Source organism: Drosophila virilis, chromosome 5 (genome assembly GCF_030788295.1).
Source record: "Drosophila virilis strain 15010-1051.87 chromosome 5, Dvir_AGI_RSII-ME, whole genome shotgun sequence".
Classification (NCBI taxonomy): domain Eukaryota; kingdom Metazoa; phylum Arthropoda; class Insecta; order Diptera; family Drosophilidae; genus Drosophila; species Drosophila virilis.
In genome coordinates, this window is record NC_091547.1 from 19,122,730 (window position 1) to 19,192,873 (window position 70,144).

General features: G+C 41.1%; 6 protein-coding genes and 5 non-coding genes across 14 annotated transcripts in view; 2 read left to right on the forward strand and 9 right to left on the reverse strand.

The window, feature by feature from the left end:
- The first annotated feature begins 13,227 nt into the window (after positions 1 to 13,227).
- Positions 13,228 to 36,668, forward strand: LOC6627195 (uncharacterized). The gene is made up of 2 exons (XM_002049404.4): positions 13,228 to 14,088; positions 32,845 to 36,668. The coding sequence occupies exons 1-2, from the start codon at positions 13,720 to 13,722 to the stop codon at positions 33,376 to 33,378; spliced, it is 903 nt and encodes a 300-aa protein (XP_002049440.1). The 5' UTR covers positions 13,228 to 13,719; the 3' UTR covers positions 33,379 to 36,668.
- An 8,723-nt stretch (positions 36,669 to 45,391) lies between these two features.
- LOC6627194 (lipase 3) lies at positions 45,392 to 50,130 on the forward strand. The gene is made up of 4 exons (XM_002049403.4): positions 45,392 to 46,095; positions 46,172 to 46,330; positions 49,575 to 49,659; positions 49,733 to 50,130. The coding sequence occupies exons 1-4, from the start codon at positions 45,469 to 45,471 to the stop codon at positions 50,026 to 50,028; spliced, it is 1,167 nt and encodes a 388-aa protein (XP_002049439.1). The 5' UTR covers positions 45,392 to 45,468; the 3' UTR covers positions 50,029 to 50,130.
- A 692-nt stretch (positions 50,131 to 50,822) lies between these two features.
- Positions 50,823 to 55,297, reverse strand: LOC6627193 (ubiquitin-protein ligase E3C). Its single transcript, XM_002049402.4, has 8 exons — positions 54,514 to 55,297; positions 53,721 to 54,456; positions 53,249 to 53,663; positions 53,068 to 53,189; positions 52,277 to 53,005; positions 52,076 to 52,220; positions 51,316 to 52,015; positions 50,823 to 51,255 (listed from the first exon to the last, which is right to left on the reverse strand). The coding sequence occupies exons 1-8, from the start codon at positions 54,847 to 54,849 to the stop codon at positions 51,088 to 51,090; spliced, it is 3,351 nt and encodes a 1,116-aa protein (XP_002049438.1). The 5' UTR covers positions 54,850 to 55,297; the 3' UTR covers positions 50,823 to 51,087.
- A 910-nt stretch (positions 55,298 to 56,207) lies between these two features.
- cN-IIIB (cytosolic 5'-nucleotidase IIIB) lies at positions 56,208 to 58,111 on the reverse strand. Of its 2 annotated transcripts, none has more exons than XM_070210270.1 (2): positions 57,932 to 58,111; positions 56,208 to 57,430 (listed from the first exon to the last, which is right to left on the reverse strand). In XM_070210270.1, exon 2 carries the CDS (start codon positions 57,348 to 57,350, stop codon positions 56,364 to 56,366), a length of 987 nt encoding a protein of 328 aa, XP_070066371.1. In that variant the 5' UTR covers positions 57,351 to 57,430; positions 57,932 to 58,111; the 3' UTR covers positions 56,208 to 56,363. The 2 variants fall into 2 exon arrangements, with proteins under 2 accessions (XP_070066371.1, XP_002049437.1); XM_002049401.4 differs by having other exon boundaries at positions 57,851 to 58,110.
- A 111-nt stretch (positions 58,112 to 58,222) lies between these two features.
- Positions 58,223 to 67,477, reverse strand: ocm (over compensating males). Of its 3 annotated transcripts, none has more exons than XM_015174279.3 (5): positions 67,303 to 67,477; positions 63,075 to 65,452; positions 62,558 to 62,718; positions 58,712 to 62,496; positions 58,223 to 58,641 (listed from the first exon to the last, which is right to left on the reverse strand). In XM_015174279.3, exons 2-5 carry the CDS (start codon positions 65,449 to 65,451, stop codon positions 58,506 to 58,508), a joined length of 6,459 nt encoding a protein of 2,152 aa, XP_015029765.1. In that variant the 5' UTR covers position 65,452; positions 67,303 to 67,477; the 3' UTR covers positions 58,223 to 58,505. The 3 variants fall into 3 exon arrangements, with proteins under 3 accessions (XP_015029765.1, XP_015029767.1, XP_015029766.1); XM_015174281.3 differs by lacking the exon at positions 67,303 to 67,477 and adding an exon at positions 66,247 to 66,613; XM_015174280.3 differs by lacking the exon at positions 67,303 to 67,477 and adding an exon at positions 66,223 to 66,613.
- A 1,236-nt stretch (positions 67,478 to 68,713) lies between these two features.
- Positions 68,714 to 68,811, reverse strand: LOC6624780 (small nucleolar RNA Me28S-Gm1083). Its single transcript, XR_048981.2, has one exon. It is a non-coding gene; the product is annotated as a small nucleolar RNA Me28S-Gm1083 (small nucleolar RNA).
- Positions 68,812 to 68,962: 151 nt separating this feature from the next.
- LOC6624779 (small nucleolar RNA Me28S-Gm1083) lies at positions 68,963 to 69,056 on the reverse strand. Its single transcript, XR_048980.2, has one exon. It is a non-coding gene; the product is annotated as a small nucleolar RNA Me28S-Gm1083 (small nucleolar RNA).
- A 155-nt stretch (positions 69,057 to 69,211) lies between these two features.
- LOC6624778 (small nucleolar RNA Me28S-Gm1083) lies at positions 69,212 to 69,305 on the reverse strand. Its single transcript, XR_048979.2, has one exon. It is a non-coding gene; the product is annotated as a small nucleolar RNA Me28S-Gm1083 (small nucleolar RNA).
- Positions 69,306 to 69,471: 166 nt separating this feature from the next.
- Positions 69,472 to 69,564, reverse strand: LOC6624777 (small nucleolar RNA Me28S-Gm1083). The gene has a single exon (XR_048978.2). It is a non-coding gene; the product is annotated as a small nucleolar RNA Me28S-Gm1083 (small nucleolar RNA).
- A 192-nt stretch (positions 69,565 to 69,756) lies between these two features.
- On the reverse strand, positions 69,757 to 69,852 carry LOC6624776 (small nucleolar RNA Me28S-Gm1083). Its single transcript, XR_048977.2, has one exon. It is a non-coding gene; the product is annotated as a small nucleolar RNA Me28S-Gm1083 (small nucleolar RNA).
- Positions 69,853 to 69,985: 133 nt separating this feature from the next.
- The window catches only part of Nop60B (dyskerin pseudouridine synthase 1 Nop60B), a 2,682-nt gene continuing 2,523 nt past the window's right edge, over positions 69,986 to 70,144 (reverse strand). Inside the window, exon 6 of the mRNA XM_002049399.4 lies at positions 69,986 to 70,144. This exon is cut by the window's right edge and continues 230 nt beyond it. The gene's annotated coding sequence lies outside the window, so the exon portion shown is untranslated.

Sequence of the window (70,144 nt, forward strand, 5' to 3'; positions counted from 1 at the left end):
TCGGATTTCGGTTTATTGCAGCTCTTTTACATACAAGCACTGGGGACAATTACAGTGTACTGTGACCGATTCATTCAGTTCGCCCTCCAATAGAAATATTAGACATTGTTTAGATTTGCACAAGGTTATTTTTAGCATAACTCTTAACAAATGTATTAAATGAAGTGTAAGCATAGAATGGGTTTTTTTTTGGGGATTGCTAAACTTATTAATTTAAGCAGATTTGCTGTTGACTCTTATATTGAATGGGACAATTTTTGAATGGAATGTGTATAGCATACTGAGGATTGGGAATATCACCGATTTATTAATAATAAAAATAATAGCATTCAGTTTTTTAGTACATTGAGGGATAAAATCGAGATTTTCGTACTTGAATCAATTAGAGCCGATAATAAAAGTACGATAAGATCGGTAATACTTGATTCAAGTATAAAATTCTTAATTTAATTATGATTTTTTACCACAAAAAAATCTTGAACCTTGCTTTGTTTTCAGCCTAATTAAGCTGAATTTATGAACGGAATAGTTTAAAGTCCCTATTGATTCCAGAGCTCACGAACTTGAAATATGTTTAAGTCATACTAATTTTAATATATGCATTGGAAATATTCACCTTTTAGACTTTGATATGCTTAGGACAAAGATTATTCTAACAAAGATTTCAATGTTAATATTGAATATTTACATTATATTTAGTCTAGAATTGATTTAAATACTGTTCAAGTTAATAAATATTATTGTGAGAGTATTTATGTGCTGGCTTTTGATTTGAGTGCAAATTCTTACAACTTAATATGCGCAATATTCATAAGTCGTTTATTTTCTTGTATTATTATAATAAATACTTTATGTAATTTTGTATTTACGTTCTTACAGAACGCTGACGTTGACTTAGACGCGAGTCTGTCTGTCTGACGGGCCAAGCTGGCTGTGCATTTTACTTTGCCTGCCTGTTGCCGCTGTGGGGTTTTCCCGGAATTCTGACAACGCCAAAAAGCTGTTGCGTATGCACTGCGGCGGGCAGGAAATGAACTTTTTTGGGGACTGGCTGCAGCGGGATAGTAAGCAGCGAAAATGTAAGTGACTTAATCAGAGGCAACCAGACACGGAACAAACCAGCAGCAGCAGCAGCATCCACAGTCGACGACAGGGCCAACATTGATGAAGCGGACGAACGGGGGCAACCTTGAAGGCGCCCCTAAAGCGCATAACTCAAGGGCCACGCAGAACGGATAGGCAGTGCCCAACTGTCCCAGGTCCCAGCGCTAGGGTCCCAGCGCCAGGCGAGGCCTGGCCTGGCCAGCGGCAGGCTCATGCATAATGCAAGGCGCTGCTCCGCCTGTCAGCCTCGACTTTGGCTCTGGTGGTGGCCCAAGCGGCGTTGCGTTGCATTTTTCAACAAATTAATTATTGACAAAAAGGTGGAACGAGTGCCTGACTGACTGACTGAATGAGTGAGTGAGTGTGCGAGTGTGTGAGTGTATGAGGATTTACTTTTTTTACGTCTGCTTAGTTAAACGATGGGAATATTGTAAAAATTGATGGCTATTCGATTGGGTGGCACTCAATGCGTGTGGGATTAACCAAAGAGACACGGATGAATAAGTGAATGAAAAATGATTCGTAGCAAATAGAATTCAAATATCGCATTTACCAGGCAATTGCAATTGATCAAATTGTATTGCGAATGTATTCAAGCTACAACCAAATTCGATCCTCAAACCAGCTTCAGCGCCTGATCTGCTGCTTTAACTCCCTTCTTCCAATTGACGTCCTGCATATCCTGCTGCTGCTCCAGCTTCGACAGCTGCGGCTTCTTTCTTCCAATTCATTTCTTTCAAATTCTGCTCCAACTCCAGCTTAGTCTTAAGCGCCTACTTCACCTTCTATTGCTTAGGCTCTCTCTTTTCTAATTCACGTCCTGCATATCCTGCTGCTGCTCCAGCTCCATCTTAGTGCTCCTGCCTCTACTTCTTAGACTCCTTCATCTTTAGCGCCTGCTGGTGCTCCTGTTACTCCTTCTTTTGCTGCCGCTAGTGCTGCTGTTTCTCTTTTTGGTTGCATCCGAGTTATTGGTACAACATTTTTACCTCACACTCGCACTTCATCAACGCGAAATGATTGGCATGCCAACGTCAACGACTGGAGCGGCAGCGTTGGCAGCGTTGGCAGCGACTGCTGACTGGTGGCTGCAGCGGCGACAGCGGCAGACATGTGTAAAAGAATCGTTTAAAATAAATGACAGCCGCGCCCCCCTGTGCGCTGCTCTCTTTCCCTCACCCAGATCTCTCTCTCTCTCCCTCTGTCTCACTGTCTCTCTATTTCTCTCTCTCTCTCGCTCTCTCTTTCTGTCTCTTTCTATGCTCCAGCTTGCCTGCATAATTACCCAGAGAGCCGAAGCACACGGCAGATCACAATAATCAATACGGCGATGTAGGATGCCACAACAGCCTGGCCGAGTTTTTATATTTACTTTTTTTCTCTGTTTTTGCCTTTTCTCTGTATACCCTGTAGCCAAAAATTATAAAGCAGCAAGCGGTTCTTAAGCTATGAGTCAGACTGCGATCGCCTGGCCAAGTTTCCGAGCTCAGCGACTGGAAACGATAGAGAAAATTTGATTTGAAGGCTACAAAATATTAAATGTAGTTATGGTCAACATTTCTACTTTCAAAGAAAATTAAATAAAATAAATAAGATTTACTATATATATTAGTTTCGTATTTCACATCCATGACATGCAGCATATTCGCTTAAAGCAATTTCACATGCTCCAATTTTTGCCTTGTCATGTTAGAGACTTGTTCATTAAAGGGTATCTGAACGTCGTTCCTTACAAATCTAAGCACTCTTGTTTCGTTTTTGCCACTCGGTGCGTGTGTGTGGTCCAGTGCTTCACAATGTTTTCGGTAGCTTCGTTTGAACTGGGCCCTGGACCCAACTACCATGTGGCATCTAGCAGCTTCCAGCTTGAATGTCCCAGCTCTCAGGTCCCAGGTCCCAGGTCCCAGCTCCCAGGCGTAGCTAGATTATTTGTTTGCACGCATCCATCGAGCGATGCAAATCCATCATTCATCGTCAGTCGAGTGCACGCCGCATGGGCCAAGCGACGAGTCGGAGCTGCAGCTCGAGTTTTTAGCACATTACAACACCTTCTTGGCCAAAAGAGCGCCTCGGGCCGCAAATAAATGTTGCACACACGCCAAGGCTGCATGCAACACCTGGCGGTGCTTGGTACTAGGCCCAAGCCAACTGTTGCTGCCTGGCCGCGACTAGGCGCTGCCTATGCCCGCCTGCCGCACTCACTGACTGACTGACAGCTGGGCGTGGCACATGGCAGGGCCAAGAAATGGCCAAAGTTGAATTGAGGGTAAAACTTTGGCTTCGTCCTGCTGGGCGCTTTTATCCTTGGCCGCATGGCATGCCAGGGAAGCGGGGCTAAAATTGTCAACTTGGCACGCATTTTATTAAATGAAAGAATGTTTTTTAGCTGGAGCAAGCGGCAAAAGTGAGGAGGGCTCAGCTGCTGTCAAACTTATGCCAAGCAAATCGAAAGAGCCCAACGCACACACACACACACACACCCAAAGGGGACAGAAAGTCGACAAAGTGAAAATTTTTTAATTGCATTTTTGCCAACTGTCGCTGCGGATTATTGGCAACGGCAAGCGATTCATTCCGCTGGAAATTGCAGCGGGAAATCTCGGGCTCTTTTCGCAACACAAAAGTTGCATTAGGCAGCATTAGGGCAGGGGAATCTGGCCCGGGGACAGGCAGCGCAGACAATGGCAACTGCAGCTTCGCATTCAGAACGCGCAACGGGATATAGTGATAGCAGAAGGATATTGAATAAGGATACTTATGCTAATGAGCAACTGCTCTGGAGCAGCTCAACAAAAGGGCAATCAAACGAACAGCCCTAATTGTAGGTCGCCTGCAAAAATATAAGAGCCAATACAACATGCTTTTCTACAGAAGGACATAAACAAGCAAGGAATTTGAATTATTTCTTGTCTTTAGCTTTTAAGGCGATTCGGTGAAATTCAAAACATCGGCAACATCTTTTGTGCAGGAATTTGTAAGTTACACATAAAGTGATTTGACTTAAGCTTTTAACAAAATTCGTTTTAAGAATAGTCGAATAATTGATTTTTGGCAAAGCTGGTAAGCCTCTTCTGAGCCACAGCTAACTAACTATTAGGTGATATCTATGCGCATACCTGAGTCACATTTGCAATACACTCCCCAAATACTCATTTTCAACTCAGTTCTTAGAATCTTGGCTTTTGGTAGTTGCGCACATTTTGAGTGTCTTATTTATAATCGTAACATTCCAGAGTGGAGCAACGTCAACAAACGCAGCCGCTGCCGTGGACTAAAGGGTTTTTATTTACTTATCTATTATCATTATATTAAATACAAAATAAATGTTTTTCTTGTAAAACCAAAACTCAACTAGTCAATTTTTTTGTTGCACAAACAACAACAGCAACAACATCTTACATGCATAAATAAATACCACACACACACACACACAAACACTCTCGTGATGCCAACAACAATTTTAGCTGTATTATTTTTTTTATTTTTTGGCAATTCGTTTTTGGTTGTTGTTGACGCCGCCGCCGAAATCATTTTTTTTTTGTTTAAACGTTTCGGCCGCTTGTCATGCGATGAAAGATCTTTTTGTATCTGTGTGTGTGAGTGTGTCTGTGTGGGTACAAGTGTGTGTGTGCTGTAGAGCTGTTACGCGTCGCCACCCAGAAGCTCAAGTTTATAAGAGCCTACATATTCCATCATCATCATCCTCAACAACATCATCATTATCATCCTTGTGCTCATCATGCTCATCCTGAATGTAGTTGTTGTCGTTGTCGTTGTTGGCGCACAACTTTGTGTGTGTTTTCGATAAGTTGCTGTTGCCACGAAACCAGCAGCAGCAGCAGCAGCAGCAGCAACAACTACAAGGGACAGCGATCATGAGCAATTCATGATGATGTTGTTGCTGCTGCTGCTGATGATGATCGATGCCGTTGCCAAAACCAATGCCGAATGGCAATAGTCAACGCCAAGCATAGCAGCAACAGCAACAGCAGCAACAACAGCAACAACAGCAAAAACAACAACAACTTCGTCGGCAACGGCAGCGTTTGATTTGCTTCGCCTGCTACGCAGCCCATTAAAAGTACAATGACCAGAAAATAACGTTATTAAGCGAGCGCCTTGGACAGGCACAAAAACCCAAAAACCTCGGAATCAAAACAAAGTAAGCAAGAATTGCCCAAAACACGCACACACAGCTTCCAGACGCGTTGCCTGGCGTGGACACCCAGTGTCCAGGTTCCGGTATATGAGAAAGAGAGGCCCCACTTTTGGTTCGAGTCCCAGTTTTTTGCTTCGGGCACGATCGAAAGCGAAAACGTTGGAGGTCCGCTGCATAAACAAACCAGAAACAACAACAACAGCAATAACAACAACACAGAAGAGCAACAACAACAGCAGCAGGCAGACAAGAAGTTGCAACAAAATAGGCATATGATCTGAAGATACCCTATGAAAGAAAAGAAAACATATACTCAATGTAATAAAATGACATAAAATTGAATATTTTTAATAATAATGCAAACTTGGCAAAAAGCAAAACTAATTGAATCAGATTTATACTATTTCTTTACCATAAAAATATATATATCAAGCTTGCTATACAAACCAAATACTCCTTTTTGTAGTCTCGTAGAGTATGACTATAAAAACGGGCAGTAACAATTTCCATTTCATTCTTTTTGATTGCTGGCCTAACTGTTTATCACATGAGTCCCAGCTAATTGCTTGACTCTTTTGAGTTGGGTTAGTTTTGATTAGAAGGCTGCAGCAACAACAGCAACAACAGCAACAACTGCGGACAGTAGCAAGGGCATTTGCTGCTGTCCGGCAAACAAGTCAAATTACATAGTTGAACAATGGTGAAACACCCGCCCAGGACAATGCCTAAGAGCGTATGCCCAATGCTGCAATGCAGCCACTCGATTCATTGGCCCAAATTGCAGGACCAGAAGGCGCCCAACTGCAAAATGGCTCTCTGTGACTGTGGCTTAAAATTGATTGAAATTATCAGCTTTGGGTTTTGGCATGTCAACTGTGAATGTGTGTGCATGTGTGCATGTGTGAGTGTGTGACATTTAATGGGTTAAACGAGCCAATGTGTCGTCGATGTCGCTTGCCAAGTGGCTTACGCTTGTTACTTAATTGGATTTGGGTTAAGCTATAAAATTACGGCCAACATAGCGCACAATAACAATAAACTTGTAGTTAAAATCCATGTGTGTACGAGTGTGCTTGAGTGTGTGTATGCTGATGTGCGCATTTAATGAAATGATTGCTCGAATGTCCTTATCACAGACACAGAGCGAGCAATGCAGGACTGCTGCCCAGGCAGGCGTGTCAAAAATCTGGCTGAGGTCATATGCCATGTAATTAGCAATGGCAGCAGCTCAACATTCGTAATGCCAAATGAAATGTTCGCCAAAAAAAAAGTAACCAACAACAACAACAGTCACCAACACAACAACAAAAACATCAGCAGGAATAGCAGCAGCCACATCAACTACAATTGTCAACAATCAAATGGTTGCAAAAATGGCAACAAAGCGCCTTTCTGACATGACGCAAAAATGCGACAGCAACTGACATGAAAACCAAATCAAAACGAACTGAAAAAGACCCTTTTTGCAACTATAAAATATTGCAAGACAACTTAAAATAAAAAAAAAAATAAACTTAATAGAAGCATTTTAGGAATCAGGTTAGAATCTAAAACAATATTCGTCTATTCGAAATATAAGTATATTTAAAATTGTGATCCATAAAAAGTAATTATTATTAGATAAATTGTCTCAGGAGGAATATATAAAATAAATTCTCTTAAACATTTTAAGTCAGATAAAATAATTTCTCGAACCAAATAACACTTTCATTTACTGTTTAATTATTAAATAAATTGTAGTTTTACAAAATATTACAAAAAAGCACAATAAACTATTTGATTTCTTATCCGCAATGGATTAGTCAAGCAGGTTCCAACTGTACTTGTGAATCACCAAAACAAATAGTTTTGTTCAAATATTGGAAGATCAAACAGCTAATATGCAAAATAATTGCCAGCTACTGGCCAAATTTAGTATCACCAGCGACAGGCGATAATAATATATGCAATTAGTGGGGCCTATATATATAAATATAGTGTATAGTATTTATATGTGCTATAAACAATGAACACTAAGTACTTATTCATGCGAAAATAGTATTTCAAATAGCTGGCACAGTGCCAGCGAAAAGTATTTCTTTAATAATTTAGATTAATTGATGCGTTTGGTTTGTTTTTGTTTTTTTTCTATATGAAGTGGGTTTTGTCTGCGCCCAGTTATTTCCGGATCATATGGTTATTTTTGGATTTGTGTAAACAAACGCAGATTATTGCCATAGTTGTCTCAACACAATGCTAAATTTAAATGAAAAGGAATACAACAAAAACAAACAAACAAAATGCGTGTCAAAAATGCGAACAAGCGAAAGAGAAAGCATTAGAAAATTGGCATATTTAAGAAACTCGTGTACAAGTGATTAATTTATGTTTTTTCGATGTTGGAATTTGAAAATGTGATGTACAAGATGTTCTTATAAGTGTCATAGTGTCATAGTGTCATCTTAATCATAATTGATGGAGGGCATAAGATCAAAAGAGACGGTAATTGTGCTTAAGAATCATTGTATGAAACAAGATAATTTATATAGGTTCTATGTATATTAAAACTAAAACTCATTCCTTCGAAATATTTATGTAATTAAAGGATAAAATGCTGTACATATCAGCAATATTATTTCTTTTATAAAACCTCAGATGAAGACCTTCGCTTAAATCAAAACATTGGTGCAATATTTTGATACATTTATGACTTCACTCACTTTACCATTCTTTTAAGTTTTACCTGAAATATGTGTGCCAAAGCTTTTGGCATTGTCAAAATGCTTTGCTTTTTGGCATTTGGCATTCAAAACGCAAACTAATGCTTCCAACAGCTAGAAATTTTGACATGCTTTTTACATTTCTAACATGGTTCGCCTCAACTGGGGTCGCAACTGAAGTTTCAACTGCATTTGTTGTTGTCGTCGAGGTTGTTGTTGAGGTATTTGTTGCTGTTGGTGTGGCTATTGTTGCTGTTGCGCCTGGCAACATGTCGGCTTTGCCGTCGCCATCGCCGACATCGCTGCCTGTCTATCTGTCATATTTTCTTGTACAACAACTGTTATTTCATGTACACATACACGCACGCAGCCAAACATATTTCGAGGTCTCATATTTGTCGACTACTTGCAAGATTTGAAAACACATTTGTCTCAGCCCTAAAAACATTTTCAACTGTAGTCTATTAAAGCAAGCAACAGACTCTAAAACGATAATAAACTATACCATATATTAATTTCTTTAACTGTCTTGAAATTGTACTTAAGCTAGTTACTTTTACGTTCATGTGCAAGAAAAAACGTGATAAGATTATTTATAATTATGTTTTGGCACTTTTAAACCCATATCTTTTTGGGCAAATATTAAATGTACAACTTTTTATTTTGATATAATTTTTTATGTCTGTACATTATGGAGAGACACTTTAATATTATTAGATACTTTAATTGAGCCGGCTTAAAGAAAGTTAGCTTATATTCAAATATATATGTTTGTTGGTTTTTGTTTCTTACCTTATTCTTTTATTCTTGACATATACATAGGTTACATTTCTGGATCGTTAAATCCAATAAATAAATAAAAAACAATAAAATAAATCTTATGTTTATAAATATTTAAATTGTGAAAGATATCCGACCTGGCAACAGATATTATTCAAATGTTATTAGAAATTTCAATAAAATCCTTTCAAATCCTTCAACTAAAGGGCATTAGCTTTCTGGTATGCCTCATGTTAGTATTTTGTTTTTTCTGCCTTACTGTTTTCTTTATTTTTTATATTCGCTGTGGCAACATATTTCACTGCATAATTTCATAGTAGTGCTCGTAACGCATGCAAAAGACAACAGCAGCAGCAACAACAACAGGAACAACAACAATAGGAACAAGAGCAAACACCCACAATGGGAGCAGCGAACTAAAAACTTGACATGGGGACAGCCGCAGCCGTCTAACTGACAGTTGTCGTTGTCTTGTGACGTGTTTTTGCTAGTTGTTGCTGTTTTTGTTGTTGTGCGGGGCACTGGCTTGTTATCATTTTTTAATAACATTGTTGTGCAGAGCAACGAATTTGCATAAAACACAAACCGGGCGACGTCAAAGTCAGCAGCAGCAGCAACAACAACAAGAGCAATGGCAACGGCAAATCGCAAGGCAGCGCCGGCCAACACGTGGTATGAGTAATTTCTGCTTAAGCACAAGACAATGACACGCGCGTGCATTAAGTGAGTGTGCGTGGGCATGTATGCTTGTGTGTGTGTGTGTGTGTGTGTGTGTATGAGTGTGTGGGGGCATGAGTGATTGTGTGCGTGCAGTATGAAATAAAACAATTTTCATACAAATTCCGTGCATTTGCATAAATTTCATGCGATGTCGTCAGACCCAGTGCAACGCCAGGCTGATCCTGTCAGGACGCGACATAACTGACAGCAGCAGCAACAACAATGGCAGCAGCGGCAGCAACTAACGAAGGCATCAAAGCGCGACATTTGGCCAAGTGCACCAGGCGTGCTTGGTAAAAACTTTTGTGGGCAACTTTTTTGTCCGTTTCGGCAATAATCATAAAATTTCACTGCATATGAAACAAAAATACTACAAAAAATACTAAAAACCATAGAGATGGCAGCACGTGATTGCAACATAAAAGCGTCATTTACATGACGTTGTTGTTTTCGTGTTTGTTTTTGTCGTTGTTGCAGTCGTTGTCGCTATCGTTCCTATTACTATTGGCATTCTGGTATGCGGCTCCTCCTGGAGCTGCGCATGCGCCGCAAACTTTTCCGTTTGCCATTTGCCGCCTCAATAGTTTGTAACGACCTCCAGTCACACCGACCCCGGCCCAGGCCCCGGCCCCTACCCAACCACCCTCCATTCAGCTCACCCGAGCAATGGCCATCGGCTTTATTGAGGTTTTGTTTAAGCTTTTAGCGTACTTTTCTTTTTCGGAGTGCTTGGGCTACGGAAAAGTTGGGCTCTGTGTGTGCGTATGTGTGTGTGTGTGTGTGTGTGTGTTTGCCCGGCAGCATTTTTGCAATTAGGCAACAGTTTTGGTATTTTTTTCTTTCTACTCTGGTAAATGCAATGGAACTTTTCAGTTTCGGCTACAGTTGCACAGTTTTCATTGCTAACAGCGTTCGACACATACAAAAATGCTGCGTAATTGAGACTGATTGTGGGCAAGCAGAGTGGGCTGTGAGGCGTGGCGAGCCGCTTGCAGCTGCTTCATGAAAAAGTTGAGTCCTGTGTGGCATTTGAAGCGAATTTGGCATTCGTATCTGCACTCACATGTGCATGAACTATGCTCGTGTGTGTGTGGCTGGGTGAAAGCCTGCAAAGCTTGAAACATCGTATAGAAAAAATGTACTTAACAAATTGAGTATTTACAAAGGATTATTTTTATGGCCTGGTCTAATAATAAAACCATTATTAAGTTAGTTTTAAATAGAATATACAATATAAGCTTTTCTTCTATTCTATGCTTTATTTCTGCTATTATTATAAACATTTTTTTGGTTTATTCGAATAATAAATAAAATGTATAACATCTATATAGAAATTTCCTCATATTCTGATCAAATATGTACAAAATAAATATATCCAAAAAATATTATAAAATATTGTTTGCCTTAAGATTTACAAAAATGTAATAATTGTTTGCTATTTTAGTGGGCAAATATATTTGTTATTATGCACAAACAAATATTTACCCCACATTTATATTAATCTAAAAATTTCGCAATAAATTTAAATTTACACATTCCCAAATGCTGAGTGACTGAAATGCACTCCAAAATAATTTAAGGTAAATGTATTTATATGTCTATGGCAATGCATTCCACGGCTACTTTTCCGGCATAGCAACAATCAGAAATGCTCTGCACTTCATTGAATTTAACACCAAAAGCTACGGCGAGGGGTGAGGCTGTAAGGTCAGAGGCAAAGGCCATCAATATCATGTGCGTGCCACATTATCAAACGTATTTATTTGCCAAACAGCTACAGGAAGAAGAAGATGAAGATAAAAATGAAGAAGAAGAAAGACAACAACAAGAAACAACTAATGCAAAGCCTAGACATAAAGATAAACTAAGACGCACTTATCGCTGCCTTGGCTGCGAGACCCAAGATGAAAGCATGAGAAATGGCCAAGATATTGGGCCATGATGGGGCCAAAGCAATCGACAGGCGTACGTGAAGCAGAGGAAGAAAAAATAAAGGTCCCTGCCGGCTGGACACACGAATGAGAAGAAGATACAAAAATGTTGGACACGTTGACAGCTTAACGTACACAATTAATGTGACAATCTAACTAAATGCGTGTGTGTGCGCGTGTGTGTGTGGCCGGGCATAAATATGCGAGTATATAGCATACATATGTATTTACGCATTGAGGCAGATAAACATGTTGCCAAAATGGCCAAACGAACCGCACACATAAAAAGAGCATGGGAGGGGGAGAAGGGAGTGAATGCGAAGGCGGAGCGGAAGGACAAACAGCTGCCAATGCTGCCAAACGGTTGGACATTAATTACGCACAAAAATGCTAGTGGGACGGCAACGACCAAGCAACAACCGCTAAAAGTTCCACTCATTAAATGGTCCAGGCCAGGCCGAGGCTGGCGGGGCACAACAGTGCGTATGCGTGATGCGATCTAATGCGATGCGATATGCCAGAAAAGAAACATTAAAAGTTTTTATTGCCGATGGATGCTCTGTGCACATGCATTTGCGCTCGCACCCGGCGACTATCTTGTCGGGCAGACAACAAAAAGCATTAAATTACTTTATAATCCGTTTATAGCTCCAGCCGGAAGTGGCCGAGACACACGCACACACACACACTCCCCAGTGCAAACAAACACAAGCACGCACACACTCGCACACACAGACTGCGAGCGAGAAAATGACATCTCGGCACGTTTTGTGCACACATAGGAGGCAGCTCAACAACATAATCAAATCAAAGATTATGTTGAAACATTGAAATTACGTACGGAGCAGACAGACAACACTCGCACACAAGCACACACAAATGTATATATATATATATAGAAATAAGTATATATATATATATGTATATATACACACTCAACTGATGAAATGTGTGCCTTCTCATCACTTTAGTCAGTAATCTGCCACCAGAGCAATGCAACAACGGAAGCAGTTTGCATAGTTTTATGCTGAGCACACGACCATAAAATACCCTGTTAAGTGGAATCGACAACTACACTCTTAATACTCTTTATAAAAATATATACACACACTTTTTATAGCATGCAATAATGTATATATATGTATCAAATGTATAATATATGAAAATGAAGAAGGGACAGGGGCCTTAAAGGCCAAGCAAATATTTTAAACATTTCTTTTATGGAAGGTTCACCCAATCGATCTCCCAGATTTATTTATGTAGTCAGCCTTATAAATTAAATAGACGTACCAGTAGAATAAGTAAGTAATATATATATATATATATATATATACTACTATTTTTTCACTTTGCTCATTATATTTTGCATATATCTCACCCTCTGCCCGTCTGCGCCTGCCTCTATCTGGCTCCAGCATAAAATTCCTGCCGAGAGTCTCTCTCGTTTGCAGGGTATCAAAAAAAACTGCTGCATAGCATGAGGCGCCGCTCGACTGCCGCCAAACAATTACACACATAAAGCAAAATGCTCTACAACTTTGAACTGCTGCCCGCTCAACGTAACAAGCCACCCCGCTAGTAAAGCGCCCGCCACCTGCCGCGCTCCGCACAACCAGAAGCAGCAGCAGCATCAAGTAACGTAAACAGGCAAAATTCTTTGCTTCATTCACAAGCAACCGAAAAGGGCGCTAGTGATATGCTTTTAGCGCTCACTGTGCGCCAGGCATGCGTACTGTGTGCCACCAGCTGCTCTCAGCGCGGTCTGGCAACGCTGTAGTGCTAAGACAGCAGGCCACACAACTGCTGAGTACTGCTATCAGTAGGCTTGCTGCCCTCGACTCGAAAGCGTCGTGGCTGCTCTGTGCTTTGTGCTCTCCGTGAGTGCGACGTAAGCGTAAGCGTGTGAGGGCTTGTGCGTGTGCGTGTCTGTGTGCGTGTGCGAGTGTGCGTCTGTATTTGTGCGTGAGGGCGCCAAGTTGTTGTGTCTTTAACAACCAGGAGCAACAACAAGCACAGCGACATTGAACCACCTGCCACAGCGCGTTGCTATTTTCAGTGGCAGATAAAAAAAAAATGTTTTAAAAAAAACTGAAATAAATACACACAAAAAAAATAAACGGAAACTTCCGGCTAACGATTTGCATATAAAAACGGTCAAAGAAAGTTAAATGCGAGCGGAACTGGCGGAAGTTGTGTTTAAACAGCAGCAAAAACAACAACAACAACAGCAACAACAAGAATACAAACAGTAAACAGGCAAGAAAAAAACATTTCGCAAATCAACACCGCGCGCAGGAAAGTAGGCAACAGTTTTTTGTTGCGCACCATGGAAATGGATGTCAATCGCCAGACACGCCACAATGCCAACCTAATGACCATATCCGCCCGCTGTTGTGCCAACAACAATGCAACAACAGAAACAATAGCAGCAACAACAACAACAACACCAACTTCGCCTGTAGCAAGCGGCTGCTGCGGCATCTTGAGTCGACTATTCTGCGTGAGCCGTCACAAGGCAACGCAGTCGGTGGCAGGAACCGAGTGCAGCCACAGCGAGTCGCTGTTCATGCAACGTAAAGCACTGACAACACAGCCGGCAGTGCAACGACGTCGACGCACGCCACAGGAAATCTATTTCGAGAGTCGCGGTAAATCCTGCAAGAAGCTATTGAAATTCAATGGTAATTCCAATAAGGTGAGTGCCACAAAAAGTAACTGTAACTGTGTGCTTGAGTGTGTGCGTGTGTCTGATTTGAGGTGTGACAAGTGAAATGTGAGAAAAAGAAATACACAAAATATGTTGACAAATTTAAGAAACCTATTTGCATAAACTCCAAGTGACAGCATACGAGGTTTGCTTCAAAGATAAAAAGTTTAAACGAAAGTATTGCAAATAAACATATATCAATTCCTTAATTCTATTGATAAGAGATGCGAGAATACCTTGCTATAAATTTTAATACCCCAATTCTCTGCTTATCTGTAAAATATTACTATAATAAATTTCATCTCTACAATGTTACCGTCTGCAGATTCGAGATTATTCGTTCGCTTCGCGTAAAAAAAGTAATTTATAGGTATGCCCAAGAACACCCGAGCAAACAATTTGAAACTGTTAAAAGGCCTCAGCTTCTTTGCATAGCGGGGTATAGTTAAGAGCCGACCACATATAATATAATATTTGGGAATACTATAGCTATGTATTACATTATTATGCTAAGTCTGATTCTCACTAGTTACTCAAATCAAAAATAAGTCTTGCAAATAAATCAGCAAAATTATTTATGATATATTTTATTAAGCGTTAAGTTTTTATCATTATTGTAAGGTCGAAAATATTATGTCTTTTTATCCTATAATAATAGATCATAAGCCTAATATTCATATGTGCTGAAAAATGATATGGGCTAAGAGAAAACATTGCAAGACACTTAAGAGCTCACTTAGTTGATAGTTATATCATAAAATCCTTTATATATATAAAATAATTGCTTGTATTTGCCTTGCCTACAAAGATAAGGTGTTCTTTCTTGTTGATCTAAATTCATTTTTTTTTTTATATTTAAACAAAGACTTTTATTTATATATAAACAAGATTTGTAATACTTGTCATGCTTTATAAAAGAATAGCTTCAATACAATAGCAAGAAAATAAATTTGATGTATTTGTGTCTTGCCTACAAGGCAAAATAGATAAACGAACTAGTTCATACACTAAGTCATACAAGAGGCCGAACTATAAATAAGACAATAAGAAATATGTTTTTCGGTAAATTGATTTTAAATATTAAGCGTTTTTATCCCTTAGTAGATGTTCTAGACGTTAGATGTTCTAGGTTAAAAAAAATCAGACATTTTTTTCAAATTAATCCAATTTAAAAGTATTCGTCTTCATGTGTATTTCCTGCGGCTCGACTTAACTATTATAAATATTTGTAGGGTTTTCAATAAAAGAAATAAATTAAATTTGAAAAACTTTTGAGAGAAGTTCAAAGGCTGAACCACTGTTACCTAACACCGCGAACAGCAAAACCAATACACAAGTGATTTCACTTCACAAATTTCATGTGAGTATGTGTGTGCGTGTGTGAGTGTGAGTGTCTGTGTTTGTGTGTGTGCGCGCTATTGTTAGAAAATTTGGAAAATTTGTAGCTGTGGCTGTAACGAGTCGTGTGGAATTGAGTCGATTGTTGGCCTTTTGTTTGCGCCGCCTGCCAAGGTGTGTGTACACACACGCACACACATATATACACGAAATCACACACACTCTCAAATACTCATAGCAATACTCATATTCAGGCTTGAACTCATATTCATAGTACTTTGCATATAAATCATTTGGTATTGTGGCTGAGTCGCAGTGCGCTTATGAAATATTTCGTTTTGTTTAATGCGCCAGCAACTTAAAGCAATATTGCTACATGCCACATGCCACATGCCACATGCTGCCTGCTGCCTACCGCATGTGCCACACTCTGCACACAATCTACTTTCTATGCTGCCGTGCACTAATTAAAAACGTGCAAAAAGCAAGCCAATCAAACAGGTCGATGCACAACAATGGCCTGCCCAAAATCGCATATGTGCATATGCACATATGTAAATGCACATACATATGCATGTTCGTATGTATGTTTGTATGTTTGTATGGTGCACAAGAGCAGCGCCTGCTAACGCCCCAGGATACAATGCCATGTGCTGGCCGTCCAGCACTAGGCACGCACTGAAGCGCAAGCAACAGGATGAATTTGTTAAACAACATGAACGTGAAGCTTGGTGGAGCTGTTGGCTCTCCAAGAGGCTGGATGGCTGTCTGGCTGGCTGGCTGGCTCTTCGTTCCGTCCTGGACTACCATGTGAAAAGTGAAAAATGAAAAACTCATTCGCCCTATCAAGTGACATCATCAATTTCAGTCTATTTTGCACTGACCAAGCGAATGCAGCTGCTGCACAAGTGGCAGAAAAAAAAGGAAGGATGAAGACCGCCAGAGAACATTAACTGGCCAGGCAGACGAAGTCGCACTTTGCATTTGCCACAAGGGGCGGTGTATGCGAAAGAGTATTAGCAATCGGGATTTTGTGGCCTAGCAACAAAAAAAAAGCACAAAAAACAAAACAAAAAACAAAAGAAAATTCCTGCCAAGCTTTGTTTCAAGTTGAGCTCTCGTTTACAACTGTCAGTCAGTTAAACCAAAAGCGATAAATACACTGAAACTTTCAGGCCAAATAAGAATTTAAGCTAAGGTATTACAGAAGTCGAAACGATAATGACTCCTGCTGAAGTACATGAAGTATACAAGTGTCAACTGCTGGGGCAGACAATTACAATGGCAAGTAGGTCGAGCGTTAAGCTTTAAGTAAAAGTTGTATTACTATTATTCCATACAAAAGGTCGAGCGTTAAGTAAAAGTTTTATTATTATTGCTCAATACAAAAATGCATGCTTTAAGCCTTTGTGAGCTGTTTTTTTCCGTTTGTAGAATCGAATTCAAATTAAATGAGCGACAGTGCAGCCATGACAAGCTTTCGACATAAAAAGCTTGCCTAAGGCCTCGATCTGTAAAGCTACTTTTTCTTAATTTAATGACTAAAACAAAAACTCTTGTCAATACAAGCAATCACACTCAAAGCTTTAACATATCCTTAAACTTCCTGGTCATAAGCATTAAATCAAATAGTCGATGGTATTGCAAAGCATGCACACGCTGATATTAATGCTTCATAACTTAAATGTAGTAGCCTTGAGTAAGTTCATTAAATTTCAATAAGTTCAACCAAAGTTAGCTTTAGTTTTGTTTGCGCTTAATTAAATTTTAAAACATATAAGCCAGGCAGTTTCCTTAGTGTCCCTGGTTAGTAGAACCAGCAACATCATCAGCATATACCTGAGCTACAGAAAATACAGGAGAGTGTCTCTGTGCTTGAACCCCTCGGTCAGGGCTTAATTTACACCTCAACCCACTCATCGATTTTATAATGAAGCTATGGAGCAGAGTCAAGCAAAATGTTTGTTTTACCACAACCGGTTGAAGGGGCGGGCAAATGTTTGCAACCACCGAAAAAACCTACCCCCTGGCAAACGCTTGGATTATATTGCATTACGGAAATCGGGGGCGGTTGTGTTACCTTGAAAAGCGCTCTAATGTCATTACTTTTATGTCATCAGCTGAGCTCATTGGAAGGCAGCCTTGAAATGCATTCAGAAACAAAGATGAAAGGCCAGGCAGAGATAGCAGATAGCTCAAACTGAGAGTCAAATGTGTGGCTGCATAAATTTGATTACAGAACAAATCCAATTTGCTATGAAACACGACGAATTGTTAAATTAGACAAAGGAAACAATTTTGGCTAATCAGCTTTAAATATGTTTATGCAAATTGTATGTTGTATGTTCAGGAGAAATTTTAGTTTTTTTACTTTACTTAATTAAATTTGAATAAGACGACAGTCAAATATCTATTTAATTATTGGTACTATGTGCTTAATAGGATTGACTAACTATATTGAACGGAACTGAGGAAAACTCTTTCGTTTGGTTCCCAAGTAAATTTGAGTGTATATCAAAAGTGATAGTTTAAGCATGTTTATAAGAAATATGTCTCTTTTTGCTTGATAAAAAAATGTATTTGCTTTTAATTCTTTTGATTCTTGTATCGTTTTTAATTAAGAAGGCCATTCATTATGTAGTATTCACTGTGCAGCTTGCATTTATTTTACAACTTTTCCACTTCAGTATAATAAAATTATATATATTTCAATTTAATATACTTTACAAAAATAACACATTGCAATGCTCCAGTTGAATGCCACCGACTACGCAATACCTTGTCCACATATATATGCCGACTAATAAACTGAAAGTCCTAGACAAACTGTGCCCTCACGAAATTGTAGAACTTTACACCAAAGAAATCTAACTATTTGTTAAGAATTTAAATAAACTTGAAAAATGATTTAGATTATGTATGTATATTTTTTTAAAAGTCGGCTTAAAAATTAACATTTCATATAACATTCTCACTTCCCAAAAATGTCATTAGTGAAAAGTTAAATAATGCGAACATGCTTATAGAATATTGATCGAATTTGACATATGGCACATACTATAAGAGTTTTTGCAGTTGCCACATTGCGGTAAGGAGCTTAAGGCATTTTCTTTTCAAATATGAAGAGCTTCACTTCAATTACAAATACTGGGAAAAATACTTTTATATATATTGATGTCTGGTAGAGGTCCTTTGACTTGCCCATTAAATAGTTGAAAGAACTGGAATTCGGCATACTATAAAGCACTTGCGTTTAATTGTTTGCACTTTGTGCACAAAAGTGCCTATTACGAAGTAAACAAGCCAAAACTATCGTAAAGTTTGTGGCAGAGCAGCTTAAAGGCTTCATTACTTTTCAGAGTTTATCAGTGTCGGCGGCGCTTTCTCTTCTCTGATTGCCAAAGAGTCTTTGCCAAGTTTGCGCATGAAAGAAATCATCATGTGCCAACATTAGTGACCCAGCGCATGCATAACAGACTAGTTGGCCAAAGTCCTTCGTCCTTTCATCGCCCATAATTATGCTGTAGCTGCTTGCTGGTTGCTGGTTGCTGGTTACTGGTTGCTGCTTGCCAGGGTCCGGGCACAAGGCTCAAATGCAAATGCAAATCAAGCAACTGCCTCGGCAACAAAAGCCGTGAGAGCTCAAACAAAAAAGGGTATTATAAAATGGACAGCCCTCGCCTGCAAGCGGAAGTGACTGGCCCATCTGTCTGTCTTCCTGTCCAGCTCTTTGACTGTCGCCCCTGTCAGATACAGTGTGTATGTATGTCTGTGTTTGCGTATATGTGTGTGCTTAAGTGTGTGTATATGTATGTCGCTTGGAGCGTCGTGCTGTGTGCGAGCATTGTTATACCCGCTCCAGTCGCAGGCAATCGGTCATACCATTCCTATACATTGTACCTAGCTTTAGTCACATATTTGTTAAAAAAAAACCGAAGACATATACACATTTGAAAAATAAGAGTTGAGTCAATCCACTTGGTAAAAATGTTTTAAGAGACGTTTAGAGACATTTAAATAGACTTATAAATTCATTCAGTTCAAGCTAAGATTCGCTGTTTTTTTAGGCAAGCACAACCTAATTATTACCTTAATACGATATTAATTAAATGTGTTAAAAACATACATTAAAGTAGTACATTTAACCTCAAAATTCTTTACACAATTAATTAAGTTAGCTTTTAGCGGTTGCGGCCAAAAGGCAGCAACAATCCGAGTTTCAAGTCACTTTTAAGCCAAGTGCGGGTATCTTTTAGTGCCTTACTCACAGCACAGTTCATTTCTGTCACATATTCTTATGCAAAAAAAAAAAACTAAATAAAAAATGGGGAAAAAATTGCCATCAACATTGCAACGTTGTAATTGCCAACAGGCAATGAAGAGCCAGCGTACACTAGCGTAAAAGTAGAGAGAGAGAGTTGAAGTTACAAACTGTTGGCTGCCACATGTCCTGCAGCTCGCTTGAAATCCCTCAGCGAGGACTCAATGCATGCATGCATGCGTGTGTATGTGTGTGTATGTGTGTATGTCACGCTGCGTGAGCTGTGCAACATTTCGAGCACACGGCTAATGTATTTTGGCCGCCGCTGCTCAGACAACCGCAATGCTGCCAGGCAACCAACGGGTAGAAAGCGGTTAGGACCCCAAGTCCGTTACCCCCTCCCCCCCCTCGCTAGGACCCGACAACTTCGGTCTGATGAGCTGCCTTTTTTTTTTTTGATGATTGGCCCGACTGTTCGCATTCATTACAATCAGGCCTGATTATGTCTGGCAAAAGTTAAACAGGCGCCAGCGACAAAAACTCAATTCAAGAGTGAATTTATTCGAATGCTCTCGCATGCTCCAACAAAAGCAGTCAAAACGTTGCATATACAAAAAAGAAGAAGACAAAAAAAATATAAAATAAAAAGTCATAAAAATAAACCGTTAATCCAAGTAGTTGAAGCAATGGACTCGAAGCCCTTTTGCCCAACCAGATGAAGCGTTTGCCCTTTTTTGGAGCTGCAGCCCCCTTCGGTCCCCGGCCCGGTGGCCCTGCTGCCAAGCGTTGACGATGACAAGGGTGCTTTGCCGCCTCACTGACTAAATAAAATTGGAATTTATTATCATGATTTATAGCAAGAAGAAGCAGCAGCAGCAGCAGTGGCAGTAGCAGCAGCAACAACAAACAGCGAGAGCAAAAAATAAGAGATAGAAGCAGTCAAAATGGCAGCATCGCTCTGCCTGCGACCCTTTTGGCTTCTTTTTCAACACTGACTCATTGGCCGACTCCAGACCAGGCCAAAAGCCAGGCGACGCCGATAAGTAGGAGCACTTTTAGATTTATACACGACGCCACTTATTTAAATGCCCGACAAAGTTTAAGTCACGCCTACAGCCTTGACGTGCTGCTGGGCGTGTCCCTGCACCATGGTAGCCAAAAGGCTTAACTATGCATTTCAGCTAGTTTATTAGGGCTTAAAGCCCACCAACAACAACACCAACACCAGCAGCCCAGCAGCAGCAGAAGCAGCGGCTAAGGCGATTTACTACGCCCCAGCTCTACGCCACGCTGCGTATGCGTAATTTTAGCTGTGGCGTTCACAAAATCTTAAATAGATAGCGATTACTGAACTGCTGAGTGGCAACTTTTATGATTGGGTGGCACGATAAGACCACAGCTGCAGCCCAACGGCAGACTGTAGACAGCAACTTAATAATTCAAAAGAAAATGCACAAACCAAAATGGGAAATTGCATGCGCCAAAAATGCACTTAAAATATGTAACTAGCTTACAAAAAAACAAGAATTGGCTTGAATTCGGTGGCGCACAAGTAAAAAAATGTTAAGCCTTGACAAGAAAATAACTCTAACTTAAAATTAAGCGGAAAATATATTTTTAATAAATTCATTTTACTTTCGATTCTTATTTAATCGCATATTTAAGATTTTTTGAGGAAAACGATTAAAATTTCTTACATTTTATTGCAATTTTTTAGATTCAATCTTTTTAATTAAGACTTTAAATTTAAAAGTATCATAAAACCAGATTTGAGCCAAGTATTGAAATATATCAATAATATTTGAAAATATATTTAAAGTCTATCGTTATTTTTGTGAAAATACAATAATAGTCTTATGCCACGTAACATCCAAGAGCGGATGAGATTGCGAAACAATCTCAAAGAAAATTGACAAAGTTCTGCACAAATAAGTATTATGCCAATCGGACAAAACTTAAGACTGCACCCAAAAAATCTTAAATCTCACGCATCAGATGAATTTTCGGTTAAGACTGCCGCCAAAAATTAAAGCATTCTCCTTTTTACCAAAAACGCAACCTCAGAGAAACACATTTTATTTTAAAATATTGTATAGATGGAGAAAATTAAAAATAATTATAAAGCATCATTTTGCAAGTAAAGCTAAAACGCAAATAAATTAAAAGGAAATACCAAAAAGGAAACCCCAAAACCGTTTGAAGTTATTTTCAACAAGGGTCTTCAAAATATTCCTATGTTATTGTTCTAGCAGCAATTTCGCAGTTAGACAAGTCTGAATGAAAATTGAAACGTTTTGCCCAGCCGCACATAATTCATCATCACATGAGAAGTCTGTGGCCTAGTCGAGTGGGGCGTGAAAACATGTCTCTGACCAACGAGGCTTGATGCAAGTACTTTTCCATCAGTGCTCGTGCTGCTTTGCACCCCAATGGATTACTGGGGAGGCCTGGCCCCAACAGCCACCCAAAAAAAAAAATGAAGCAGAACAACATACACTTTTCACTAACACCTGCACTTGCAGTTAAAAGGACACAAAACACGCACACACACACACACAGAAAATCCACTCTTTCAGCTGAGTTTGGTGCAAAGTGCGAGCACTGCTAAGCTACCACTCCCATGCCACGCCCATTTATGTATGTTGTGCGTTGTTTAAGAAACAAATTTTTTGGCATTTTGCATACAAAAATAAACAAAAAAGAGTTCAGTTAAATGGCAAAACTGAAACTTGTAGCTGTCAATGCTGGGTGAATTTTTCTTATTTTCATGCCGTTTGCATCTCAAATGAATGTTGAGCTTGAGTAGGGACTGTGTGTGAGTGTAGGTGTGTTTGTGTGCACACACAATTTCATTTCACCTGTCGGCTCAATGTGCCATGGTAGCTGTTGTTGTACTTAGACAATGTACGAAGGATATACATAAATAAAGCATGCCACTTTTCTTCCACTTTTTTTTTGAGGGGGAGGCGCCTTTGGCTAAGCTGCCGGGCTTGTCGTGAGGCGCCGCCTGCGCTCGGCTGCTGTGACAAATTGCGTTAAGGCCATGTTAAGCTGCAGGCAAAAGGACGTTCGCAAGGACTCAGCTGCCTGCAGCTGGGTAGCTCCAGCTCCTACTGCTGCTGTCGCTGGCTTAATGCAGTTAATTATTGCAGCATCTATTTAGCATTTGGCCAGACCGCATGCCAAAATTGTTACCGACTGGCGCTGCAGAGTATGCTATACTCTTTTTTGCAGCCCTGCTGTGTGGCATAGACAACAATTTGATGGGGCGCCCAGCTGGCGCTTGATTAGCTCTCTGCTTGTATGCGTGTGTAAGTTATATATATATATATATGTGTGTGTGTGTGTGTGAAATTTCGATAGCACATATGCTGTCAACAACATTTTTGGCTCCGGCTGAGATTTTTGCCTGGCACCAAATTTTGATGCCAAACAAGATTTGTCTGAACCCAGCCAGCTGTGCTATGCTCTCATTTTGTCATGCCAAAAAAAAAATAAATAAACTAAAAGAAATAAAAAAAATTAAAAAGAGATTTGTGCCAAAATTAAAAGCAATTTCCTTTGCAGTTTCAAAAAGCAAGAAAAGCTGCTCAATTTCCCAGCGCATCAATTTAATTCAATTTATTTAATGTCCATGTGTGTGTGTGCTCGTGTTTTTGTGTGTGTGTATGTGTGTATGTGTGTGTGTGTTTCTGTGCGCCGAGCTAATTCAATGAACTAGACAACAAAATAACTTAAATTTTATGTGGAAGATAAAGCCCTGTGTATCATAAAACTGCCTGCCTTTAAAATATCTTGATACAATCCAGCAGAGCTCCCGCAAGGCCACATTGGCAAACGGGAATGGTGGTCCTTGCAAATTTGACGGCTTGACAGAAGGCAGCCGGAGTCAGTCGACCCGCATACAAGTACGTACACACACACACACACACACACACACACGCACACACACAGGCACGCCAGCAACTTGTGATATTTGATGGATGGTATCGCAGATATGTTAACGTGCTGGCAGCCAACGGATTCGCGGAATGGCGACGTTATTCACCGACTTGGCAGCATGCCTTTGATATGAGAGACACAATGGGCCAGAGCTGAACAGAATTGAAAATCAGTCTGGGACAATACAGCGTACAGGCCTACGCTCTCGGGGGGCTGCTTTAATACTTTACATACAATGCATGAAAAAAATGTCAACAGTAAATGGAAACCATATGTGCTTGTGAAGCCCATTGAAATAAGTATGCTAATAAAGAATTTAAGAATACATTTAACAATTCTTATTATCATTTTTATTTTTTAAATTGAAATTAAATCAAAAGCTCGGGGTAAATTCGAGAAATAAATTACAGATAATAAACATATTGCATAATATTTTTACAGCTTAACAGAACTATATATATTTTTTATTTTTTGGTTGGCTGGACTGGACTCTTATATTGTAATTATAAAATTTGAAAAGTATATTACAAATCTACAATGTCTAATGCATAAAGAAGTGATACATCTCCGACACTTAAAATTTAAATATTTTAGATCAGGATCAACAACCGACTTGATATGCCATCGTTCAAGATGTTTTCAATTGGGCAAACTGTGTTCTCTAGTTCATTTATAGATGGGATTTGCAAACACAAAGAATAACCACCTGACTTAACCATATTTCGCTGCTTTATGCTAAAATAATAGAAAATTCAATTAAATTGTCATTGTCAGTCGCCAGTTGCCGCAGTTTCCCGAGCTGCCACAGTGCTGGGTTATATTAAACAATCTGCTGCTGTTTTAAAGCATCCTTAAATAAAATGATTTTATGCTAGGCACTGTTGGCAATGAAATACGAGTGCGAGAGACCAGCAGTGGGGAGCGGGGTTGCAGAGGCGGCTTTTATGTGGCGCCATATAAATTCGGGGAGCCCATACTTCAGGCGCCGCATTACGTTTATGGCTGGCTAAATTAAACACAAGAAGGCAGCGCCGCCAAAGTGGCAAGGCAGCCAGTTGAAAGGAAGTGTGTGTGTCGGGGGGGGAGGGGAGATTGCAGAGGCAGGGGCACGGTCGCTGACTGAAGGGAAATTGCTACAAGTTGCTTTATTTTATGCGCATATTTGCGCATATTACTCATACGCCCGGCTGGCATACATCTTCATTTAAGCAAACGTCTCCGACTTTGCCTCACTCCCAGGCCCCCCTCAATTTGCGAGTGTTCGCGCTTGGTTTGCTGTGGCGCAAGGAGTCGTATATTTTTATTTTATTAAATTTTCATTTCATTTGGGCTGCTTAACATGTTGCATGCAGCTCCAAAGCAGCCATATTCGCCGCTTTAAATGAAAAACTGGGGTGGCAGGCGCTAGGAGCTGGCTGTCATTACCAATAATTGAAACAAGGAGCATTGGAAAATAATTCCCGCTGATTCCCTGATTGGTTGCGAACATTTTTGAACAGACGCTTTGGCATTTCATTCCGCGCCTGATTTACGCTAGCTGCTCAAATTCCCAGCACTATTAAAGTATGAATACGCTTTGAATAAATGTGAATATACGCAGGCTGGAGATAGCTTTCCTTTTTGGCAGCCTTATTCGCATTCGCAAGCGTCGTTTCCGTTCGATGAACATTCGAGCAGCGCATTTGCCAAGCTAACCCAACTCCAGCCGGCTGGGGTACGAGCTCCCAGCGGAGGTCAGGCCTGCTCTGCCCTGCCCGCTCTGACCTATGCTCAGCCTTTTCATGGGCCTAGCGTATCGGCAAATGGGTTATTGATGAGCTATTTTGCAATACGCTGGAGGAACTTGGCATTCGCTTGGCATAAGTTACAAAGCGCGCGAGCGCCAACTTTTAAGCTGCTGCCGGGCAGGAGGTCTGGAGCGCATTTAGTCTCTGGCTGACTTGTGTGAATCGAAGCGTGACTGGGACTTTGCAGAGAATACAAAACACAGCAACAACTTGTGGCTGCCTAATGAGAATTTCAACTTTGAATCGCACAAAAGCAGACTTAAGCCCTAGTACTTCAACTCCAACCTCACGTTCAAGGCCCTCAAGATAAATATGTTTAATGGGAATAGTAATAAAAATTTAAATCATTTTGAAGCAGCCTTAAATTTAGTAAACCTAACCCACCTTTTAAATTTTGCATGCTGCTTCCACACTTCAGACCAGATTATTGTTTTTACTGTTTTCAAGAGTAATTCGTGTTGGAATTTCAACTTTGAATCGCTTTTAGATAGCCTGAAATTTCATTTAAGCCTTGAGCTTAAGCTTACGTGCATCTACTCTAGCCTCACTTGCGTCGCACTCTGCTTAGAGCTGGTTGAAATAGATTTAATATGTTGTATAGGGAAAATTAAATGGAAATAGTAATAAGTCATTTAAGTGTCTAAACTTTGTAAAGACAAACTTGACTTACCTTTTTTGTTCCATTTCCTGCTTATGTCGAGAACCATACAAAAAGTTGACTTGGAATACCTTTAAGAAGAAATGAAAATTTGTACAAATTATGCTATATCACATTTCACCAACTCTAACCTCACTTTTGTTAATTCTAAGTTCTGAAACTTAAGCTTTGCTCAAGCTTGATTAACTCCCATTGAAGATGGGTACAAAGTGTTGCCTTTTATACTGAACTTTTTACGGTTTATGTCTTAGTTCGTACGATTTGAACTAGTACTACTTACAAAAGCTATAACTCTCAACTTGTCTAAACAGCTATCTGCTGAGCCAGGGATCTGCTTTATAAAGTTTAGTTGCTCCTGGCTTATCCTGTCAGCCGCTTTAGTGCCGCTTTAATGCCAACAGCGTAGAGCGTGCTCCTTAGACGCTGTTCATCCTTATGCTCATTCGCATAACTTTGGACTGCTTCGTCTAACCCCTGCACATATACACACATATTTGTATATACGTATATAGAGTGTGTATTGCATATGTATGCAACTCTGTTGCCTGCAGCTCAAATTTCATTAACGCTACTTTAAAATTGTGGCACATGCGTGGCGCAGCGTCTGCGTCCGCGACTTCAGCTCTGTGACATAAATGTGCTTAATCTTTTACACGGCAACCCACCGAGGACGATACATGTTCAAGTACACACAAATAACCATACATGAATACCTACATGCACACATATGTGTGTGTGTGTGTGTGTGTGTGTGTGTGTTTGTGTATGTGCACTGGACCACAGTGGATAAGCGCTGTGTGGAATACGATATGATACAACAGTGTGATATGTGTTCATCTTAGATAAGCGATTGAATCATTTTTGCACTTGGGATAAAGGCAAGAGATTTTCTATGTCACAGATTATCTACCCATACCCAGTCAAAAGGGTCACTCGACGAGGATGTCATGGGTTCAAATACCTAGAGAAAGATTAATTACTACGATGGCTAAAAATCACAGTAGCCTGTGCTATGTAAAACTTTAGTTTACTTTATACACTCTAATGATAATATATATCATTCTTAGCGCAACGCAATCAGTATATATTTAGGAAAAAATAAATCCTTACGCCTTTATAAGAAAATATAATACAAATAGATATAAGCAGCGTGGTCGAAATTTATTTATATTTATAATGTTTTTCTTTTATTTCGTATGTTTATTTTTGTTTTTTTTTTTTGCAGCTACTAAATCTTTTATTTTGATAAAAATAACACGTCAATTCTATGAACAAGCAAAATGTTAAGTGTCAGGCAAAGAATACCTGCATATACATTTAAAATTATTTACCATCATCCAAAATATAGACAGTTTAAATTTTGCTACCATCTGTCAGATATATGGCCCACTGTGCAGCCGTTTTCGCCGCATCACTTGTCTAACATATCAAATTTGTAGCTACGCATATCCGGCGCCTCAGCATGTCAACTGCGAGTAGTACAAAAACTTTTGGCGGCGCTTGTACTTTGGCAAAGAACTTTAATTTCTGCATTACTAGCGACGCCGCAGCGGGATCAGGACTCGGGACAAGGGGAGCTGCATCCGAGACACATGAAAAGTTTGCCATATAAAGTTACGCTCAACAACACGCCCCAAGTTGCTTGGGCTTCTGCTTTGTTAGGGGTTGGTTTGTATGGGGGTAGGGCATGGGGTATGTGTGGGGAAATAGTTACGCCGCTTAAAGTTTGCCCGTAATACAACTCATTAAATTTAGAAAATACTCGCGGCAAACTTTGAGGCCGTGGCATCTTTTGCCGGGCGTTTGCCTAACATCCGTTGACATCTACATTTACAGCACGCCGTTAACTTGGCCTGCTCCGCATGTTCCGCCTGCCGGAATGCGGCCCAGCTGGTCCGGGCTGAAAGGATGCGTTGGGGTCTTGGGTTTGGGGCGCATATCCTGCACTCTCTAAGACATGAAATTTAAGTTGCGTCAAGTTTAATTGCAACGGATGTTGGGCGTGTAAATTATTTTGTTTGGGCTGCCTCATTTTCTCTGCTAATGAGCAACTTATTAAAACTTTTGGCCCCGCCAGCTCTGCAGGCCAATTTGAATGCCGGACCCATGGCAAGCGCCACGAATTCCGAGAGGGCATGGAGAAGCGCGTGAGGCGCATAAATAAATACGAATAGCAATGCCAATTGAAAACAAAGCCAAAGATAAGTTTACAGCCAGCCGAAACTCATTTACAGTTTCTGAGCTAGCACAAAAAAATAAATAAATTGCTAAATGGAAAATGGAAAATGGGAACGAGCTAGAGAAAGAAAACTTCAATTTCTTCCGCACTTCAAGGCAAAGCACTCGAAACACGTAAGAAAGGGGAAAAAAACTGAAAGTCAAGTTACTAAAGGCTCCAATGAAATACAAAAAAAAATTCGAAACAAAGGACTGCAAAAAGGCGACGGCAATGCTCGAACTGCCGTTACCCTGTACCGCATTAAGAAAAAGAACACATCAAAAAGCTAAGATTTAATTCATTTCCTGTGTGAATATAATATTCCCCTAAAGGAAATTATTAGAATTTCTCATTAGTAAGCTATACCGGAAGATTACAGGGTATGCTAAGCCAATTGCCTGAAATGATTTGTAGTGGGAAAGAGGAAGTGGTTGGCGGTCTCTTGGTGTTGCGGATGCGGGATGTCTGTTGGCAAGTGTTTTTGTATGCGACAGCCTGTGCTTCAAGTGCTTAGACAATCGTGTTGAAGCTTTGATTTTCGAGCTTACTCCGGATTTGGCAGTGCACTGTAGCATACTTATGAGGGCGGGTAATTAACTTCGAGTGCCCAAAACACCCACACACACACACATATAGTGGGAAATTTTGGACTAAGTAATAGTCGAACTGACAAACTGAGTGACTGTTAAAGTGTTGAAATGTCTGCGGCAGCCGTTAATTAATTAATGTCAGCGACCGTCGAACGAAATGAGAAAAGTTTTCCACTGCTGCAAAACTTGGCAGTTACTTAAGTATTTGTTAAGTCAGAGCCAAGGCGTTCAATATTTGTCAATGAACTCATTAAGCAAATTAATAGACAAAGTTGCCAGCTGAGCACTGACATTGCAAGTGCTGGCGCCTTGGGGTTGCGGCATGGGCGGAGGGCATGGCAATTTATTTACTCGCTGCTGTGTGGCAATAAAATGGCACGCAATAAAAACCAAAGTCAACAAACAATTGCGCGCCACGCAGAAATCGATTATGGACGCCTCAAGGCAGCATAGCTGCTGCTCGGCGTGCAACCAGAGGCAGCAGCACCACCCAATGCCACAATCACAACCACAAGCCACGTTTTCGATTTTGCCATTGCCAGGCGACTTGGCCACCTGATGCCCCGGCGCTGAAATTGCCAACGCTGCAGTTTGGAAACCCAAAGCGGAAGTGATTTTCCTCCGGCATGCACGTGTATGTGTAAATGTTGCACACAGCATGTGTGTGTGTCTGTGTCCGCGAGTGTGTGTGTGTGTGTGGGTGTGAGGATTTTATGACCCTTGATAGTGGCAAGCGATTTGTTGCGTTGCATTTTCAATTTCGCAGCATGCACTTTGGCAACTTTGAATAATGCAATGGCAGGGCACCAACTGCAACGCGTACATGACCCGAACTCCAACCCCGCACCCAACCTTCCCAACAAGCCCCCGTCCTCGTCATCCTCCTCACCATGAATCCTTAACCAGCTTTGACTGCGCATTTTGGCAGCTTATTAAGGCGCTGCCCTGCTGCTGCCACCTACTTTTATTTATTTTGTTCCTCCCTTTTTTGATAATTTTCAAACACGAGCGCACAATTCGAGCGCAGCGGCATTTGGCATGTGGGGCAAGTTGACATATATGCAGCACGTGCGCTGCTATATGCTACCCACTGTGTGTGTGTGTGTGTATATATGTGTGTCTTTATGTGAGTTCCCAATCTGTGGCTCACGATTGATGTCCGAAACACACACATACATCCAACTGCAATCACATGCAGCTCGTTATTGGCCTGCGACTGCGGTTATGCGTTGCACTTTAATACAATAAGCGAACAACAATTGCAACAATAATGCACCTGATTTGACCTGATCACCAACATATTGTGGTCACTAATTAATTTGCAGCTAATTACCCCAGCTTTAGCAAAGGCTTATAATTGAACCAAGTCTCAAAATGCAGCAAGATGTATTGCAGATTCTTCGGCGCAAAATAATTTAAAATGTTTTAATTTACGTTTAAATTACGTTTAATTTACAATTATTTATTCTAACTTAGCATAAATACATTTTTTTAAATTGACGAATCACTTTAATAAATTCAGCAAATTTTCGCGGTGGTGTAACTTTGTTAGCTGGAAATCGCCTTCGATGGAAAAGTATAAACATTACACTAAACCACCCAAGCGACATACTCTTGCTACAATTTTAACTATACCCATTCCGAACCTTTTTCGAAGCGTTCGTTGTTGAATTCAAACCTGAACTCTGCCGTGTTACATACAGTACAATTTTACCCAATTATTTTACCGAATTATAGACTCGAATTGGACCTTATCAAACCTATAGCTGAAAGATTTTAAGTCCGTTTAACAGTCCGTAGACCCAAATCGGTCAGGGTTTAGTTTGGCAAACTTTTATATCTTTCGTCAAAACAATATCGATCCACTGCTCACAGGTTTAAGCTTTCATTCAGCAAACAGTCTCGGGAATTTAAAATATTATCTGCCATCGAGGTCAATTTTAAACAACTTTTCAACCATTTTTAAATCCGGCTTACACTTTTTGAAGAGCTCTTTCAATGACCACTCCTGAATTAACACACGTATACCTACCAATCTGCTTGTAAACCGTGCTTAAAAACTTTTCAAATAACTTTCAAACAGGATCAGAGTGCATCAAACGACCCCTTCAGCTATTAACAATAATTATGTATTAATGGATATTTGCGGTCGGATCATTTACATACGCTGCAGCCGTGATTTTTTTGTTTTAAATTATTCTCTTAACTGCGGCCACTCGAAAATCGTTTAATTTTCATTAATAGTCAAGTGGGGTTTCATTCGGGATTAATGTGCCATGGCCGCGGCAACTGAATTCGCATTGTTTTTGCGCCGTCTGCTAGTTAAATGCGTTAAGAGCAAAAATATATAGATATAAAAAAGGAAGGAATTATGCATGCATTTTTAAGCGTTGTCTGCGGCGCATTAATTTTAAACAATTTACCTGCACGGTTGCCTTTTGTGCCGCACTCAAGAACCAAAGAAAAAAAACTGAATAACCACATAAGCATTTTATTTTAAAGTCAGAAACTTAACGCGTGGCAGTTTCCGGGAACCTGGAGCATGCAGCCTGCAGCTGCAACCACTTCAATTTCAAAAGCAGCTGCTGCTGCTGCTGCTACTGCCACTTCTGCTGCGGTGGCCATTGCCACTGGCCACTGCCCGTTGGCCGTTGGGGGCAACAGCAGCCACAGCAGCTTTGGCAGCCGCCTGCAACTCAAGTTTTCATTTCTCTTTTACGCTTTGCTGCTTTATTTCAATTCCGTTGATAAAAACAAAACACAAAAAAAATGTTCTTTTGAATTCCAGAGATTTTTATCCCCTCTTCCCTGTTCACTTTTAAAATGCTGACTGTCGCTCCATTGTGCGTTTAATTCAGTGTTTGATTAGCGTCGTCTATGCAGCTGCAGCTGCAGCTGCAGCGGCTTATTAAGCATACGCCCGGTTGTACGCGCAGTTAAGCAAACATACATGAATTAATAATAAAATTCTTGCAGCGGCCGCAGCAACCGCACGCAAAATCGCTGCCAGTTCATGATAAACTAACTAACACATATTATTTATGAGCTGCCGTTGATAAAGCCGCCATGTACGGCATGTGGCATGTGCCACATGCCAGCAACCACAGCAACAATAACACAAGAACATTTGCGGTCGCTGCAGTGTTCAAATAATATTTTAAATAAAAATACAATTCGCAGCGAACACTGAAAATCGATTAAATTGCATTTAAATTAACTTTGCGTTGCTTCCCAACCGTTACGCATTATAAAATATATGAAATACACTATAATTAATATGTTATTAAAGTACATTTTCCATATATATAAAATGAAATTATTTATATATATATATTTTATTTTAATAAAATTCTGCATATGACGTTCAAATTAAAATGTTGACAGCCGATAATATATCGCAAAATTTTCCAGTAGGAAGACCCAAGAGATTCTTAACGATCTTATGACTTGAACAAATATTTAGAATTTTAGGCTAAGTTAATAGTAAGATTATGTTTATAAAATATTAGAAAAGTATTTTTTTTATTATCCATATAAAGTTCCTCGTATAAAAACAATTAATTGACAAGCTTATTCATACTATTTCGAAACACTCCCATATTCGTATAGCAATAAAAATGTCAGAAACAAGCTTATACATTTTTTTTCACACAATTAATTAATTAGCAACACTTGAAAGAGCATCCCTTTACAAGTATATTTATGTGTACATAGTATATTCCATTGCAATTTACTAATGAGTGGCACTTAGGAGCGCATATAAATTTCGTTTAGTTAGGGCTTAAACAATGACTAACTAGTGGCTGGTGGAAATGCAAATGTGAAGCAGTTTGCACTTTTTAATTACGATTTTCAATTAAAGTGCGACAGCAGCGACACACAAAACCAATTTGCAATTGGCGCTGGCTAAAATCTCACCCGATTTCTCTTTGCTTTGCATTCACACACAGATATTGCTGTATCCGGAGGAGGGCTGGGCGCGCACCGCCTCCTCCAGCTACTGGACCATCACGCCCTGCTGGTGGCAGCCGAATCGTTGTCGCATTGTCGAATGCGCTGGCACGCAACGGCAGGCGACCAAGGCTAGGATGTTGCCCATGGAACAGCAGGGCTCGCTGCTGATTGCCGGACACTTTCGCAGGCCGTCAATAACAGCGACAGGCGGTGCTGCAGCAGCGCCTACAACAGCAGCAACAACGGCTGCAACAACAACGGGTGGTGGAACAACATCAGCAGGCGGGGCTGCTGTTGGCGTAAATGGCAGGGCGCAGTCAAAGTCCAAATCACAGCTGGCATACAATGATGAGTTTAAACTGTATCTGACATCAAACATATCGATGGAGGACTACAACATGGGCTACTGCCTAACTGGCTTCGTCGAGCGTCGTTGTCAGCTGACAAACACCTTTCAAATGACGCACTTCGCAGTTATTAAGCGGCAATGGCCGCCGCCGTCCAATCTCAGCAGCAGCAGCAGCACATAGGCAGCATCCCGTGATCCCTCTGTGCTTCTAGCCACGCCCACTTAGTACGTACTACCGATTGTCAGCTGAGTATTCTGTATTCTCTAAGCCTAGCCATTAAGTAGTGCAATTTGCAATGCAGTGGCCCACGTGATAGCATCAGCAAAATAAGAAGCCAACTCAAAAAGTGTAGCATACTTTTCAGCGGCCCTTAAATAAATATCAAAATTGTTGAAACTGCAAACGCTGGGCAATTCTTTGCCATTTATTTATTTTTTTTAAACAAATTTCTATATGTGTATTAGTGCGTAATTTGTAATTTTAACTAAATGCTCTAAACGTGCTTAATTCGTGTGCTTTCGATGTTGTATAAACAACGAAAAAAGAAAAAAAAAACTTTTTAAAAAAATAAGCAGAGTAAGAATAATAAAAAAATATTTAGGTAACAAACTTCGGATTGCCGAATATTTGATGCCCTTGCATAAATTAAGAAATTTAAGTGCTGACCTTTTATTTCTTAATATTATAAATTGGTTGTAAGCTTTGATTTATTTGTTTTATATTATACACACTAATTCAGATCGATGTTATATTCTGATTTGACTCATATTTTATTACATCAGTCTAGAAATTAAGTTGAAACAATACAATTTTAAATGAAAGATTAATAATACATTTTCAAGTAACTTTGACCAATATTTTATATGCATAGATTGGGTTTATTGCTGTCTGTTTTTTCTCAAATTATATAAGTCATGACAAAATCGAAAATACCTTTGCAAGGGTATAAAAATCCGAAAACAAATAACTGCGAAATACAAAAACTAGAAGCTGTTAAAAGCTAAAATGCAACTAAACCGCTTTGCCGGCCATTGCACACGCGCAAATATACACACATTTACACACACACACACACACACACACAGAAACACACACACACACAAATACCAGCACACATATTGCATTTAAGTCAGGGCGCTTGGGCAGCTACTTAATGCTTAAAAAGTGCAACAAATTGAAACTTGTGCTTGTCGAAGCATGTGATTCTGTGCCAAGTATCGTGTGTATGTACATGTGTGGGTGTGTATTTGTTCGTGTATTTGTTCGTGTATATGTGTGGGTATTTGCTGTGCGAGCTTGGCCGTTCTTCAGCTACTTAAACAGTCATGTTGCAATCGTATTGCCTTTAAGCTTAAAATATGCGCAGCTCAACAAACAAATTTTGCTGATGTTTTCATTAACTGGCATTAAGGTGCATCAGCATCAATTAATACTAGCATCACATGGCATTAAAGCCAAATTGTGACAGCAGATGGTTTTTCAAAGTTTTTTATATATTAAAGATATTCACATGTTATGTGGTTATATAATCTATAAATATTTCTTATTATATTTTACATTTATTTTTTATTTGTGAAACCCTTTCAATATGATTTTAGCATGTTTCTTAAATAGTGTTATTTATTATATGGTTTTTAATTATTTTTCAAATTAAAGATATTCTCATACAGAGAAGATACTAAATTCTTTTTTAAAGTCCCTTATTTTTACTTGAGATTTTCTAATTTTAATATTGTTCAATTCCGTTTTCATGAAGAAGCTTATAAGCTGCTGCGTTCTATTTAACGCTACGCTCTAATCTAAAACTAGACAAACCTTTTAAAACTTTGTCCACACTCACATACTGTCTCTCTCTATCTCTCACTTTTTGAGCATAAACCGCAACGTATATCAACAATTCGTCCAATAATTGGAGTCTTTCGGCGCAACAAATGGCTACCACGCTAAACAAGGCCGAAGCTCCAATTGCCAAAACCCTAAGTGTTAAAAAAAAAAATCGATAAAAAACAAAAACTTAAACCAAAGCTACTTAAGACAAAAACTACAGCTAGGCTAAGTGCTAGATGTTAATAAGCAAATCAAAGCAAAATGAAAAAAGAAAAATAAAAAAAACATACCAAATCAATATTTACAAGCTAGTATTATATTATAAAAACTATGAACTATAAATTTAATATACTATTTATGTGTGTGTGTAGGCTTGAAGTGAACTCAAAGTTTTTGCCATACTTGTATCGGTGTATTTATAAACATATACATATATGCATATATACTATATTCAACTATGTATACAAAACTAAACCAAAATCAATCACTAACATTTTTTGCAGTAGTGCATAGCTCGCTTTTAGGCGCTTTTACACGCAGGCGAAAAGAAAACATGCCACAAAAAACAAAACTAAAGAAAAAAAATTAAAAACATATTTATACATATATTTTACAAGGTCTATAATAAATGTAAACTTTATTTGCTCTCACCCACAGCCTGCTCCCCGTAATTGATATTTAAGTATCAGGTACCTGCCAAAAAAAAAGTAAATAAATTAAATAAATAAATATTAATAAATGTAAAACAAAATGCCGCAACAACAAACACAAACATTTGAGCAGTTCCAAAGTCCAAATTGCAAGTCCAATGGCATTTTTCATTAGGCAACACACATACAACTAATTATTTTTTTAAATAAACAATTAAAAAGTTTTCTATGTATACAAATCCCATGGTAAATCCAACAAAAACACACACACACACACATGCGCGTATTGATGTTGTTGTTTTTCTGTGTCTAGATGAATGTGTCTATGTGTGTAGCATATTTATCTGCGATTAGCTTAGCGGTAAACTTCAAGTTAAAATAAAAAACTGAAAAACAAAACAATAAAAATAAAAATATAAAAAAACAATAGAAAAACATGCAAACCGAACACGCAATGAGCTTTTTTTGTAGCCAAATGGTAAACAGTAATTATAAATAAATTACTAATTAAATTTATAAGCGGCGCCGCAAACAAAAACACCATAAAAAAAAATTAAATCAGATACAACAAAGCACAGCAATTATGCCAGCTATACGAGTCAGGTAAGGGGCTTAAAATTAAAATTAATTCATTAAATTAAGCTTGTATTTAAATAATTACGTAAATGCAAAAGTTTGTACAATTAAGCGGAATTGTATCATGCATTTGGCTAAGATCAAAATTTAATGCAAACATAAATTAAAATTCAATGAAACACCGATGATGGCTGAACTTAAACCATAAATCAAATTTGACAACAATAAACAACTAAATGCAAAAATCAAATAAATGCAAACAAATATTTAATAATAATAAGAAAAACTTGTCTGGATAAGCAAGACGAGTTATTGTGGCCCGGTGCAAACGTAGAAAATGCAAGGAATGTAAGAATTGTAAGAGAATGAAAGAGAATTCAAAGCATAGAAAATAAAGCAACAGAAAAACTGATCAAATTGTGGTTTTACTTGACGAGGGCCATTTTTCAGAGCAGGCACAAAATGATGTGAAAATATGTGTAAAAGCATTTGAGAATTATAGGCGCTGCAGGAAATTCCTTCAGCAGGCATGAAATGATGAAAAAATGTGAGTAATACCTGTTTACACTGTTTAATTACAAGCGCTTGCAAAAAATTCTTCTTGGTAGGCTCAGAATTATTTAAAAATGTGACTATAACAAGTTGGAAACTATAAGCGCTTGCAAAACAATTCTTTTAACTATGTCTTGTGTAACTTTTTAATAAAGTGGCCATCTATAAAACCCGTATAGCTCCTGCATAAGGTCCCATCTTGCTGGTACGGAAGGGACCTAGGCATTATGTCAGCGTTAACTTTAAAATAAGTTGTATTGTATTTATGCACATAATTTTAATCAAAGATGTTCCATTAACAACAGTAAAACAAGTATTACTTGTTAAATATATTTTATGTTGGATTTAGACAGTGAAAACTTGAAAATAACTATTATTTATTAATTTTCGTTAGCTCAGCAATGTGTATTTAAAAATTTATAATTATTTTGGTTTAATAACTTTAAATATTTAATAGAGTCGTGTGCTATTTCCGTTTACACATTTTATCTACCATGCAATTCTGATGAATGCTTCCATTCTTTTATTATTTCTTTGTAATTCGATAGAACCTGCAAAATGTTCACAGATTTCGATATGCATATTAATTAAATTGATTTCATTTAGCAACAGCATATTTATTTTTTCTTCTTTTGCACTATGCACGATGCGTTTTAATTTTTTTGTTTTTTGATCCATACTACAATCGCTTTCTTTTCAAGCACATACACAAAGTGAAAGCCAAACCAAAGCCAGTTAAAAAACGTTCGGATTTCAATTACAATTTCTATGGCTGCAGCGCTTTTCATAATTATATCTCCGATCGGGAAAACTCGCAATTGCAATTGCCATTGCTGTTGCCGTTGTGCTGCTTCTTTTTGTTTGCCCTGCGCGTGTGTGAAGTTGTTTTTTATTTTGGTTTGATTTATTTGTTTCACTTTTTTGCGCAATTAAATTTATATTTACATGCGATATTCGTGCACGATGTGTCCGACTAGATATATGGCACAATTTGAATTTCACTATTTTTTTATGAATGTTTTATATTCATTTATTTTTTATTATTTTTTATTTTTGTTTGCAAACCCTCCCGCAAACCGTTCGCCTTTTTCAGAGACACGCTGCAAATTAAAGGGTTGCGCTCGGGGACAACGCAATTTCAATTTATTCTCGCTTCAACTTGAAAAAATATATTTGATTTTTATTTTTATGATTTTATGTGATGAGCTTTGCAAACGATTTGCGCGTCAATTTTTTATACAACATGCGAAATGCATCAAAGTACATACAAGATTTTCGCATTGATTTGATTTTGTTCTATGCTGCGGAATAAAGCAATAATAACTAGCTATATAAACGATATACAAAAAAAAAAAAAGAAAATCATAATACAAATTAAAATCATGTTATTCATTATGTTCTTTGAAATGAAAGTTATGCCAGCTCAATTTATTCATCAAACTGACATCGATTTTAAATGAAATGTAAATGATTGACCAAATGACTAATGCGAGGGAGGGTACATAAAAATTAAAAGCTCCGTGACAGCTCAACAATAACCAGAAAATATAAAACAGTGCCTTTTTTTATGGTCTACAATTATTAGATTAAGTTTAATATCCAAGAAACACCTATCGATACCAGCACTGGGTAATCATTTTTAATGTATTTATGCAAATGTATGGAAGAATGGAGGGAATGCCGTTTATGATCTTTTAACCAAACAAGGATCCCACTTTAAACGATTCCTTCCTATTATAGCCAACGCAGTCACGTAGCCCAAAACCTGAACAGCATAATAATTATTTATAATTATTGTTAATTTTCAAAGCTGCAAACCCAGCAATAACAACAGCGAACAAATAGAAAAAAAACTCGGAGAAAAATGGAAAACATTTAAAAAAATAAACCCACAAAAAGACCTCAATTAAAATTCAAATTAGAGCGCTTGGAAAATTTGCGCCCGGCGCTGGCGGCCAAAGTGCGAAAACTTAAAGCCACAGAAACGGCGCAACGCCGCCTCGGAATGGCAGTTCCCCAAACTAACCTTCTAGAATGAAATATGAAGCCCGGAGTCCCGGCAAAAGCTGAGGCGAGCAGCCGTCCCGTTCCGAACTACTAATAAGAAATTTGTGAACTTTGCAAATTTGCCATCATTAATTCTGAGTTGGTCGGGCCGCTCCCTAGTCCCGGCCACAAAGCACATATATATTGTCGAATTCGCATTCGTGCTCCGAGCCCGAACAACGATGATGACATCGCAATGTAGTGCTCGTCATTGTGTAATAATTGTCAAGCAATTTAAATCGAAGCTGGGAGCATAATAAATTGTCATATGAAGGCGCGCGCACTCGCACACGCCCCTGCTCCAAAGGACAGTCCAGAAGATGGCAAAAAGAAACACATCAGTACGATGCAATAGAGACTAGCTGACTGCCAAATACCCTGTATGCATTGGTATTTAAACTTGATTAAATAGAATAGGAAGAGGGTTAGGAATGTCAAAAGCTATCACTATTTATGATAGACCACGATATATTAATTATAATATTAATAAATGTATGTTGGGACTTAATTAAAATACAAATGTATCGATTGTTTTGCAGCACTATTTACTGTGTAGTGCTGGAAAAGAACTCATGAAACATTCGAAAATTGTCCACAAATATTTTTTAAAAACTATTTAAGCTACATAATCGATTTATGTGCAGTGTTGGTAAAGAGACCATTGAACTGCTATTAAGATGTGCACAACTGGTTGATATGCACTGCTTGTGCCCATTCTTTGGATGCAGGGTATAAAAAGGTAATGAGGAAACGGAAATTGCCGCCGGAAGTGTATGCGAAGGCGGAAGCTCATTTTGCAATATTCACAGTTGACTGATTTCTAGCGACTTTTTGCTTTGGCGCCGGGCGACGGGCGCCATGAATTGTAAATTGATTGTAGCCAAAGACATCGTCCGTTGCCGATTTTAATCATTAATAATGGGGTCGGAGCGATGCGGGGCGTGGCACGGACTTTATTGGACGGCAGCCAAGATGCTGGCGCAATACTGAAACAGTAAATGGCATTGAATGGGGCATGGAACATGGCCAAGCCAGAGACAACGCTGACTGAGCACTTGGACTGCGCCTAAGGTTAGGCAACGACTTTTCAAGAGCCTTTCAAACGCGCTGGCAACAAAATGGCTGCGCGCGCTCCCCAGCTAAACGGCAAGTTACCGTTGCTGCTCCCATGTTGCCAAGTTGTTCTTTGTGAAGAGCTGCTCAAATAGCAGCAACGGGTACTGCAACAAGAACAACAACAACAACAACAACAAAGACAACACGTACAACAACTAAGAGAAGCAGCCGCCGTTAGTTTCATTGTTGACATTGCAGTGGAAAAAAAAATAGGAAGGTAAGGCAACAAAAAGCAATTAACTTGGCTTACATCTTTGTTGAAAGTTGAAACTCATGGCGCGATTTATGCCGCCGGTGTTGCTGCTGCTGCTTCTACTGCTGCTGCCGCCGCTGTTGTTGTTGTTGCCCTGACTTTGCCGCTGCCTTTGCCCATGGATGCGGGTGCAGCCAGTTGGCCCAATCCTTGAGCTGTCAGCAGCCAGCTGGGTGCGTGTCTCTGCTGTGCAAACGAATATAGCTGCAGCGCGAATCTCGCACAAAGATAAAACTTAATGGCTTGGCCCACTTGAAAGGTTAGATCTTACTCTGATTTTGTGGCAAATTGTGTAAGCACCTGGCAGCGTATTTTGCCACTGTGCAAGCCAACGCCAACTTAGCCCAAGATATTAAGAGCAATCACTAGCGAAGAAAATTGCAGATTGCACATGAAATTTACTTTTAGTTCAAAATTAAACGAAATTTAGCTGTTAGGCATACAAAATGCTTCGAATGTATCGGTTAAAGATAACTTTTCGGTGTCTAACTAACTAACTAACTATTTAATCAAAGCATTTTTTTAAATTTATAATTTACTAATCAAATAACTAACAGTTAATATAAGAGATAGGTTTCTTTTATTAAGGCCTCCCTTTTAAGCTAACCGTGAGATAATCCTCGGCATTGTCTTCCTACATATGACAATTATTGGCAACAATGACAATGTTATTGACAAATGGCCAGATGGGCGTGTCAATAATTATATTACAAATATTTGAATTCTGAGTACTGATTTTTTTTTAATTTGCTATGCTAGTGTATTAAATACTTGGCTTGTCACTCGTTCACGCTCGTGTGGTCCATTAATAAATAAGAAAATAAATATATTATGAAATTATATGTCATTTGCTTTATTCACTTATTCCTCCACTGATTTTAATAGCACTTATATATTTTACCACTCCACACTGTTCTATTCTATGATATTTTGATATATATTTATTTTCTTTATTCTAATCAGCTTCAATTCAAATTATTTCCGTTATCAGAATGAGTTTGCGCCAGAAGAATATAATAAAATTTTAAAAAACTTTATACTTTAGCAGCTCTTAGCTCAATGGCATCCACTTGGCCAGAGACCAAAGAATTTTGTAATAGTATAATGTGTAAAAGTATGATCTGCTGCAAAAATTTGGTTAACTCAACTCAAGGGTTTTTGATGCTTTTATGTTAAAACTGGTGAAAATTCATTTTTCCAGCTAAAAATCAAAAATCTTGCGTAAATTGTGCACACAAAAACAAGCTCGACCCTGAGTCGGAGACGAAGCAGGGAGCGAAGGAAAGACTTGGGCATAGGCATGGGCACTGGCTCCGGCAGGCCCTTGAGCCAAAGTTAAGTAAATATGACTCAAGGACACTTGGCGCATGGAATCCTTTGGCCACTTACTTTTGTGCACGCAGCGGCTGTGGAGTGGGCGGACGGCACTCTGTCTCATTCAGTTCCATTTGAGAAACGATTTTAATACTTTCTCCGACACAAAAGCTACTTAAAGTTTTGCTTGCTGGCTTAATTCGTTTTTTGTCAAACAACAACAAACAACAAACAGCAAACAGACAATAAAGTAAACGAAAAAAAAAAATTAAAAGCAGAAAAAAATGCGAAAACTTTTTTAAATTGAGTTAAGTTAATTTTTTGTTGCTTTCTCTTACTCTATCTTTAAGGTTCTTTATTTTTGCGAAGCAACTTGGTTGGGGCAGGGCGCGGGCGCTTTGGTTTGCCTAATAAATGTGCGTGCCAACAAAAGGCCAGATAAACAGCTGGCCAGTGAGAAACACAGAGAGTAAGGGGAATAGCGAGAGCAAGAGAGAGAGAGAGAGAGAGAGAGAGAGACTGACAGTTGTAGCGACAGCCAAAGGATAAAGGATAATGACAGCCATTAGTATTAAGTGCGCGTTGGCTACTTTGGGCGCTCGGCAGTTTTTTTCCCGCCGCTCACTAAAGTTGTTAAGTACTTGGCGTAAACGCTGCCAGACTGAGAAAGAGACACAAATAGAGCGACTGCCACTGAATGCGATTAATGGTCAGGGCGGCGGGGCTCTACCCACGATTAAAGTCAATTTAAATGCGCCCAAAGCTCGCTGACTTAATTCGTTAACAAAAGAACAAAAAAAACCTGACCGGAAAACTTTGTGGCTGGCATTTCTTGAATTATGTTAACAGGAAAAAAAAAACGCCACAGATTGCACCACAGCACCACAAAAAAGTGGGTTAATAGATAAGTGAACTGAGCGGAGAGTTCCATAACACTCGATTGGCTGTGCGCTAATGTAGAACACGTATAAAAACACAGAATTAATTGATTCAGAAATCTTGTTTTTAAATTCTCTACAGCTAAGAAATATAAAAAAATGAATATAAATAGAAACAACAATATAATAATATTTTAATGTACAAAATACAATAAAAAATTTAAGTAATATGAGTATTTATGTATATTATTACTGAAAATAACCTCAGATCAGGTTATTTTGGTTTCCTCACTTCAAACTAAGACACAGCTGTGACTCCTATATTAGTTTCCGTTCTGAGAAGAGCTAGACCGCAGCTTCTATTGCACACGGTCTTGTTGTTGTGGTATATTACAAAAGCATTTTTAACAAAAAACACAACAATAAACCTATGACATCAGGCAAACGGACGTGGGGCGGGAGTGAGGTGGCGTTCTCAACGTTGCCGTGGAAAATGTATGTCTGGCAAAAACTGTCGTCAGAAAATTCGGTTGCAGTTTTCTTTCCCATTTCTTATGCTTTATACATGGGCTCTTTGTTCTTGATGTTGCACCCTTCCTCTTTTATGGTGTGCGACAAAACGCCACATTTGCGTTCAATGAGCATGAGATAATGTCATCATCAACGTCGTCATCAACACAACCCCACCCCACCCCATGCCACCAGTTCCCTACCCAACACACAATCGAGTGCATCATCCTGTCGTCCAAGTCTTTGTCTATGTCTGATGCTGGGCAGGTGCAACGCTTTCGTTGTCTGGCATTTTGCTTGAGAAATTGCATTCAATTTAATGAGCACTACGTTTTTAATTAAGTCGTTCGGTGTGCAAATTCTACATAAATGGATGGGAACAGATAAATAGATGCATAGCTATGTCTATAGATAAGCAGCATAATTAATGCACAGATAATTATGATGATAACCCAACAAGGTGCTATAAATATGACAAGAGAAGCTAAGCAGTAATTGATATTGCTTTGTTAACAATTCTGTGAAACATCAGGCCACAGCAAAAAGGAACTATAAAACAGTAAACATATTCCTCTTTATTTTTAATATGTCTCTTTTCACTTCATTGCGTCTGAACAAAGGAATTTAATTTTTAATTTTCAGTAAAGCTTGATAAGTTATCCCAAACGTTAAAGATGTTTAATCTCTGTCTGATATGTATAGCAAATTTAATAACTTTCGCTGACAGATTTCTATGCTCTTTTAACTTGAGTATAGCTTAAAAATGCTATACACACAATATACTTGGATCATTTCTTAAATAGGGCTTTCTGAGTAAAAGTAAAGAGTATAAAAATATACATAATTACAACCTTCATACCAAATATAACGAATTCAATGTCAGTGCCCCTCGACAAAAGTCCGGAATCGTTCAGGAAGTTGTACAGATATCTTGTCAGATTGATCTATACACGGTGCAATATTTGATTTTTCTTCAAATGCCATAAATTTGATGCCGCCAAACAGATTTTCTGCCCAGTCAGCACGCAATAAGCCCAAAATGCAATGACCAGCCTCAACTTGTTGATGACGTCAATGCGCAGCGCTATTAGTAGTGCCTCTCTACGAATTGTATTGAGGCATGGCCAAAACGAATAGCCAGCTGGCTAACCGCACTATCAGTGCAGCGCCTGCACCTCCCACTCACCCCCCCACCATGCAACCCGCAAACGTTGCGAGACCCACCAAGCGGACTCGACGTCATATCGGCACCATGTAATAATTTCACACGCCCTATCGCGGTCATTTTAATTAGCACGATTGCATTTTCGGCACGTAGACGCAATTCGAATTGTAAATCAAATAGGCCGTTAAACATGTGCATTCGCATTCACAATAACAGCACTAGAAACGATATACTATGTATATATGTCCATAATGCCAGTCGTACGATACGACGACACGCATAATCCAGCTGCCGTACGATTCAGCTACTGGAGCCCGCTTCAGTTTGAACCACAACATTTTGCAGTAAATTATTATCGCTAATTAGGGCGACAAGGCCTCATCACCGACGCCACTTGGCCTCTCGTTTGAGATGGGCATCTGACGGCGATCCACCAAGCGAGATGAGTTATTTATGTGGAGCCGTTCGTTTGGGCTCAGCAATTAACACGTCGACAGTGTTTGGCATAAATCTAACAAGTTGGGCATGAACAAAAAAAAAGTTTGTTAAACACGCTAGAATATTGATTTTCCCATATTAAAAGCAACTAGCAGATACCCTTTCAGCGAACAAGACAGTCTTCAGTTTTATAAATAAGTTATAACCTGATCGTACGAAATTTACTTTAGCCCAAATTTGATTCCTAGTTTCCATTCTCCAACTATTCTACGACTAAGCTTTTTATCTTCCGGGTAGTTTCTATAAAACGTGTCTCAAATTTTCCTGTTTTCACTAATTTTCACAGGTGGAAATTTCCAAAAACTTGTTAGATCAACTAGATAAGTTACGGTGAGTATGTATAAACATGTCTTAGAGTATTATTTTGATTATGATAGGTTGCTTAATGTTTTTCCACAGGTGTTTTAACGATATCGATTATCCGTGCGCTGATCAGCAATCAGTCCGTCAATCAGACATGAAAAATAGTTATATTTATAGATAAAATCAAAATTTTCCGTATTGCATATTGCTGCTAGCCATGTCCGCATCAAATATACCCTTACGAGCGGTAACACCTTTTCTAGGCCTATGCAATTGATCATTTTTAGCCATAACAATTGTCGGCTTGCGAGCAAACAGAGCTCAATGCTTGTTTATTTATGGTTGGCATTAGCTGTGGCCCTGCTTATAAGTATTTGAATCGTGCGCTCGGCACTCTCATATTTCATTATTCCACCGCCCTCGGTTGCTCTCGCTCTCGCTCTACCACACTATATTTACATTGCGTATACGCCGCGTTGAACAAAAAGCAGTGAGTAGCTTCCGACTGGGCCACAGTCACCGCTCGTAAGTTGCGTTGGTAGCGCGATAGGCAACATGTCTTAACTAAAACTGTGCTGCAAAATGCGTGTGTGTCTGGTTTATATGATATTGGGATATGGACTCCAATTTGCGTTCAGTCTTGATGCCATTTGCCGAATTGTGCAGCGCAATCGGGCGGAGTGTGAGGTGCATCGTGTGCAAACCGTGGATGGGTATCAGCTGACCGTACAACGTATTCCGCCGCCGCGCAACCAAAGCTGCCCCACACTACAGCCATTCGTGCTGATGCATGGTCTTATCGGTTCGGCGGGCGATTTTGTGGCTGCGGGTCGCGCAAGCGCCTTAGCGTTCCAACTGCATGCACGCTGCTTCGATGTCTGGTTGCCCAATGCACGGGGCACCACAGAATCCCGGAGACATCGCACATTGTCGGCCAGGCAGCCAGCCTTTTGGGATTTTAGCTGGCATGAGATTGGCGTCTACGATTTGCCCGCCATTGTGGAGCATGTGCTGGCCGTGACGGGTCAGCGACAGCTGCACTATGTGGGCCATTCGCAGGGCACCACAGTGCTGCTCGTGCTACTGGCACAACGGCCCGACTTTAATGCGCGATTTGCGAGTGTTGCGCTGCTGGCGCCAATTGCGTATTTGCAGCACTTGAGCAGCCCGCCGTTGCGTTTGCTGGCCAGCGATCCGGCTGGCGTCACGGTGCGTATACTTAATGTTGCGTATACCACACGTTGTGCGTGGCTAATGTATTGTTATTGTGCTTGTGTTGTTGCAGCTGCTGCTGAATCAGCTTGGCCTGCACGAGCTGCTGCCCGCCACGCCGCTGAGCCAGGTGGGCGGGCAGTTCATCTGCAGTCCAGCGCTGCCCACCTATGCGCTCTGCACGCTCCTCACATCGCTCTATGTGGGCTTCAGCGAATATCCGCTGGATCGTGTGAGTACGATTATATATGCAGTCATAATTTAGCCAACAAAGCGGCTCCAAAGTTTTGTTGTATGCAAAAGTTTTTATTGCACTCAGGAGTGCACCACACCCATCCACCCCCTTTCTGACTCTAGCACACACAACTAACAGACACACACCCACACACAGAAAAACACATTCAAGAGCCGGCTTTAGTTTTGGTAATAAAAGTTATTTGAATTTAAATGCGTAAACGAGCTGCCTGCCCAGTTTCCTGCCAGTTGTGCCAACTATTGTGGCACGTTTATATTCACAGTCTTCGCCAAAAGTCTATTAGCTTTCTTAAACAGCTTGTAATAGCTAGAGCATAGTCCATTAATTCAGATTAATCTAGAAGGAAGCCTTTATTCAAGAATTATAAAATTAGCAAAATTTACTTCTTTCTTTTGCGACTTTTACTTTGTATGAATACAGTGCATATTTAATGCTTCGATACCTTAATTGATGCCACACTTGCTCATACCATGAATTTTCAATTTAAATTTTTTTATTTTTATTTGTAATAATACAATTTTGGTTCGAAGCGACTCGAAAGATGACAGTATTAAAGGTGACTTATACTATTTGTTAGTGTATTGCATATTCGATGATGTTCGCACGTTCATACATCTCTGGATTTTTTGCTGTAATGTGCACCAAAAGGTGCGCTAAACTTTTGCCTCTGCCAGCCGTTGGGGCCCGGCATCTGCCTGGCCGCGACCGACGGGCTCATGCCTGCCGCCCGCGCTCTCCAGTTGCTAACTATACAACACACATTACGTATACGCCACGTTGCCTTAAACACTTTTTGTTTTCGCACACGGCACATTTAAATTTTGTTTTGCCATGAAATATGGCAAATAAATCGCGCTCGTGTTATTTTTGCCAAACTTTATGGCTTATCTGTACGGCGTTCGGGGCGCGTGCTCAAAAGGCTAAGCCCTGTTGTAGAGTGGCCCAAAGAGGTTGGCGCCAAGTGCCTGTTAGTTATTAGGCTAAGGGCACTGGCAATTGGCTTTGGCCAGGCTGTCTACAAAAAACAGCACACACAAAATATATATGTGTGTGTGTGTGTGTGTGTGTATGTGTGTAGCAGAAGCTGTAGCACTTTTATAGCTGCCCTGCAAAAAAGGTGCAAAAGTTTGACAGGCAATAGATAGTTTCGGAATCTCTTCTGTAGTACAGTACTAAAACTTTGGTTTATACTTCAACTTGTTTTGATAACAGAAGTGTTAGACTGAAGCATATTCAATAGAGACAGGAGAGCAAAATAAATTGTTTTACGCTTCGTCAAAATATGAGTTTTTTTAAGTAAGGTTTTTAAAAATAATCAATTAAAAATCACTTGGCAAAGGAAACCTCAGAAATTGAAAGCTGGATAAAAGTTTTTATATTGAATATATATTTAAACGAAGAATTTAAATAGACTAGTCTTGAGATACATATGCGTGTATTTTTATTTAAAAAAAAAAAAATAATAAATATGTTTTATGTATTATTTCAAAGAAAGTCTACCCTTAGGTCAGCCTGTAAAACGTACTTTCACCTATTGCATTACTCTTAATACATATTTATCCTTTAAGAATTCCATATGCAAGCTTAGAGCAACCGATACACGCTAAAAATTTCATTCGACTCAATCCAGCAATAAAAAAGTTCGAATATCTCACATTTCAAATTTAAAGTCAAATCAACAAAGCTCGTGCCACAGGCAGCTAGAAGCTAAGTGCAACCGCGTGCTGTATCTCTGAAATCGTCATTGCTCCCATAAAAAAGTCAACAAACAAGCGGGCAAATAGTCGACGAGCATGGAGCAGAGTCTCAGACGCTGAACAGGCACCAAAATTGCTAAGCAAATAGCGCAAGGCGATGACTTCCCTCCGTCAGGCTTGGTGGCGGCCAGGGCTGGGCAGGGGCAAGATATGCTGTGACAACTGCCAAACATGCCGCACAATATACAGCTGGCTGCCCCGCGCTGCCCCAATCGCAACATACTCAATCCCACTCATGCCCCCTACTCGTTGCCTACTCGTTTTACTCGCTGCCCGCGCAAATAAATATTTGTGCATATTTAGCTGAGAGCACGACGCTTTGCCTTACCACCACCACCCCCACCGCCCGCACTCCTCCAGCCATCACGCCACATAAAGTTCAGCACACTTTGCAACTGCAATGCGTGAAGCATGATTTGATGCAACAACAAAATAACCATAACAAAAAAAAAAACAAAACAAAAAATGCAACAAACTGAGAAGAACTCTGGAAACACAAACAAGCTGCCGGCTGTGCAGGCGACACACAAAACTATTTGCCACAAGTTGCAGCGGGGCAGTGGCAAGTGGCAGCAATTGAAAAGAAGCCAGAATAGAAAGAAGTAGAAAAAATGCAGCGGGCAGCCGGAAAATCAAATAAGCATCAAAACAAAACAAAATATGTTGCCGCAGGACGTGAGACACAACCGACTGAGGAACTGTCAAAATAATTCAAAAAGAGAGAAAAAAAAAAAACATTTAAATTTATAGATTATATCAAAAGATGTTTTTCTAACTAAGCAATACTTTGCGTTCAATTGGCATTTTGTATATTGTGACATTAATTTTGTAGCAATAATTTAAATTGCCAACATCCAATGAATACAGCAATTTTTTGAGTCTCATTTTACAACTACTTGATCAGTTTCAACAAAAATTTCTTTTGCCAAATCCTTGATTTATATTTCTAGAGTTTGTTTATATTTTGTTTACTTAGTTTATTCCCTATTAAATATATATTTAATCTTTTCCCCATATATAAATATTAGTTTCTGTTTCCTGAAGGTCGCTTTCTGACTTCTTGCATATATTATTTAATACATCTTTAAGCTTCTAGAACAGGTTATAATAATTTCAAAATCCAAAAGAAAAGTAAAAACACAAAGTCGTTAAGTCGATTCAGGCCAAGGAGCAGGTCAGTAGCAGGACCTCCATTCCTTTATGTCGTTGTGCCAGATCTTGTTTGTGTATTTGTGTAGCTGCATGTACTTCCGTGTGCTTTGTGTCACATTGAATCGGAAATAGCAGCTAGCACACAAACACACACACACGCACACAAGCACAGACACACACACACACACTCAAGCACAGACACTCCGGAGAGCTGACAGTTAAGTGGCAGTGGGGCAGGTCGTAAATTTGAATGCTTGGCTTTTGGCTTTTGGCTTTTGTGCCTCATCAATTGAAAATTTCGCATTTTGCAGAGCATATTCCCACGCATTCTGGAGACGACACCGGCGGGCATCTCACGTGGTCAACTGCTGCACTTTGGGCAGCTCATCAACAGCGGTAAGACAATGACCATCCGCACCAGAGGATGCTGGGTTGCACTGTCAGCTACAGCCTTGCTCTGTCCATGCAGGTAAATTCCAACAGTACGACTATAGCTCGGCACGGCTCAACTCGCTGCGCTATGGCCAGGCCACACCACCCACCTATCAGCTGGAAAATGTGCGCCTAAACCTTATGCTCTTCTATGGTAACCGGGATGCATTGTCCAGCCGACGGGATGTGCAGCATTTGGTGCGAGAGTTGCGCAACAGTCGGGTCAAGCTCTACCAGGTGCGGGGCTATAATCACATTGATTTCCTCTATGCGACCACGGCGCCGCAGATGATCTACGAACGTATCATACAACACGCCAGGCACATAAATTGACTATATATGGTAAAAATCAAAGATATATAGATACAAAGATAAAAGACATATATATAAAGATATATAGAAATATAGATCAGATAAAGATCAGGTCTGCAATAATTTAGGCTATTTAGAAAAGTATCCCTGCATTTAGATACGGTTTGTGAGCCCAGTTTTCCACTATCATGAGCCCAGGGTGTAAGTCAACCCTTGGGTTTTTATATATTTTAAAACATTTTTACTAAACCATCCCATTTTTATTTATATATTCCGCTTCAAAAGCAACAACATTTTCTTGGGAAACTGAAAAGTTAGTTAAAAACAAATAAAAAGTTGGCTTCAGTGTGGAGGGAACATACCTGTTATTTTACTCTATTTTTCCCATTTTCAAAATAAACACTTTATATGTGAAATACATTTGAAAGTAAATTCCCATTTATTTGTTATTGATGATCAATGAAAGGAAGCAAAATATTTTGTAATCAAGTATAAATTCAACTTGAAAATGGCGCTAAATCAAGCCAAGCACTGGACAGGAGCAGGACCTGTACCTCTGAATGCTTGTGCTGCAGCTCTTGTGTGCATCTGCGTGCACTTCCGCATGCTTTGTGTCGCAATGAAACGGAAATAGCAGCCTGGACACACACACAGGCACACACACACTCAAAAACATATACACACAAATTCAACCACATGAATTGCCTGGAAAGGGGCGGCTCGTAAATTTAAAGAGCTTGGCTTTAGGCTTCGACTATTTGATTTCAAACATTTTCCGTAATTTTTCCACATGAAAAGTGCTAAAACAAATCGTATTCTCGTTTTTTTGTTACATTTATATTGTGTAATACGAAAAAAACACAAATTAACTAAAAAGAAAACTTGGAAAACAGACCTCATAAGCTTCATACTTTACATTAGAGAATTAATTATGTTTTCCATAATTAAATTTCTACGTGAACTGGAATAGTTGCTTGGCCAGCCATCGATTCCTGCAGCTGGGATGGGCGCTCGAATCGGTCTCTATGTGGGTTCATTGCATTCGATATGTGTGTAGTAATTGGTATGCCGGGACACAGCTTAGCTAAGTTCAAAGCCTACACCGGACTGTATGGCATATATTAACTTTTCGCGCATCTGTTCAGCGTTCTTAAAAGGCGGCAGCTTCAACAGATTCGTACACGTGCTGGCCGTAGGCAGACGCTCCATATCTCCAGCGTTCTGTATAAAAAATGGTGGATCCAAATCCTGAAAGAGAAAACAATTAAATGAGAAAAGAGTATTGAATTTATTTTAAAAATAACTTACCTTAAAACCAAGCAACGGTGGCCGCGAACAGCTGGTGACAAACTTAAGCAGCTGCCGCCGTTGCAAATCATCGAAGCCCTCCACAGCCTCCCAGAATGCAACAATTGATGGATGCTCTGGCGTATACTCCCCACCATATTTGCAGTGCTTTTTTAAATCCTCCAGATCGATGGGTATTTCGGCGCCCGATATGAGTATTTGCAGCTCCTTGTTGCTGAACATATAAAGCCATTCGATGGGCAACACATTGGACAGTCCCTTGCGGAAGGCCTTACAGTGACGTTTTATCTGCACGTTGAGCTTAAAGTTGGCTATGAGCTGTAGATACTCGATGCGATTTGAGTTGGTAACCGGCGTGCTCTGACCCTGCGGTTTTAATTCTACCACTTGCGTCTGTCCCAGCGAACTGCTGGCTACTGTGAAATCCAAATTTAATTCACTAACATCGCCTGGATAATCCTTGAGGTAAAGCAGATTGCGATATAGTTCCGGATCCAGCGAAGCCAATTGATGTATATCCACGTCCGAATACTTTCCAGCGAGTTTAGTTAAAAAGAACTCAGCTAACGGCAGCTCCACCAGCAAATTCTCATAAATTGCTTTGCCCAAAATACGGCCAATGAAATAATAATGCTTCTCAAAGTCACTAAAGAGATCCGATACATTGGGATTAGGATACAATTTGTTGTCCGTCGTTACCCTAAGGGCGAAACATTCATTAATATTAAATTAAATGGATATTGGCTTCTCATAATCGTACATAAAGAAGCCACGGTTGGGATCAAAGGCAGTTTTAATCAGTTCCGATAGAAATTCGCGAAACACGCCTCCACCATCAATGCCTGCCTCGTCCAGTCCCAACTGGGACACAAACTGAATGCGAAACTTTAAGCGCAAGTCCGGTTCTGAAAAATAAAGTTTATTAATAAACATTTAGCATTACAACATTTTCGTTTCGAACCATTCTCTGGACGCAGCTTGTCGTAGGCATCCTCATATAGATGCGTGCGGCGCACAGTTACCATAATGGAGGGGCCCTGCAGAAAGGCCTGCAGATGACCCTGCACTCGCATCTTGTTAGCCGCAACCAGGCCCTGTAATATGCTTACGCGTTTATTGAAAGCCACCACGAAGGGTATTTCGCGCAATATGGTAATGGATCGTTTTTGTTTGGTTGACATGGGTGGCCCGTTCTCAAAGTCCTCGCGCGTAAAGTCGCGTATGGGCTGAAATGGGCGAATGCCGCGCATGCGACTACTGTGAGTCAATGGCAGATCTGTTGGCCTGTCCAGTGGCAAATCCAAGCGAGAAACAGTCCAATGCCCTTCCGGGCAGAAGCCCATACGCAGATCACGCGAATGTATCTGATTGAGCACAAATACAACGACGTTTAACAAATTAGCCCAGATTTGTTTCTGATGACGCAGCGTCTTGTCATCCGCGTCGGTGTGACTCAGCACACTGCGAAAGGCGAGCTCTACCAGACCCAAGCTTATGTCCTTTAGCGTCTTGGACATTTGAACTATCTCCGCTATAGAAAATGGCATGAGCCGTACGTGATTCGGCGGGGCCGACTCCAATAGCTTTTTTTCGACAAACTCCACATCGTGCAGCGTGGGCAGCAGGCGGCCAAAGAGCATGCAAAACGTGGCCAGCAAGGGTATAGTACGATCCACGCCCTGTTGCTTGGCTGCCGAAACCAATTGCATTAGCTTTTAATTCAAATTGTGAATACTTTGATTTTATACTTACGCACAACGCCCTTAGAAATAAGTGTGAGCGGTGCTGAGAAGCCCAGTTGCGTTGACTCGGCGGCCAACTTAAACCATACGGCGCGTATAAATTTTGGCGTAAAGGCCAAAGTATACAGCAGTCTGAAAAATCAGGACGAAATTAGGCACATAGCGAGAAGTAGCAATAGATAAAATCATACTTGTACTCATAGACCGCATGCTTATTGTATATCATCAGATTGTGACAGATCTCGCAGAGCGCGTAGATCACCTGGCTCTGCTCAATGTGCGGCTCAATTTGCTGCACAATAAAATCCACGCGCTGCGTTTCGTTTAATATGGCTATCGATTCCAACAGACTGTTGCGCTCTTTGCTGCTCAGTTCGCCTGTGGGGCGGCAGGACTGTAACATGTCATAATCAATAGTGCGAGTCGTTGGCAGGTCCTCCCCCTCCTCGTCGGACTCATCCGTGTCTTCGTCATCATCGGAGTCTGTGTGGCGATGTGGTGTCGCATGTGTGCGCAGCGTCGACTTGGGCAGCTGCAATATGTTGGGCATCATTTGGGCAAGGACACGTACATAGACAATCAGCAAGTCGCTCTGCTGCAGTGAGGCTGTAGAAGGGTCATAAAATTATGTTGTTGCTTTGAAAGAAGATCATAGACACTCACCCAATTGCCTGCGATCCAGCACCAGGAGCGAGTTTAACAAAAATGAGCTAAACAAGGCTTCACGCGGCTGCGATTTCAGCTGCTTGACTTCATCGGGTTGTAGGACACCGTATAACAAAGTATTGGGCTTGCCATTATCTGTGATCGCTGGCTCAGAGCCGGACGTGGCCTGGCTTAAGTCGAGAAGTGCATGCAGCGCGTGCATGAGCAACGCAAAGGGAAAGTCTTCGCTCTCGGCCAGACAAGGCAACACAAAGTGACGCAGCGGCTCCGTGTGTGGCGTGGCCAAAATATCGATAATGAACCTGCGACAGAAGAGCTGTGATGACTCGTTGCCCGGTTGGCGCATGGCCACGCTCAACGGTCGCAGCAGCAGCTGCATCAGTGCATCGACGAACGGAGTAGGAGCATGCAGTGTTTCGCCGTCCAGCGGCGGGCACTTTTCATCTAACAGCTGGCGCAAACGCACAAAATAGTTTCGCGCAATGAGGAAGACAAAGACACGCTCCAGATACTTGTACAACACCGCCTCATCCTCCACATAGCGCTCCACGGATGCCACTGTGGTAAATGTTTCCAGCATGCGCAGCGGTATAGCCTGAGCGCTATGTGGCAGCGCCAACTGCAACAGACACGCATCCAAAATCTTGCACACGCGCAGCAGCCAAACGGAGTCGTGAGCTGAATGCTGCAGCAAGCGTACCGGATTCCGCAGGATCGGCTGGCAGATTTCGATCTAAAAATGCATTCAAATCAATAAAACTATCTAAGCGAATTGTTAGCTCTGACTCACCAGTCGCTCGCTGTCCTTGGCCACGCGATTGCTGTAGAAAAAGGTGAGGCGCCGCAGTAAAAAGCACATGCTCTCATCCTCGGTAACACGATCCCGGTGAGCGTGCAGATACGCATCGAAGGCTTCCCGTTCAGCCCGTTTGCGTCGCTGGCGATAGATAAAGGAGCGGGCATACGATTGCAACACAACGGCGCCGTGCGTCTTCTGGCGCAGCTCGTTGCGTTTCTGACGCTCCAGGGCCGCTTTGCGTATGGCCGTGTCCCTGTCGCAGGTCTGCGAGGCGCCCCCAAGACTTTGCACCGGTCGGCGCCGATACTCGCCATCAAACCCAAACATGACGCTGCAATTGTAGTCAGCAGTTCCGCTCGTACTGCTGCTGCTGCTGCTGCTGCTGCTGCTGCTGTTGTTGTATTTTCCCCCAGCTGATCAATCGCGCACCCCCACTCAGCACATAATTTTTGTTTCTTAATTGGGATTCGTCTCTGCGCTGCTGCAAATGCCAAAGTGCAACAGACGGCAGCAGTTCTTCTAGTTATGCTGCTTTAACTGCAACTTATAAGACACTTTTCACTTGTCTACGTTAAATTTTCTGGCTGCGTAAAAAAAAACTGCTAAAACGAATGATTTGTATATTTTCTCTGTGTTGGGCAAAAGCACTAATTAATGACAAAAGTGCCAGCTGTTCGTCGCTGTCCAGCACTATACGGTTGTACAGTGTTAACAAACATCAAAGAAACAGTTGAATACCATTACGTACGTTATATTTGCCTGTTAATTACATTTTTTTTTTAATGCTTGTTGCAAATGTTATTTCTATTTTTATTTGTATTTACTTTTGTATGATGAAAGATAACTCAAAAAAGGTTTACTTCCAATTGAATCCATTTAACATTTTACCCCTCTCAATATTAACCGAAATCGTTAAACATATATAACATGTCTAAATAAAATAAATGCTCATATTATTAAATCAATCTATAACGACTTTCAAATTATTGTTTTTGTTTTTATATTTTGCCATATCGTGCAAATATTGAATGCTTGCCAATTTTCTTATATATTATTCATACATATCGTAAGCATTTTGATGAATAAACATCACTATCTTTATTACATTTCTATTCTCGAAACAGATTCATACTTCCTACCGCCCGTTTCGCACCACTGTTTTGATTTTTTATATCTGCATTCTTATTTGCTTAGCTCCCGCCCCGCCAGATCAGCTGATAGAACCCGTAACACGTAAAACAGCTGAAAACTGCGACTGGTAAACACATCAAAAATAACACAGTTGGCAAGAAACAAAAAATAAATAGAAATACCATTCATTTTCGAGTTAGCGAAGCGTGTATACCCTTACTTTACACAATTATCGATGTTTTCCACACACCGGGAACCAATATAAATGCAAGCCTGGCGAATATTTATATAAATTCAAATGTGAAACATATTTGCGTCATATCAAATGTGAAATATGTGAAATCAACATGATGTTTGCAACATATGATAAATAACAATGTTATGTCTACTCTGAATGGAATTCACTTTTATAATTGAAGTTTCCAAAATAATTGCTGTCAGGAAACATATTAAAAATAAAATACCATTAGATATGGAAAGAAAGTTTTGGGAAATAAGATAGTAAAGTATAAAAACAATATATAAAAGTATATTCGGCAGTCGTAAAACGCGCATTTCTAAACAAATATCATTTTATTATGATATACAAACGTATGTACATAAATATGTGAAACATGAGGGAGGCTTTACAACTAAAGCATCAAATTAGTAGCTTCTGTTTTTGTTGATTATAATCAATTAACACTTTGCTGGATAACCAATAAACAATTTTAAAGTGCAGCCTTAGCTGGAGCACTGGATCCGTTCGCTAGATGTGGATGGCGCAGCTGATGACGTTGCTCGATGAGCGCGAGCAGCGCTCGTGGCACATCCATTGTTTGATCATCGACTAGCACAATGTCGAACGTGTTCATATATTTGTCCATGTTCGCCTCGACGTGATCGAAGAGGAAACCAATTTTCATAATGTGCGAGGAGGCGGGCACACCGGCAGCCATGTCCGCATCGCCCAGCGAATCGCCCATGACAATGATGTGATCACGTGTATGGACCAAATCATAATACTCGCTGCCACTAAGCACGGTTTCGTTCTTGTTGAATGTGTGTATCATTGGCTCCTGGAAGCCGGCTAATAGACCGTCACGGTACTGCAAAAAGTTTGAGATAACTTTCACATTGGGATACATGATGTTCGCCTGTCGCAGCACCGACACCACCGAGTTGCCCAGGCCGGCGGAGAAGACCAGCACTGGTATTTGCAGGCGCAGCAGCGTCTCGAACAGCTCGTGCGTTCGGTCACGTAGCGCATGCTTAAATTTGCTGGCCATCTGATCTATTTCGGACTGATCAAAGGGGAAGCCGCTGGTCAGTTCGCCCGATTTTGTCCACCACTCAATCATGTACTGAATCTTCTCCGCCTTGGGCATATGTGGATCAATCTCGATGGGTCGATATTTGTGGAAGAGCTTGTCGGTCTCCGTCTTGAAAACTGGTGGCAAGGATTTGCATTCATTAAAGATGCCAAAGCTCGAGAGCACCGGCAGCCCGTCATCAGTGCGTTGCTTGGTAATCGTATAGTCGAAGTCGGAGACCAGTTGCATGCGCTCCGGACCGCCGCAGACGAACTCGTTGATGATGCGCTCCACGCGCTGCGGATCAAGCATTTTGCAGTGCTCCTGATTCAGCGCTGGAACATCCTGGATGTGTACATAGCCCAAGCTATCCTCCTGAGACCGGCTCGAGTCAACTGTGTCCATTGTCGCTTTTTACTCTTGAGCGCTTGCACGGATTGTTGTTAGCGTTTCTCGTGTGCTCGACGTGTGGTGACTCTTTGTGACTGGAATTGAAATATAAGAATAGTTTTCATTACAAAGCCCGATGCGCTTTCGTTAGCAAAGCTTACATACAATATCGCGCACATTTGCACACACACCTACATACACATATATGCATACACATACATGCATACACATATGAATAGAGATGAGCGATATTGCGGTTCATGAATGGTATAACTTGAGTGACCTGAAACCTTTAGGGGACTAAATATATTAACAAGTGATTTTTTAATGACCGTTCTTTTTTTTTTTACAAGTTTTTCTTAATGCACACAAACAGCTGCCAATTTATTTTAACTTGCAACTACATGCACTTAGTATATATATTATAGAACAGCACTCAAGCCAGGTTTAACAAAAAAACTAACTGAATAATAGCTAATTAGCTTTTAGTGCATTTTATATAGATCACTTCTTACTCAAATTTGGCAGCATTCACCGAGTCATCACTGGCATAAATATGTAGATACGTGCATTCTTGGCTATGGCAAATGACTGACCTTGGTTCGTTTTTGCCAATTTCTTGAAACTTGAAGCGTTTGTGCTTTGATGGCTTATCAGGATTTTATCGAAGCTTTTTTCGATTTTGTACTTATATTTATTGAAAATAAACGCCGCACAGACGCGTATTTACTTTTTGCTTTGCAATCGCGACGCACACACACAAGCGAACGCTATCAGACACGGAACACGCTGAGCCAGCTGCGAACAGCTGTTCTGCTGGGCTGAAACGAAATGGCATTGGAACAACGCGCGAGCGAGCAAATAAAACGCAACAATGGGAATTGGAATTGTGTTTTCTTGTTTTGTTTGTTTATTTTTGTGCTATCTTCTTCTCTCCTGGTCTCGCTGGCTCCCGCATTTATGTAGAAACCAAAAAAAAAAACGATGTATAATTAAGATTACTTCAATTCATAATAAAAGAAACTAAATAAATGGTAAATAATTAAATTAACAACTGAATCGTCTACATATCAAATATGAGTTGTGTCTATTTTAGCTGCTGCGCGGGTGTTTTTTGTATATATTTTTTTTGTGTGTTATTTTTGGATACCGAATTTCATCGGACTTTGGTTAATCTTCGATTACAATGGGTGTTGCAATTGAGTCCTTTTGTTCCTCGTTGGCCGTTAGATTGGGATTGTCGTAGGGTAAAAACTTCCAATCACCTGGCAATGAGCCCTTGAAATTCAACTGACGCGACAAATGCCTGCAATTGGAAAATGCAAAATATTAACTATGTGCTCTACCGAGTGCCCATAAGCTTGTCGAGAACTCACCGATTAAGATAGGCGCTGGCGGCGGCACAGGTCTTAAACGAGAACACGCCCTCATCGGGCACCTTGACCATAATCTTGCCGTCCATCATCTTGACCCTGAAGCGCGGCAAAGCCTTGGCCACCAGAAAGCCATATCTTGTCTTGCTGGCATTCACCGTCGTGGGGAAGCGCTGCATTTTGTTTGTCTCCTGGCTCTCGTTCGGAAGCGTCGATCCCGCCGTCATCAGCTTGCCAGGCAGCGATGTCCTTGCCGGCTCGACAGCGCTGGGCAGTTTAGCGGGCAACGATTTGCGCACCGTAGCCAATTGCGCCTTGGCCGCCAGCTTTGGCGGCGGACGTACCTGACGCACCGGCAGATTGCCAATGGATATGGTGGTACCCGCCTGCTTAAGAATGGAAGGTTGTCCAATCGGAATTGCGGCTGGCTGCGTTGGCAACTCCTGCGTCTTGCGTTTGGCACCAATTTTGATGGGCTCAACAGCAGCAGCAGCCGCAGCTGCCGCGGATCCATCTTTGTTCTTCATCTTGGTGATGGTAACGCCAGTCGAGGATGTGCCTATTTTGATGTTGCCATTACCACTGCTCAGCAGTTGCTGTAGCGTATTGTTGATCTTCGTGGGCGGCGAATCCTTGGTGGTGGCACCAACAGTTGTGGCTGTTGCCGGCGCCGCACAGCGCTGCACGGAGATGCGACTTATTTTTGAAGGCGGCGGTTGGGCATTTGCCTCACTGGCGGCCACAGCTGACGATGGCGCTGGCGCTGGTCCTGCGGTCTGGGTGAGCTGCACCTGTGGCGTGAGAAATTGTGTGGCCGGCGCTGTGCCGCCTGTAGCAGACACATTTGCTATAAACGGCACAAAGCCGCCGGGTAGCGTTGAGGTGTGTAGTTCCTTAACTCCACCGACTGACTGTGGACTAGCTGCTGTTATCTGCAGGCCGCCGCCATTGTTGGGCATCGACTGTATGGTAAAGTTGATGCGTTGTATGCTCTGCTCGTGCGTCTGCTGCTGCTGCTGCTGCTTTGGCTGCTCATTGGCGAGCGGATCTTCCTTTGCAGCATCATCCTCATCATCGTTGATAACGATGACGCAATCGTCATCGTCATCTGTTTCCTGGCCCTGTTGTAGTATCTGTTCTGCAATAGGCGCCGAGCTGTTCAACTTCGTCGACGCGCTCGTGGCGGCCAAATCAATATCAAAGTGCACCTGCCCGTTAATCTGGAGCAGCCAAAAGGCCATGGTGCGCCTGTCGCGCTGGACCGGAATGTTATGATCCCGCTGGTAAACCTCGCGCAGCATCATCTTGCCATCGACACTTTGCAGCAGCACCAGCACCGGCGGCTGCATATCCAAGCGCAACGGCCCAAAGTATATTTTACGCCTGGATGAGGGCGTCACGAACGCATCGTAGGGCGCATCCTGAAAGAATTGCAGCTTGACTATCTTTTCGGTATCGTGTGCGACGCGCACCACATTGTGTATGCGGTCCAATGAGATCATGTCCTTGAAGGCAGGCACAAAGATGTGCGAGAAGTCATCGTAGAGATTCAACACCAGCCAGCGATGATCATGTGTGTACATCTCGGGCATTTGCAGCTCAGTCACGTCCGTTTGGACGACCTTGCGGAATTCAATGTTGCTGCAGATGTTAAGAGTTGGCTCCTTGCTTTCGGTGGCTGAGTTGAATGTGGCACGTGCAGCCGCAGCTGTGGCTGTGGGAGCGGGTGTAGATGTGATTGGAGCTAATACTGAGCTGGCTGTGGCGGCAGCTGGTGCCGACAATGCTGGAACCGCAGCTGGAGTTTCCGGCGTTGGTGGAGTCGCTGTTGCAGGCGACGCCCCTTTAATGCTGAGTAACCCTGTGCCCTCGCCAGGTTTGGCTGCAGCTGCTGCCCGCTGATGACGCTGCTGCTCCCTAATGCGTTGCTTCACCATCAGCGTGCACAGGACATTTATCTTTTTGGTTAGTATGGGGTGGGTTTGTGGCGTTGGCTTCGTGCACGCATTGCCCTCCATATAGCGCAGGAAGCCCTTGACCAGCCAATACTGTTGCCTGCCCTGCATGACCACCGCCAGCCGGCTGGTATTATCATTCCGCTTGCCCTCCAGCAGCATGCGCGCCATCAGCGGCAAGGCATTGCGATCGGGCGCAAAATGGGTGTTGACCACGGCAATGGCCCCGCAAACGGCTGGCATCATGTTCGTAATGGTCGCGGCCAGGAAACTGTAGTTCTTCATTTGCACATCCCAAATGAACACATAGTTGGACTCGAAAGCGGCCAGAAAGTTGGTCCACTTGATGATGCACAATATCTCCTCGTTTGGAGCCGGTATTATTTTACTCTCACGCTGCAGCGCCAGATCGATGTCCTGCATTTTTTTGCTCACATGCGTATTCATCTTCTTGATGACATCATTATAGGAGGTACGGAAGGAGACCGAGTCCACGCTGGGGCTATCCTCGTTGACGGCGACAGCGGACGACTCGTTGCTGCCCATGGCGGCATCTATGGCCGCATTGGTATTTAGCGAATAGCAGGCGGAAATTTTGGGCATTTGTATATCCAGTTTGGGTGCGGGCTGTAGCAACGGCTGTTGCTGCTCTGCTGGCAACTGTTTTTTACGCTTGGGTTGCTCCTCCAGGCCAGTGGACTCATTGGCGCTGCGCTTGCGTGCGATGTCATTGGTTGCCACTCGATTCGTTTCACTCTCATCGGAATCATCACCCACCTCAATCACGGTTAACTCTGGCGCCAATATCTGCAACTCTAGACGCCGCTGCTGATCCAGCTCGGAGCGATAGTAGCGCACGGCGCTAGTGACGCGTTTCTCGAGCAGCTCCTGTGTTTGCAAAGTCTCGGCGCGTGCCACCTCCGAACGCATTCGCTTCGCCCGACGCCTATTCAGACGCAAGTAACAATTGCGGGGCACGGATACTGCACGACGGCACAGACTGGGACGTGACCGATAGTAGCTAAAGATAATGTCCAGCTCGGCGGGACGTTGTGTTGGCGCCACCGGCGCGCAGGCCTTGGGTGCGGGTGGTGGTGGTGGCGGTTGCACTGGCAAGGCAATCGGTGCCGCCGGTTTAGGCGGTACAATCTTGATCACCTGCGGCGGCTGTTTCTGCGACTGGAGCTGCTTCGGTAGCTGCGGCAGCTTTAGCTGCTGCTGCTGCTGCTGTTGCTGCGGTTGTGGTTTCTCCTTGCGCCGTTTTTTGCTGGACTGCGGCTCCTCAGGTGGACGCTCGAAGCTGTAGTGAGCGCGCGTGGCCAGTTCAGGCACGTAGTGCGGTATGGGCGGCTCCGCTTGCTCTTTTTCAATCACAATTGGCTTGCCCTCGGTCGCCAAGCCACCGCAGAAGCATTTGTACAGCTGATGGGTCATGCAGAAGGTGGCCAAATTGGCCACGTCCGGCAGACGACGCAGCGACACCTGGCAATGCTTGAGCTGCTCAAAGTCCGTGTCCTTGACACTGCAGGGTTCACTGAGCGTCAGGTTGATGCTTTCGGTGCTGCCGCGTGCGCGTTTCAGGCTAACCTCACGCTTTGTGGCTTTGCTGGGACGCACCAGCTCCTCGTCATCCTCAATGGAGTCGTCAAAGTCCTCGTAGCGCTTGGGCGCCTTAGTGCAGCGTCGCTTCTTGTCACACTGCGTCTCGTTAATCAGCAGAGTCTCGTTGTCAGTCAGCACAAGCGTTGAGGTGAAATCCTTTTCCATTTTGGCCAGACGCGCCGTCGCCTTGCGCCGCAAATTGAATGCATCCTCGTTGGAAAGCCCACGACCCTGTCGAAAAGAAGCGGTTGAATGTGTATTGATTGAATCTTTGAATTGTTCCTCTACTCACGTCCGTTTCCACGCGCATGATGCGCGTCAATTCCGCGCCCGTGCAGCGGCAAGCCAGCACACAATCCGCTCGTCCACAATGCTCGCGCGCGGGCAGCTCGCCGGCCAAACTCTCGCACAGGCAGCCCAGCTGGCAGTGATCCTTAATGCATGGCTTATTTGCTGTAATAAGATTTGCATACCTTATAATATCTACCTTCTTTAGAATAATCGATGTTAATTGCAGTAGCAAAACATAAGTTCATTTTCAAAAAATACAATACGTATCGAATAATTACTAAATTAATAACTATCTATTAACTTATACTTATATCTATTAACTGATACGTTTATTTCGCGAAACCAAGGTCTATTGATATATAGTCAGAAACAACTGTGAAATTGAAATAGAGGGACTCAGTTGTATACAAACTTAAATGGTGTCAATCAATAATTGAATATGTAAACAAATATAAAATTAATTATATTCAGTTAAGTTAAGTTAAGTTAAGCATAATATTATGTGCTTTAGAACTTACCATCCTTGGCAATGGCAGCCGCATCGATGATGGTGGCATTAAGACGCCGCAGTTCCTTGGCCAGACGCATCTGTTTGTTGGGGCGACGCTGTGCCTGAGGCTTATTGGCTGCCAGCTTGGAGCCCGTCTTGGCCAGACCTTCGACGGCGGACTCTTCTTTGATGGGGCTGATGTCGGGCGTGTTGCCACGAGCTGCATCTGGATCAATGCTAATGAACGAGTTCTCGCTGCAGCTGATGGCCACCGTGTTGATCATGTCATTGATCATATCGGCGCAGGCCGTAGCAATTGGGTCTGGAGCCTCTGGCAGCTGTTTGCGAAACTGGAATTCACGCAGCTTCTCTGGGGGCTGCGTGGAGCTAAAGCTGTCGTCCAGCTGCTCAGAGCGATCGACAACGCGTCGCACCAGGATATGATTACGATCGTTTAGATAGGGTATCACAAAGGTGAAGCTTTTGCGCCGTCCGGCATTTGTAGCCTGTGCGGCGGCGGCCTGTGCCTCGGCCTCGCGCATGCTATTGGGCGACTCCTGCAGCGTGGACACACTGAACTCGGCCCACTCGCGGGTGATGTCATGATGCGGCAGTATATACTGCAGATACCGCTTGGCAATCTCATCCAGTGGCCGGCCCAACTGCGGCTTCACATCCAGCTGCACTGTGGGCATGCTGACCACAGCCATGCTGCCGCCAGCTAGCAAGAGGGCGGCTGTATCATCGTCCAGCGGCTTCTGATACGGTTTCTGGGACAGCGGACATGGTCGAAATATGGCTGGCAATGGATACTGATTGAGTTTCTGGAGCTTGCTCTTGATCTGGCACTGACGCGTGGGCAGCACCTTCAGTTCCTTGCGCAGAGTAGCATCGACGCATTGTTTACGACATTGGAGCGTGGCCAGCTCCTTTTCTGTGAGCGTACTCCGATGCGGCTGCTTCTCGCGGCGCACATTGTTGCCCTGGCTGCCCGGCAGACGCACCATTTCGCCATCGATGCGTATGACCTGATAGTAATACTTGTCAGTCTCTGTGGCCACATAGCTAGCCGCCTGCCAGCCTTGGCGTGTGAAAGGCATTTGCGTGCTGAATGATTGCAGCTGCTGCATCGCAGCGATTTTCACCTTGCGCTGGCGCTGCTTTCGCTGCAGCTCACGGTAGATGTTCGCCTCGTTGTTAATAATGGCCATCTTTTGATTCTTGGAGCGCTGCAAATAGTGCCGGCGATCGGCCACGGTGCGCAAACGTTGCAGGCTGTCCGGCACCGCCGGCATATCCATATACGGCGGCACACTGTGCGCCGTGACACGTCCATCCTGATACATGGGCTCGAGCAGCAGCTCACGATCCTCGGGATTTGTTTCACGCAGATTATTCTTCTTCATATACGCTTCCAGCGCATCACTGACAAAAGCTCCGTTGCCATCGATGGTTTTGCAGTTCTGCGGCACCAGCGGTGTCAGCAGCATGCCCGGCTGGTGTGCGCTCTCATCGAAGCCGACGAAATCCTCGCTGATGTCATCATGAAAGTTAAAGTCGCTGCTTAGCTCAGTTGTGGGTTTATTCAGACTGCCATCGTCCAAGTCGTCTGCTGGCTTGGGGAAATTCGACTCTTTGGCAAAGTTCTTGACGCGCACTTTGTTCATAAGCATGTCCAAAAATTTGCTGCCACCTGTTTTTTCCGATGTTTTTTCAGCCACTTTCTCAGCTATGCTGCTGCTGGTCTGCACCACAGCTATTGCCGGCGAGTCTTTCCTCGTTGTCTGCTCGGCGGCAGCAGCTTTTGCGGCAGGCTCTTCTTCAATCGCTGTGGCTGCCGCCTCTTCATGCTGCTTTGCTTCAACCTGCTCCTTTTCTACTTCTTTCTCTACTATCTCCTTCTCTTCCTCTTGCTCCTCTTGCCCTGCAGGACCTTCTGGTCTGTCTAAACGCAGCTCCACGTTTTTATTGGCATCTTCGATCAGTGAGAGACCACGCTTGCCGCTCTTCAAAAGCTCCAATTGCTGCTTCATTTGCTTGGACAACTCTTCGCCGTACAATGCCGTCTCCTCGTACTCCGTTATTTGACCCATTTTTTTGTAGTAGCGCACAACACTGGACGACCACTGCTTGACATTGGCCTTGCGACGCTTTATCATGCGTTTTAGACGCGGATCGAAGAGCAGGAGACGCGCACGGCGTAGGAGCAGCACCCGATTATTGCGCTTACGCCAGGCATAGATGCGCAGGACACAGCGCGGATTTAGCGCATAGATGATAAAGCGCTTCGCATTGGCCCAGTTCCGGTGCAGAAACTCCTGTGAAACGGGATATTTGCGTTTCAGGTGAAGAAATTTCCTCAACTCCTTGCCCTTCAGTACAATTGGCGGCAGCTCTTGTGTCATTCTAGAAAAACAAAAAGTCCTGTTACAAGACTACATAATAAAAATAATTATATACAAAAACTAATCGTTATACTTTGATAGGCAAATTATAGTACAATAAGCGATAGATATTCAATATCTTGTTATCGATTAGCGAATGCGCGGGAACATTTACTTTCGAGCAATCAAGACGACAAAACAGACACATGGGCGGCCTCTAGATATTTAATATTACTTCAGTAATCATATTATTAATTTCAATTCAAAACAATTATTTAACAAAAAATTAAACTTTGAATTTTGCTTACGGTCACACTGTTATTGACAGCTCAATATAAATGTTATTCTAGAAAGTTCTGTCTCCAAAACCATCTAAGCTCGCATACTCGCGGCAAATTGTAGACTGTGTACGCTACAAAGAAAACTCGTCACGCACTCTATTTCTATTTACAAGTATGAGAAAGACACAATTTTTCTAAAAGTGCTGCCCAGCTAGAGTTCCAGGCGAAATAGGCAGCACTGGTCTGATAATAGATACACACATAAAGCAGACACAAGCACCTGACGGACGAAAATTGAACTAAACGAAAAAACAATGCAGCAAACGACATGCACACACAAATACACACACACAGTAGTAATTAAATAAAATCAATTATATTTCCATATAAATACACCAGCTCTTTCTCACAGGACAACAAATAAGCACATTGTTATCGAACAGTTATCGAAATCTACAAGCAACTTGTATCGAAATATGTGACGGCTGTTAAAACATATAAACATACATACATGCATTAATAAAAAAAACCGCACAACGGTAGATGCCAAAATAGAAGGGCCCAGCAATTTGTTGTTGTTGTTATTGAAGCGCCTTCGAATATGCCCAACACTCGCACAAACGCTGGTCGCCCCCAACACACACAGACACGACGCCGAGAGCAGCAGCAGCAGAGGCAACTAAAACATTTTATACGCTGTGTTTATTCTCACTGCACATAGACTTTTTAACTAATGCCAACAATTCCAATAACAAATGTTTTTAGGCATTGCGCATGTGCGCAATAATTGTTTTAAAATGCACTTGATATTATTTAAACTTTGTTTGATATACAAGAAGAACGCGTGCGAATATTTTGCGATCACAAACAGCTCTGTGTGGGCCCTGCGACGGCTGGCCTGTTTGTGTGTGTATGTAGGCGACGTGTGAGTGTGTAAGTCCATTCTCAGACGTTCCAACGAAATGCAATGGCATTGGTACAACTGTAGTTGTCATGCTTATGTCATATACATACATGTATGTACGTATGCTTTAAGATTACTTCTGCAATGTATGTAGATGTGTGTGTGCGTGCGCACGTGGGTGCCGATAACCGATTTATTTTGTGAAAGTGAAAGAGAGATATAGCCAAGGGACTATCAAGTTCTGAGCCATTTATTACAATGCGATTGGGTTAGAGATTATGCTCAGCTGCCAGAAAAACTCGATACAACCAAGTGAAGCGGACAAATTGCGATCTTTACATTTTCTTAATTTTCTCTTAACCTAAAACTTATGTAAGAATTGAAGAATTCACAAATGCAGCTGAACCTTACTTAATTGCCTCATCATTCCATCCACCTGTCAATCAACAAAAATTTCGAAGCACTTCGCAATTAACACGCATTAAAAAATCGATAACCTCAAAAGAAAACCAACATGGCGTCGCGTCAACAGATACATACACACGCTACCGCCGATCGCATGCGTCAGAATGTAAAGCACCGATTTCGCCCGCCCCTAACAAAGCGAAAAGCCGAATGAAATGTTTTTTTCGAGTAGCTCGAAATGTCCTGCCACGTAAGAAACTAAATGGAAATAAAAACACTTACCTTCACAAAATTGTGCACACACAGTGCACTGCCGTCCGTTCTAATATCTAATTCCACAGGAATATTAGAATATTTTAACTTTTCTTTCACTTAAACGCGCAATTACTTGCGGCTCTCGCTGCTGACGTCGTAAAAAGCGTAGCACATACGAACGAGTACATACACAAAATTGACACACACATATATCGGCGACTGCTTGATGAATTTCAATATGGAGACCGATAACAGCGCGGCAAGGCGGCAGCGTGGAATGGAACACAGGGTTGTAGAGCGTGAAAAAAAAACCTTAAGCCTAGTGATATTCAAAGCTACGAAAATGAGCGGCAAAGCTGTTTGGTGTATTAAAGCAAAAAATGCTTTTACATATTTTGAAAAAAGTGACATAAATAAAGCTAGCAACAAAAATAGTTCAGTGTGCAGGTTCACTGAGCTCTTTTCACAAGGAAATATTATTTTTAATTTCGCCTAAATCAAGCTTAGCGCAGTTGAATGAACCACGTGCTTAGAAGGACGCTAATACAAACCTAGCTTAACAAATTTTAAATAGTAGTAGCCTTGGTGGTGCCACGTTTGCAAAGTTCATCACAATATCGTTTAACGAGCGCCTTCTGACAACCCTGTTTTTGTTTTTTCCCTCCAAAAGTACAGCTGAATTAAATATGCCACAGCACAACCCTGCACTTTGAGGTTAGGCGCAGGTGTGTGTCCCACTATGAAAATGAACACATGTCAATTTTAGCTTGATTTATTTGTTTGCTAATATATATGTACAGTAAGGAAAAATATATATATATAGGAAAATAGTGGCAAGAGATATCACGCATCAATAGGACTGTACTGTACCTGCAAATGCAAAAAATAGAAAATTACAGTTAAATTTGCGCTTCTTTTGAATGGAGAAAAGTTAAATAGATTTATTGACTTTAATTTCAGTAGGACCTATTTTTGAGGATTGTGTTGTTGCGGATTTAGTGAATCATGCCACAGTTCAGCTTTCCTTTCTCATCATGTTAGAAAATCTATGGTTGTTAATCTTGTATTTTTAAATGGTACCCACCTTTTTATTGCAATCAATGTTTTTTTTTTCTTCGTAAGATCCAAAAAGGCTGCAAATAAAAAAAAAGATACTCGTTATTTATTTTGAGTTAAACAATTTTGTAGAAATATATGCCAGAATTTCGTTTCAGTAGGACCTATTTTTGAGGATTGTGTTGTTGCGGTTTTTGTGAATCATGCCACAGTTCAGCTTTCCTTTCTCATCAGTTTAAATAATTTAGGGCTTTACGCGAATAACGATTGCTTACCTTTTTTAACTGTATATTCAAAGTAGTATCCTTACGTAGAAAACTGTAAGAGAAATAGAAGACGCTTTAGTATAAGTTTTTAAATTAGCATATATTAATTTTCTGTGAATCAATTTTCAGTAAGACCAATCCTCGCATTCAACATGAGAAGTTTCTCTTAGGTTTCAGATAGGGGCGAAAGCTTAATGCTCATCATCTAGAAACAGAAGCTTGATTTCAAACTTAATTATACAATGCTTACCGTAAAGAACGATTTCATTTCCATGGAATAATACATCGAAAGGCATATCTAGAAATAAATATGTATCTTATTAGTAACATATGTATATACGAATTAATCAGTTCAACAATAGCTAAGTTTGGTATCAGTAAGACCAATCTCGCATTCAACATGAGAAGTTTCTCTTAGGTTTCAGATAGGGGCGAAAGTTTAATGCTCATCATGTAAAACACAGGATCAAATTGGTTGCTTGGACCCAACACTTACCTTTCATTCGATATTGAAAATAGATGTCCTCGCCAAAAACAAAGTTTCACAGAAACTGAAAGCAAAATAAAATTGATAAGTCAGATACCAAGACATGAATTTTATCAATTGCTGTGCAAATCTTATTTCAGTAAGACCAATCTCGCATTCAACACGAGAAGTTTCTCTTAGTTTTCAGCTAGGGGCGAAAGTTTATTGATCATCACAGAGTGAAATATTTTAGCGATGCTTTTTAAAGGATACTAACCATTATTATTGCTGCTAAGATGATCAGCTGGCTCGGGCACAGTCTGAACTGTTCTGGCAAAACTCTAAAAAAAGGAAAAAATTTCAATTAAAAATGTATTTTTATACATTTAAAGCTATGCTTTAAGACTTGTATCAATATCAGTAAGACCAATCCCGCACTCAACATGAGAAGTTTCTCTTATGTTTCAGATAGGGGCGAAAGCTTTGAGCTCATCACAATTAAGACTTACTTTAAAAAATATAAATGTTCATATATAAACTTACCTTGCAGTTTGCCATAGAGATCTTTCTGTCTGACTCACGACCACTGAGCAATCTGTGCGAGCTGTAAGGTATAAAAGCTACGTTAGTAATATGCTATGGATGGTACAAATATTAAAACTTCACTCTATAAAGACAATTTTCAAATCTATTTCGTTATCAAATTCAGTAAGACCAATCCCGCATTCAACATGAGAAGTTTCACTTAGTTTTCAGCTAGGGGCGAAAGTTTTCGCTCATCAGAAGAGAACGTAACATTTGAAAATTGTACATTATAAAATTATAATTAGAACTAAAAACTCACCATAAAAATGTAGAGTTGAGGGTGTCGCTTTCAAAAGATCCAAAAGTTAAATACAAGCTAATGAAACAGGCTAACAAATTTACAATAAAATTATACAATTTATTGCATTGCGAATGTCACTTATAAATGCATAGAAAACTTGCATTTTTACAGCTCACATATACAAGATGCCGTCTAAAATTTTAAACTTAACAGCTAAGAAAATGCTCTCAAAATAGTGGAGGACATAGAGCCTAA

Coding starts and splice junctions, on each gene's coding strand:
- LOC6627195 (XM_002049404.4), top strand. CDS start 13,720: ATGGAAATGGATGTCAATCGCCAGACACGCCACAATGCCAACCTAATG. Junction 14,089..32,844: donor TCAATGGTAATTCCAATAAG/GTGAGTGCCACA, acceptor ATTCACACACAG/ATATTGCTGTATCCGGAGGA.
- LOC6627194 (XM_002049403.4), top strand. CDS start 45,469: ATGCGTGTGTGTCTGGTTTATATGATATTGGGATATGGACTCCAATTT. Junction 46,096..46,171: donor GCGATCCGGCTGGCGTCACG/GTGCGTATACTT, acceptor GTGTTGTTGCAG/CTGCTGCTGAATCAGCTTGG. Junction 46,331..49,574: donor GCGAATATCCGCTGGATCGT/GTGAGTACGATT, acceptor CGCATTTTGCAG/AGCATATTCCCACGCATTCT.
- LOC6627193 (XM_002049402.4), bottom strand. CDS start 54,849: ATGTTTGGGTTTGATGGCGAGTATCGGCGCCGACCGGTGCAAAGTCTT. Junction 52,221..52,276: donor CAAGCTGCGTCCAGAGAATG/GTTCGAAACGAA, acceptor TTTATTTTTCAG/AACCGGACTTGCGCTTAAAG. Junction 51,256..51,315: donor CACCGTTGCTTGGTTTTAAG/GTAAGTTATTTT, acceptor TTTCTCTTTCAG/GATTTGGATCCACCATTTTT.
- cN-IIIB (XM_070210270.1), bottom strand. CDS start 57,350: ATGGACACAGTTGACTCGAGCCGGTCTCAGGAGGATAGCTTGGGCTAT.
- ocm (XM_015174279.3), bottom strand. CDS start 65,451: ATGACACAAGAGCTGCCGCCAATTGTACTGAAGGGCAAGGAGTTGAGG. Junction 62,719..63,074: donor GGCTGCCATTGCCAAGGATG/GTAAGTTCTAAA, acceptor ATCTTATTACAG/CAAATAAGCCATGCATTAAG. Junction 58,642..58,711: donor GCCAGCGCCTATCTTAATCG/GTGAGTTCTCGA, acceptor TTCCAATTGCAG/GCATTTGTCGCGTCAGTTGA.